General features: G+C 43.7%; 2 protein-coding genes across 5 annotated transcripts in view; both read left to right on the forward strand.

Annotated features, from left to right (window-relative positions):
• Positions 1-231, forward strand: part of NARS1 (asparaginyl-tRNA synthetase 1) — a 15,471-nt gene extending 15,240 nt beyond the window's left edge. For both annotated transcript variants that reach the window (XM_024754943.1, XM_024754942.1), the window contains exon 15: positions 1-231. This exon is cut by the window's left edge and continues 816 nt beyond it. The gene's annotated coding sequence lies outside the window, so the exon portion shown is untranslated.
• Positions 232-11,024: 10,793 nt separating this feature from the next.
• Positions 11,025-48,618, forward strand: FECH (ferrochelatase). 3 transcript variants are annotated; one of them, XM_024754891.1, is made up of 12 exons: positions 11,107-11,158; positions 15,685-15,782; positions 16,022-16,148; positions 21,526-21,645; positions 23,386-23,534; positions 29,608-29,742; positions 32,347-32,453; positions 35,969-36,067; positions 39,772-39,879; positions 40,293-40,457; positions 43,959-44,018; positions 44,481-48,618. In XM_024754891.1, exons 4-12 carry the CDS (start codon positions 21,548-21,550, stop codon positions 44,613-44,615), a joined length of 1,056 nt encoding a protein of 351 aa, XP_024610659.1. In that variant the 5' UTR covers positions 11,107-11,158; positions 15,685-15,782; positions 16,022-16,148; positions 21,526-21,547; the 3' UTR covers positions 44,616-48,618. The 3 variants fall into 3 exon arrangements, with proteins under 3 accessions (XP_024610658.1, XP_024610657.1, XP_024610659.1); XM_024754889.1 differs by lacking the exon at positions 15,685-15,782 and having other exon boundaries at positions 11,092-11,158; XM_024754890.1 differs by lacking the exons at positions 15,685-15,782; positions 43,959-44,018; positions 44,481-48,618 and adding an exon at positions 40,564-40,719 and having other exon boundaries at positions 11,025-11,158.
• Positions 48,619-71,494: the final 22,876 nt, after the last annotated feature.

Genomic DNA, 71,494 nt, shown 5'->3' on the forward strand with positions numbered 1-71,494 from the left:
TTTTGGCACTTCAGTGAACAGCATTCTTCCTAGCATTAGTTCAAACTAAAGAGGCAGGGTGATCTTCACTCTTCCCTGGTAGCTCCTCAGTAATTAAGAATAAATAAGTTCCAGGGCTTCCCTGGTGGCACAGTGGTTGAGTATCTGCCTCAGGGGACACGGGTTCGACCCCTGGTCCAGGAAGATCCCACATGCCGCAGAGCAACTAAGCCCATGTGCCACAACTACTGAGCCTGCACTCTGGAGCCCGTGAGCCACAACTACTGAAGCCCTCGTGCCTAGAGCCCGTGCTCTGCAGCAAGAGAAGCCACTGCAATGAGAAGCCCGCGCCCCGCAACCAGAGAAAGCCCACGCACGACAACGAAGACCCAACACAGCCAAAAATAAATAAGTTTATTTTTTAAAAGTAAATAAGTTCCAAAAGTATTTGCAGCTGGAATCTTCATGACAGCCCTGCATGGCTGTTGGAGTCACCCCACACTGTGTCTTTAGGTCTAATCTGTGCTAACTTATTAACTTGCAGGCTTATTGAATGGCTTCATTTCAGATTTGGTTAATTTTCCCCCAAAATGCATGTCATGTATCCTCAATGAGCTGTATTCCCAGCAATCAATAAATGGATACACGTAAAAACTCTTTGCTGACTTAATTTTTTTTAAGCTGATTGTCGCTATTTCACATTAATTAGTTCATGCCTTTTGCATTTTTTAAATCTTTATTTTTCATGATTTGTATATGTGAAACTAGATATTCCTGAATTTGGTAGGTATTAGTAAAAGTACATAGTAATGGAAAGGAATGGTTTTTAAAAATTAGATGTGGGTCCTAGTTACATCATTTTTATCATCCTTTTTGTATTAATTTTGGACACATTAGATTATATCTTATTTTGCAGTTAAGTAAAATGACAGATGGAAATGGGGCATTTGTCGTATATTTGGCCTCTATCTTTAAATGAAAAATACATGTAAGAATGGGAATGAGCTCTAACTGGATGCAACTAGGCAGTTCATTTGATCAGAATTTAGGTGACGAGGTTAGGCTCAATTAGATTAGATTTTAATTGTATAAATGGGCTAAAAGTTTTAAATACTGAGGGAGAGCTGTGGGGTTAGGTGGGGATAATGGAGTCAAGATAGTGGTGACGTCAAACCAAGAACCCAAGCAGCGCACCTCACGCACGTGGACTCACATTCCCTTTTCTCTGGTTGTCCCTGTAATCTAAGCGTCACAAGCCCATCCCATATCCCTGCCAAGTGTCCACCTCACAGACACCCAGTTCTGAGTTCCTGCTCTCGTGGGACTCATCTCACGGCCCTTTCCTGCCTGAAACTTCTTCCTAATACGTGATCCTCACACCAGCAGCCCCCTTCGCCTTTGGTGGTACTTGTGTAGCTGACCTGCTTTGGAGACAGATGGGAGGCTAATACTGTAGCAATTCAGATGACTTCAGTACTGAGTTTGTCAATGTCTTACAGCCGTTTCCACCCACCCAGCTCCCCACACATGGCTGCCTCTAGCATTTCCTAAAAATTTCTTGTTTAGTGTATAGAGCAATGAGATTCTGTCATAAGCAACCTTCCTACGCATTGGGGTCACCTGGGCCTCATCCCAGGCCAACAGAATCCGGATTTCAGGGCTGGGCCCAGGATGCTTTTTTTTTTTTTTTTTTTTTGGGGAGTCCCCTTCATCAGCAGGCGGACTCTCAACCACTGCGCCACCAGGGAGGCCCCCAGGATGCTTTTTAAAAGCCCGCCCAGCTGAGGCTGTGGCAGACTTAGTGTGACTGTCACTGAGTAGCTACCTCCCTCTTCTAAGCCAGCCTTAAGCCTCTCATCATCATGACTGTAGATCCTCATTCATCTCACATTAATCTCTTTTGAAATTGTTCCCAAGCTCTGTGTTAAAATGGGAACATTGGGGCAAGGTTGAGACTGTCCAATATTGCCAGTGGCCACAAAAACGCTACACCTGTGCACTAGTTAGCTTTCAAGTCATACCGGGAAATTCTCAAAATGATGGTAGCTGCCAATAATGGAGTACTGGTTTGTGTCAGCCATGTACTGTCACATGCTTTAATCCCCACAATAACCTCTTGTGATAATTATATAAATTATAAATTTATACAATATATGTTATAATTATAGCCCTATAATCCCTATATATGGATAATAGCCCTATTACCCCTGAGGTCATGGTTGAGAAAAGTTTAAAAAGTGCCTGAAGATGCACTGTTAAAAGTGACAGAATGAAGTTTGAAACTCCAAAGCTTGAATTCCTTTAAGCTTAGAATCCTATTATTTCATTCAGTCCTTCTAAGGAAAAAAGATATTATGATGTACAAATACTGTCATTCATAGTATTTGCTAATCGCTGGTCAATTAAATGATTCAGTCTCTTATGCTGAAAAGTTTCCTTCTACCTCATAGATTACTACTAACTTGATGATAAGATGAAGAATATTATCTTTGAGAAAACATTGGTTTTCTCAGCAGTTCAAAGATGCTGGTTTCTGGCGTCAAAATTTAACACAGTTGTAGCACCCTGGCTCACAGAAAGAGTGGTGCTCAAAATTTTAACTTATTCTTTAGGCATTTACTTCCATGTCAGGAAGAAAAACATGCTTCTATTACTTGATCGATTGTTCGGTTTTAGACGCTCTCTACTGCTCTTCTAAAGAAGATTGCGCTTCTTCCTCTCCCTGTCCCACCATTCATGTGCATGCCTTTCTTCTCCCGCTCTTTCCAGCTTAGTTAAATCATTACTTTGGTTGACCATGTTGTATACTATGACTGCTTTTCCTTTGCTGGCCAACTTTTCATTTTGCCCATAATTAACAGTCATCTCATTTTTTTCTTTATCATTAGTTCACTTTCCAAAGATGCTCAGACACATCAGGTGCTCATCAGTTATATCTTCCCATAGAAGCTTCTCTGAGAGCTTGTCTGCTGTAGTGTGACAGCCACACTTCAATCTTGAAACATAGCTGTCGTCCTGGGATCTTCTTTCACTGTCATCCCAGGTATCCCCTTCACCTTTCTCCTCTATGGACAGCCTGTTTCCTGTATCCCACGTTTCCCTGTTTCTTGGTTTACTTCCTCTTTTTGGTAGAGCACATCCTCCAGTAATTTCCTGAGAAAGGGTGCATGGAATGTCAATTCACTGAGAACTTGCCTATCTAAAAAATGTTTTTAATCTATCTTCACATTTAAACCATAGTCTCTATATAAAATTGTGGGTTAAAAAGAATTTTTCCCTCAGAATTTTGAAACCCTGGCTTCCAGTGTTACCATTCTAGCTTCCAATGTTGCTATGGAGAATTCCCAAACATTCTCATACATGGTCCTTTACATATGACCTGTCTATTCTAGAAGCTTGTCCCCATGTTCTGTAATATGATATTCCTTGGGACTGTTCATCCATTCTGTTGGGCAGTTGGTAGGCTCTTTAAATTCAGAAAGTCAGGGCCTTCAGTTGTGAAAACTTTCTTAAACTGTTTTTTTTTAAGTGTCCCCTCTTTTGTTTGTTTTTCTTTCTTTCTACAACTGCTATTATTCAGATAGTAGACCTCCTTTTATCTTTTTTTTTTTTTTGCTTGCTAGTTTCTGAGAGCTTTCCTCAACTTTTCCCTAGTCCTTCTGTTGAATTTTTCATCTCTGTTAGCATAGTAAAATTTAAAACATTTTTTATTCTGACCTCAGAAAGTTCCATCTTTATGGTCTTTTACTCAAGCTTTCTTCTTCCTGTATGTTTTCTTCTGTTTGCTTGGGTCTCTGTCTTTCTTCTTAGAGGCTTTTTTCAGATGTGAGGTGATACTTGGTTTTCTGCTGAGAATTCCAAATAGCAGATAAAATGCTTTTGACGTGTGTGGGAGGAGATGTGAGCCCTCCTGTACGGTGAGCTGCCTGAACTGTTGAGTATGTTGAGTATGGGAGTCCCTGATGTCATCATCCTTAGATCTTTCCTCTTGGGCCAGTTGGATTCCAGACTCTTCCCACCTCCTGTGGGGGGAAAGGGTGAAGAGGGCTATGTGTCCACAACTTCGGTAAGTCTAGTTCCCCAAATCTATCTCAATGTAGCATCTCTCCCTTTCATCCCCACTTCCAGGGCTACCCGCTGCTGCCAGTCTGGAACCTCCTAGGGATTCTGTCATGTAAATCCGGATGGTTCTTGTCTTAGGATGGCCATTTTAAGATTCAGGGTTTTTTGAGTTTGCTAAATCATGAACCATTTATCCATCTGCCTTCCAGCTCCCCAAATTTGTTGCCATCATTCCTTTTTCTTTTTTCTCCGTCATTTTAGGTTTGTGCTTGAAAACAAACAAAACACACCATCACTGTCAACAACAACAAAACCTCTCTTGACATTTTAGTGGGGTTTGGGGGTCGGAGTGAAATTACATCCATGTGTTCAAGCCCCCATTTTTACCCAGAGGTCTTCCCTCTGTATTTGAAGATAAATCAAAAGGGAGTGGACATAGGTGAAAGAGAATAAATGTTCAATTATTGTTAGCTATTAGGAAGGACAAATTAGCAAGGAGAGTGATGAATTCTCTGTAAATTGTTTTGTAAAACGAATTAATGATTAGGGCTTCCCTCGTGGTGTAGTGGTTAAGAATCGGCCTGCCAATGCAGGGGACACGGGTTTGAGCCCTGGTCCTGGAAGATCCCACATGCTGTGGAGCAACTGAGTCTGTGCACCACAACTACTGAGCCTGCGCTCTAGAGCCCACAAGCCACAACTACTGAGCCCACGAGCCACAACTACTGAAGCCCATGTGCCTAGAGCCCATGCTCTGCAACAAGAGAAGCCACCGCAATGAGAAGCCCGCACACCACAACGAAGAGTAGCCCCCACTCGCTGCAACTAGAGAAAGCCTGTGCGCAGCAACGAAGACCCAACGCAGCAAAAAATAAATAAATAAATAAACAAATGAATAAATTTATTTTTAAAAAATGGATGGTTGAATGAATGGTCGGTTTCAATCCTTATTTCTGTGTAGATGACCACTACAACTTTCTGTTGGATGGCTGTACCTGTTTGTCCTTCTTGCAATGTAAAACATACTCAGGCAAAAACAAAGACAATATGAAAACAACAAATATAAAAAAGTGCATTCATCTTTGCCTCAAACCAGCTGTACTGCTGACTAATGTATTTCTCTTTTTTGGTCTCACTACTGCTGAAGACCTTGAATTACCCGATTCTGCCCTCCCTCTAATCTCCAGTGTGCCATTACTTGCCTATTTCTGTCTTCACTTTCCATGGCCACGCCCCTCAACACCTCTTTTGTGAACGGTGGCCACTGTCTTCTATTTGTTCTCCCTGTCTCTCCTCTCTTATAGCCTGGACCCTGCTTGCTCAATCCTTTTCCTCAGAACACAGGCTACTCTTCTCCATGACTGTCATGACCATGCATGACTCCCGTTCACCTACCAACAAAGGTCCAATTTCTCAGCACATTCAGGCTCCGTCCTCAGCCTTCTCTCACCACGCTTATCTCTGAATCCTTTCCAGATGCTGTGCGGTGGCCAAGTGAACGTCTTGCTCTTGGTAATCACGTGCTCTTCTGCCTTCAGAGTGTCCCCTCACATTCAGTATACAACAAGCCTACTTTTCTTGTAAATTCTATACCACCCTGATGAAAAAGCATCCCTGCATCCTCTCAGCCTGAAACCACCACTCATTTTTATCAGGGAAACTTCTGCTCACCTCTTCCTCTCCCACTATAAACAGGTAACTCTACTGGATAAAGATAATAATTCCACACAGACCCTCCTCTTAGCTGAGTGAAAGGAACACCTCTAGGCATCAGAATTGGAGAGGAGGGAGTAGAGAGGGTCTCTAAACCAGAGCTGTTAGGTTAGGTATGGGAGTTAGAGGGAGAATTGAACCCAGATAAAGGCACTCAGGGATATTTTTTAAAGTTATACTAGGGCTTCCCTGGTGGCACAGTGGTTGAGAGTCCGCCTGCCGATGCAGGGGACACGGGTTCGTGCCCCGGTCCAGGAAGATCCCACATGCCGCGGAGCGGCTGAGCCCGTGAGCCATGGCTGCTGAGCCTGCGCGTCCAGAGCCTGTGCTCCGCAACGGGAGAGGCCACAACAGTGAGAGGCCCGTGAACCGCAAAAAAAAAAAAAAAAAAAGTTATACTAAAGTATACTATTCGTACAAAAAAGGGCACACACCATAAGTGTGCAACACTACGAATTTTCACAAAGTGAGCACATCATGTACGCAGCTCCTACAGTGCCCACCCTATACCCAGACAGGAAAGTGGACCAAGGGCTAGACCCTTCTCTGCATGAAACAGGGACTTAGGGGGCTGGCCCTTCTGTGAAATCTAGAAAACTGGCCCTGTAGCCAGAGAAGGACATGGAAGACTGCCACCTGCCCAGGGCTCTGGACAGGGAATGAAAGCTTGCTGGAAAAAGTCAACTTTCCTGGTTTGAATGTATCTGCAAGGGGCAGCACTACCAAGCCAAGAAATGTACATAAACCCCATCTAAGCCTGGTGGGACCCTGCAATCCTGGCAGAGGCAGACCGGAAATGCTCTGGAGGGACTCTCCCGCCACCCCGGGGGCAGAGACCTCTCTGGAGAAAAACACTCTTGCCCAATATGATCTCAAAAAGAGTTAGAACCCTTAGGAGAAAATGAAATTATGTCATGTGTCTTAATACTGGCGCAAGAGCTCCAGTTTTCTCTCTACACCGCAGGCAAAGTGAACCTTTTGAACCATAAGCATGGATCATTCTGTTAGAGGGAGATCACTTGATAAGACGAAGTCTTTCATCACCTAATAGGCCGAAACTCCTTCCCCTCCACCCCACACACTCTGCTCAAGACACGCAGTCTCTCTACTGTCTGTCAAGGTCTTGTTATGGGGTGAACTGTGTCCCTCTCCCTCAAAAAAAAAAACCCGATATGTTGAAATCCTCCCCTCTGGTACTTGGAAACGTTATCTTATTTACCAGTAGGGTCTTTGCAGATGTAACCAAGTTCTGATGAGGTCAATAGGGTGAGCTCTTAATCCAATACGACTGGTGTCCTTCTAGAAGGAAAGATGGCTATGGGAAAAGAGACACACAGGGAGAAGGCTACATGACCACAGAGGCAGAGATGAGAGTGATGCTACAAGGCAAGGAGAGCCAAGGGTTGCTGGCCACTGCCAGAAGCTAGGAAGAGGCAGGAAAGGATTCCCTCCGACAAACTGCTGAGGGAGCATGGCCCTGTTGACACTGACTTGGACTTCCAGCCTCAGAACTGGAAGACAATATATTTCTTTTTTTTTTCAGTACGCGGGCCTCTCACTGTTGTGGCCTCTCCCGTTGCAGAGCACAGGCTCCAGACGCGCAGGCTCAGCGGCCATGGCTCACGGGCCCAGCTGCTCCGTGACAGGTGGGATCTTCCCGGACCGGGACACGAACCCGTGTCCCCTGCATCGGCAGGCGGACTCTCAACCACTGCACCACCAGGAAAGCCCCCATTTCTGTTGTTTTAAGCAGCCTGGTTTGTGGTATTTTGTTCCAGCAGCCCCAAAACTAATACAAGCCTCAAATGTGTTCCAGTACTTTCTGATCCCTCTGCTTGCAAAGCCCTTCCACAGAGAACCTCCCTCACTTCCCACAGGCCCCTGTTCAACTGGCACCTTTGCAGAGAGGCCCTGTCCCACTGCACCCCCGAAACTAACATTTCCTGCCTCTCTCCATTCCTTTGCCTCATTTATTATTTTTCTTCATGGTTCCTAGTCATAGCTAACCTTATGGTATGGATCTTTTGTTTATTGTCTGCCTTGCCTTCTAGAATGTAAGTTGCATGAAAGTAGAGATAGTCCAATTCATTGCTGTAATGCTCAGTGCCCACCACGTGCCTGACCTAGGCATGCCCTCCATACATATTTGTTTCATAAATGAATGAGCTACTTGAGAGTACAGTTTATTTTTTTATCCTTCCCAGTATCCGATATAACACTTTGCTCATAGTAGACTCTCAGAAAATATGTGCAGATGAACTAATAAACCCATAATCACTAGTGGGCTTAAGGCTCTGCGTGGTTAAGAGTGGCAGTCAAAATGCACATCGCATTGGCCTGCATTTGGTGGCCTCTTTGCTTAAAACAACTGTGGGGACAATCGGTCAGTTTTCTGTGACTAATCATCAGAGCTCACCATTTGTCTGCTTCACGCAGCCACTGTGTCTCTTGCACTGAATGCCCCCAACCTCGCCCTGTTGTTCTGATTAAGGAGACAGAATTGAGTAATCTAAATTTAGTTTGTGTAGCTCAGAGGTGCCAATCATGGCAAATAATGAATTGGGGATCTCCCCCCACCCCTTTCCTGAAGCATTGAGCTGAAACCAACAAATTCATTTTATTTAGGATCACAGGCTGAATTCTGAGTGCTATCTGTGAGAAGAGAATGCTTTCTTCACTAATTAAGTCAACAGAGCTCAGGCAAACCCTCTCCCGGGTGGTGGGAGTGCTGCTTATCTGAGTTGGCCCAGAGAATGTGCTTTCTGTTTGTTAAGGGAAGTGGTTATAATTTTGGTACAGATATTTAAGCCAGAAAAAAATGCATTTATATACACATACATATGTGTATATATACATAAAATATATGCATATATATATAAATCTCATATAGTTTTAAAAATTTCTTTAGCCTTTCAAGGGCTTTCTGGATTTCTTAGTAAAACCCATATTTAGAATTCACATCTTCTGATTTAAGGGCTGTGTTTTCCTATCAGTTTTGAAAAGGACCCATATAAAGCATACTTTATCTGTTTTCACTTCAAAAGAACATAAAAATTTACTCACTGAAAAGCTGTTGTATTTGATGCTTTTTGTAAGAAATAAGCCATAGATTAGAAATAACAAATGTCATGAAGAGCTCTTTGGGGAAAAATAATGAAGTTCTGTTTCCATTTGTAACCTATGAGTCTTAATATGTGTGTCGGGAGGTTTTATACATGAGTATAATTTTGAATGAGTTTTTTAAGAGTCAGTAAAAGGAAAATGAATGAAATTTGCTGATTCATTTTTTAAAATGAATGATTCATTTTTTAAAATGTTATTCATTTTTTAAAATGAATAATTTTATTCATTTTTAAAAATATTATGTTGATATATTTTTAATTATTTTTATTATTTTTTAATATTTATTTTTTATATTAAACAGTTTTTAATATTTACTATTTTATTTATTTTATTTTTTAATTATGTTGATATATTTAATAAAACATGGCTTGTTAGTTCCTTTTTTTTTCTGGCCAGATACAAATTTAACTTGCCCCAATGTTGATTACATGAGATTTGGCACCTTTATGCCTTGTCACTAATCATCAGCATTTCCCTGGGAGGGACCAGAAGACCCCTGCTATCTCCACTAGCAGGAGCGGTACAGCACCCGGGATGGAAGGGTGACTTATCCTGAGCCTTCTGAGCCGAGAAGAGCCCACATAGTTCAGTCATTAAAAACCCTGGGCTTTTTCTACTTCTCTGGCCTTGTCGACACTTTTTCCAGCACAGCATTTCAAACTGTAAAGACGTTTTGTGTAGCTGATTTAAAAGCAATGGGTTTAGGCTTTAGGTAGAGGAGTATATTATCTACAAAGATCACCTCTTCAAAGGGCAAATTAGACTAATGTAATTTTCATTCTGAGAACGGAGAGCTAGCAAAATGTATAGGAAAGCAGTTGATACGAGGAGCAAGTTTTACTGTCTGTTTAGGGGACACCTCTTGCCTGATTTGAAGACTGTGTAGATAATATGAAAAGCAATCCACTTAAGTTGACATTTTACACCAAGCTGAATACCAGAAAGAGGACCCACTTTAATAATAAATAAACGAATTCAATCAAGAGCATACATTTTAGCTACAGAAAACTGGTTTTGCACTCAATCTAGACTCCATTTTCCTGGAATGTTCCACGTGGCTTGCCCCCTTACTTCCTCAGGTCTTTGCCCAAATGTCAGTGAGGTTTTCTCTGACCCATCTATTTCAAATTGCACTAGCCTCCCCTCTCTCATCTCCCTTACATAGCTTCATTCTTTCTAACGCTCATCATCACCCTAAATACTACATATTGTGATTATTTTCTGTCTCTCCCCTAATCCCTATGTAAGTCCCTTGTCTGCTCTGTTCACTGCTGTTTCCCCAGTGCACACAGTAGGTGCTCAATACTTGTTCAGTGAATGAAAGAATGGTGCCTGACACCTTTCTATTCCAAAGGTTGGTCTTGTACTTCGAGACGCACTGAGCATTAGGGCCAGATGGGCGGGCAGAGGTGTGGGAATGTAGCAAGGGCTAGAAATGCGGGGGCACCTGTTCTGTGCGCGGGATTGGGGCCAGGCAGTCACCCTGCGAAGGTGCACAAACATGATACTGACAGACCTCACCCTACCAGCCCACCAAAAAATGTCTGCCGGACTGGCCTTCCCTTTTCCTAATGCTATCACGTTAGCAGTCTAATGTTTGTTTTCTGGTCCCAGCTGTGAAACTCTGCTGCATAAAGATACTACAGAGGAACTTAACAAGTATGTCATGAGTGTCTGATATAAAATAATTCCTTTTCTCATTCTGAAAACAAAGCAAAATAAAACAGGGTCGGTACAGTTGTGCTGTAACTAGGCCACAAAACTGGAGAATTGAGGCAAAAGCATTGTCACATGTAAGTGATAGTAGTGGAAATGTGAAGAAAGTTCTTTACGTTGTCATGGCTGCAGTTCCTGCCTTGGTCAGGTGGGCGCATGCAACCAGGGCGTTCGTTCAGGGCTACTCGCACGGATTTTTGGTGGTTTGGGTGGAAGGTGCCAATTGCACAGCCTGGGACCCTTTCTTACCCTGGGGACCTCGCTGCTGCAGGGCGGGCTCCCGGGGAGGGGCGTGTCTCCGCCTGGCCCCGCCCCTGAAGCCCCGCCCCTGCCCGGCACCAATGAGCGGGCGCACAGCCCGGGCGCAGGGAGTGGCCGCGCCTGATAAGGAGGCGTGGGTGGTGGGTGCTGAGGTCTGCTGCTAGCCGTTGGTGGGGCCCGCGCCTGGGTGTGCTGCAGCGGGAGGAACCCAGGTCCCGGGCCGAGGCTGCCCCGGGAATGGTTTTAGTCAGCACAAACATGGCTGCGGCCCTGCGATCTGCGGGCGTCCTGCTCCGCGATCGGCGTAAGTGGGGCTGTCGCGGCCGCCGCCGAGGCGGGGACAACGGGCAGCTGGCGCCCGGGTCCCCGGGCCTGGGAACTTCCAAGGAGCGGCGGCGGGCTGCGCAGGAAGCTGCCTGCGACGGGGCGAGGGGCGGAGAAAGGATCCGGAAAGGGGCGCTCCACTGGGAGGGGCGAGAGTGGGGTACGTGGGTCCCCCGAGGACCCTGAGAGGCCGCGGGGAGGGGTCCCGGAGTCACATCGGTCCGCTGGGTGGCCGTGAGCAGTGGCTGAATTTCTAAGAGCCTTAGTTCTTATCTGTAAAATAAGAATAATGATAGTGGCAGGATTGTTGTGATTTCGGGAGGCAGAGTGTGTTAAGGGCCTGCCACAGAGAGACAGTACCGTTGGCATCATTATCCTCATTATCACCATGGGCATCTACCCTGGGGTTCCCTCTCTGGTGGTGGAGGTCACACTGTGCCCACTGCTGCCCTGGCCCCTGGCATCACCCGGTGCTCACTTGTCCTTGGCAGCAGGACCCACCGCGGGGCAGCTCAGGCTAGTATTTTCTAGAGATATTTGGAGAAGAAGTAAGACCCATGGACAACCTCACACGTTTCTGATACAGAGGTGAATGTAGGTTGTGTCCACAGGATGAGCGGACGCGACTCTGGTTCAGACACACCTGGTTGGGTCACTAGCTCTGCAGCATTCCTGTGACCCCCCTGAGTGACGCATTCACCCCAGCTTGAACTTTGCTAAACATAAAAGAAGGTAATACCTCATAGGCTTGCCGTGAAGATTAACAGGGTACAGGTAAAGCCTGTAGCACAGTCCCTGGCACACAGTAGATACATAAATAACCTCAAAATGTTCAGTTATTAGTATGTTAAAGGCTGCCACCTACTAAGATGGTTAATTTGTATATTTGAATGATGACTGGACACAGACCTGACTTATTTTTCTAAGAAGTTCCCTAATTCATCAATCTGTCACCTACTGAGAAGGAGTGGAGAGTCCACTCTGAAACTCCATATCTTATTACAGGTGCCTTTGTTGGAAAAATAATAAGGACCCAGTGTCCAATGACAATCAGGTCACTAAGGGCAGTGGGAGATGAAAGACATTATCTTTTAAGAAAAGGAAGCACAGTGCCAGCAACGGGGCTGAAAGAAGTATCAAATTAGTCTTTTCTTTCACCGACCCTTCCTGTGGCAAAGAAAGTCTGACAGGCTCTAGAGTTGAGGTCATAGAACAATATGAGAAACTTTAAATGCTTTGTTGTCCAGGTTATAAGTAACCAAGTGGAAGGATTCAGAAACCACAGCAGAAGTAGATTTGAAGTTCAATTGAATTACAGACTCTGATTTTAGATGTACTTATAATACTTTAATTATCTTGTTTTATATGAAGGGATTAACATCTGGGTTAGAAAAAATTGAGTAGTATTTCTCAAAATGAATTCTCAAAGTAGAAAAGCAAAGTTTTACACTCTATGTTTTTAGCATAGTACAGAATTAATAAGAAGCTCCCTAGTATATATGTATATAGTATATACGTATATTTTAGAAAGTTAATAGAATAAAGAATTATTGTTTCTTTGTGACGTTTTCTTTCCAGATTTTTTACGTTAGGCATATATGTCTTTTGTAATTGGAAAAACCAAATCTAGAATAATAAAAAAGAATATCAATGTTTAAATTAATACATGAGAACATTCTGGCTCCATACTAGAAAAATAACAATTTTTTTCTTAAAGCCTCCCCTCACCAAGTGTTTATTAATAGTTACAATACAGAACCTTATTTCTGTTAATTTTTAAAATGATACTCATGTTTATAAGGACCTTTTGAAATAATCTTCATCTGCTGTGTGATAGAAAAGGGCTGCATTGGGTACTTGTGTATCTTGTTTTCTACCCTCCCACGTACCACCCCCAAGCATCCAAAATATTAAATAATTGTTTTGGAGAATCACTTGATACCCGTGAACTTCTTAAGTCACAGGTATACTTTTGAATGATTCACCTATTGGGTGTGTCCAGGAATTAATGAAGTTTTGTTTTCTTACATCATCTTTTCTGCATATCCCTTGGTTTTATAGCTTTTATTGTTTGTAGGCCTTCCAAAGGTAGACCAGTTGTCCATGCCAAGAGTAGGGTTAGAATTACCTGGTCTTAGTTCATAAGTGGGCAGATCCTTACTATTGAGTGTTCTTACTTCATGCATTGTGCCAGACACTGTTCTTGGGGCTGGACATAGATTTTTAAAAATTTTCCTCATCTTTACAACAGCCCTGCAAGTTTGGCCTTATCACTGTTTTACAGATGAGAAAAGTGAGGCTTGGAGTAGCTCAGTGAGTTGCCCAGTTACTGTCACACAGCTTGTTTGGTCCTATCTGGAATTTCTGCTCAGATCTCTCTAGCTCCAGAACACACACTCTTACACCACGCGATTCTGCCTGTGCCTTTGAATTTCTCTTAAGCTGTGAGCTGAGTGTATTCAGGAGTCTCCTTTGGTTCTTTGAATAATTACTTTAAACTCCTTTAGCTAGATTAGTACTAATCATTTGGTAGGAGATACTCTGTTTTTCTGGAGTCTTCAGATCATCAAGGGAGAGGAGTGTTTTAGAGAAGTCCTTGAGAGGTGGGTGTGTTAACCCTATGTCCTGAGCAGAAAGGATCCATCATTAGCATCACCTTCTTTGAGAATTTATTTAACCTCAGAGAAGAGAATTTTGTAAGTAGAGGGCACGGCAATAGTTTTCGGCAGCTTGAAAAGCTACCAGCTCCCAAACTGTACTAAGCATTGCTAATGTACTGGTTGGAGACTCTAGTCTCATCCTTATTCCCCACCCCTACCCCACCCCCTTTTAAAGTTTGCAGGAGGAAATCTTATTATATTACCAGCAGTCAAATTATGTAATGCCAAAGTTCTATTCTGATACCCCATGGAATCTGATATAACCTCATTTACATAAGGAATTGCAGACATCGCAGCTTGATTGAGAACCTGGTTAAATCTCATCGTGCAGTTCAGAATTGAACTTGTCTGAAATAAGGAGATGTGAGTTGGTTTGAGACTTCACGTGAGCGGAATTGAAGTTCTTTATGTCAATCTTTGCACTTCTGCTTTGAGTTAATAAGGATTATTCAGCTCAAGCTCACGTAATTGGCTCTGGTGGGAATGTGCACAGTCTGGATAGTTGGAAATCTAAGTGGCCTGGAAATATCATTCTCCTATATTTTATAGACCTGCTAGGTGATAAAAAAAGAAAAAGAAAAAAAATCAGAGACGGTGTAGTCCCTACGCTCTAGACACTTACCAAGGGAAATAATACTGGTACCAATATATGAGGCAGGCCCTGTGAAGAGTGCTTCACTGGTCTTATCTGCTGTAATCTTTACAAGGATGCAGATAACAGGGTTTCACCATTTTACAGCTGGGGAAACTAAGGCTCAGAAAGATTATAACCCAGCCCCAGTTACATTACTAGTAAGTGGCAGAACTGGATTCAGAGTCGGGTCCATTGGTCCACAGCCCGGGTTCCTCACCAGAACACCTTTGACTCGTAAGTAGGAGGAGGGTAGAAGGAGGCTGATCTCAGGCTGGTTTCAGACCCGCTGGTTTGAGCCTGGGGAAGGGAGGTTGTGTGTATACTGCGGGGCACGGTAGTAACTACTGTCCTGCATTTTGCCATCTTGAGTACCTACTGTGTGGTTTCAGTTTAATTTCACTCTGTGTTGTTTAAGGATGAATACCCTTCATGCTATAACTGGGTATGGCCCATGGACTCCTTGATCCAGATAGGCTCTCCAGGCCCACAACTAACTTTGTGGTGCCCAGGACAAGACCCGTATACAGCAAGCTAACAGACTGTGAATTATGTTCTGTTCTGCTGTGCTGACAAGTAGACCTTGCTAACGGCCTGGAAGGGTGAACTCTTGAACTCTTCACAGTTCCTACAGAAATGCCTCGGCCTTGAGAAAGTTGCCTCGGGCGGGCAGACTTCCCTGCTTCTCTTCCCACTCCTGGCCTGCCCTGCATGGTGAAGAGTTGTGCATACTCCAGTGTGTATGGATGTTCAAGCTCCATTCTTGACCCTATGAACAGCCACCAGTTGGCTACCCTTCAGATCAAGAATTGCTTATACTGATGGTGCGATCTGCCATCAGGAGGATGGATGCAGGAAAGAGGTCTGCGCCAGACCCTGGAAGTGGAGCTTTTGGGGCAGGGAATTCTGAGGTCCTGGGTCCTGGGAGCCTGGTCAGGAATACGGGGCATGGACTCTGGGGGTCCACGAATCCTTGGCCGTGCAGATGGCATACCCCATGGGGCAGGGTGCAGAAGGAGGTGGACCAGAATCGGCCCTTGAAAGCAGAGCACCTCCGTCCCCCGGCCCTTGTCAGAGTCCAAGGGCAATTCTGGGGTTCTTAGTTCTGGTACTATATTGGAGAAGGCTAGGAGGCAGATATGAGATCTGTGCAAGTGGTGGAAAACTGGCCCAGTTTCCACTCCTTAAATCAGTGTTTCTTAACCTTTTCTGCAGGCTCCTCACCTTTCATATGAGCAGTATGCTGCCGTCATAACATGCGGTGATCTCATGAGGGATCATATCAAAAGCGGCGGCCAAGGCAGTGAGAGGAGGTGTGTGTGGCTTCTAAAAAGGCTCCATGCAAGTCCTGTAAGCCATCCTAGGGGATGCCATCCCACCCCCTCAGAGAGGTCTTAAGAGCCTTCACCCACCTGCAGTGAAATGCTGGGGAAATCACCTCTGCTGTAGCATCTCTATTAAATTTTAGATCCAGGAATTATGCTCTGAGGACCTCTTCAAAAGCAATTACTTTCCAGCTAGATTTCATGCTGCCACTTTAATTTTGTCACAGTGGTATATGGTGGCTCAAGGGCCTGTCAGCCACGGAGGTGCCAGTCGGGTGCAGCCACAGCAGCAGCTGCCACAGAAACAGCCCAACGTGCCAGAAGCCCCAGATGTCAAGTTCAGCCGGGGAACAGGTATGAGTCTAATTTTAGGTACTAATAAGGATTTCTCTTTCTTGACACAAACACCGGTGGATACCAGCTACCTAGGAGAAGAGGTGTTGGGAAAACTCAGTATGTACGGAGTGGTATGTTATTTTCTTGGCTTCCTTTCAATAGCTGTTAAACTTATAGGTTGCACCCCCAATTAAGGCTTTAAAAGTGTTTTTGAATTTTGATAGATTTTTTTACATTTTCTGTTAAAATTTTTTTCCCCAGCTTTATTGAGGTCTGGTTGACAAATAAAAATCCCACAGGGCTTTTGTTAAAGGACACAGAGTTGAGTACAAAGAGTCTGCAAATCGTGTGGGAATTTAGTTTTGGAATATGTCCCATAACAGAAATTATGTGTATGCTGGAAATATGTTTATGAACCTAACATGATTGTACTTATGAAATACATCTCCTGTGCAGGAAAAGGAATAACTAATCCACCAAGAATTTCTGTAGTAAACTGTTAAGGCAGTGAATATTATTGTAAATGCCATAATGTGATTTACAGTTTATTAAAGAAACAAAGTACGTTCCCTACCTCACCTCTGCTGTTTGCGGGTGGACGTCAGCAGGCATGGCGTTGCTACTGGGTGTCCTCTTCAATATCAGAGGCCACAGCTGTTTTCAAGTCTTCCTCTGGTACAGAGGCAACAGAAGACTGCAAAGGTCGCTTTTTAGATGAGTACACAGATAGGAGTAATGCACTTTAACACTGGGCAGAGAGAAAGTAGCTCTGAACTATTAACGCCTTGACCTTTCTTGGTAGACCAGATGTTCCACGAGAGCTTTACAGCTTTGAGAATAGTCATATTTTGTGTTTGTTACTTTTAATTGTGTGATCCTGGGTATGATGATGGAGCACTTAGTGAACTGAGGTTTGTTGGGGATAGGGCAGTAGGTGGGGTCCCAACTCATCTCCTTTCGACTCTCCGGCCTCCTGAAAAACCACACGTGGGAAGGGAGACAGGAAGCACAGACACTGTCTCCATCCTGGGGGCATGCCCAGCAGGACGCCACTCCTCCTTGCCCCCACACGGCCCCTCTTTTCTCACCTCAGCCATAGTACAAAGTGCTTTAAGTATTTAGGGTTTGGGGTAAGTATTTGGTGTAAACTGAAGAACTGATTGGATGTGGAACCCTGGGAGAAAAATTATTTCATTACTATGTTATCCTGGTGGCAAAAGTCAACAACGTAAATTGCCTTAAGGGCTTCCCTGGTGGCGCAGTGGTTGAAAGTCCGCGTGCCGATGCAGGGGACACGGGTTCGTGTCCCGGTCCGCGAAGATCCCACGTGCCGCGGAGCGGCTGGGCCCGTGAGCCATGGCCGCTGAGCCTGCGCGTCCGGAGCCTGTGCTCCGCAGCGGGAGAGGCCACGACAGTGAGAGGGCTGCGTACCGCAAAAAAACAAAGAACAAAAATTAGAGATGCTGAAGTGGTGAGTGTCTTTGTGAGTCATTCTGATGCCAGATATGAAGAAGGCCTCGTGCTGCTTAGTGCTCAGACTACTCTAGACAATGCTACACTACAAATTTGTCCTCAAAGGGCTGAGTGGTACATGTTTTCAGGCTTCGTGGGCCATTTGGTCTTGTTTGCTGCTATTCACCTCCTCCATCATAATGTGAGAGCAGCCACAGGTGATACGTAAACAAATGACTGGAACTCTGTTCCAATAAAACGTTTTTTAAAAAAATTTATTTATTTTATTTATTTATTTTTGGCTGTGTTTGTGTTGGGTCTTTGTTGCTGCGTGTGGGCTTTCTCTCGTTGCAGCGAGTGGAGGCTACTCTTCGTTGCGATGTGTGTGCTTCTCATTGCCGTGGCTTCTCTTGTTGCAGAGCACGGGCTCTAGGTGCACGGGCTTCACCAGTTGTGGCTCATGGGCTCTAGAGCACAGGCTCAGTAGTTGTGGAGCACGGGCTTAATTGCCCCGTGGCACGTGGGATCTTCCTGGACCAGGGCTCGAGCCCGTGTGCCCTGCATTGGCAGGCAGATTCTTAACCACTGAGCCACCAGGGAAGCCCTGTTCCAATAAAACTTTATTTACAAAAGTAGGCAGGGGGTGTGTGGGCAAATTTGACCCATGGACTGGAGTTTGCCAAACCCTGTTCTAGAGGCAGCATAGATCCTCTGACCAATTACATCTTGGAGATTTAAAGAAGAGCTGGGATTTGTTTTTTATCTTGATGATGACTATATATAGTAGAATAGAATTAATCTGTTCCTTTGTTAATTGATGAGCTTAAGTTTTGGTTTGTCCAATTAATAGTTCAAAGGAAAAACCTCATATTTTGAGAGTGCAAGAATATAAATGGCAAAATGTGGCAACCTTTTCAAATGAGAAGCTTTCAATATGTTTGCCGTACACGCTTTTACATTCAAACAAGGGGAACTTGACCATTCAGACTTTGGTGTCAGGTGTTCTTTGTCTGGAGGGGAGAAGAGACAGCAACCCTTGACTAAAGCTTTGCAGTTCACATTCGGGAATAGAGGGATGTTGGACTAGGGCTTCCTAATGCGCCATTCGTCATGCACAACACAGTTTTGAATTAAGTGCAAGCGTATTTAGGTATTTTCAAATTGTGTATTTCTTTCATGTGTAAGATCAACATGGTTTGCAAAACATGGGTTTGCAGGGTAGAGTAACATCCCATTTAAAGCCACTCTTGTTCTGAGCTCAGGTGTTATAGATGAAAAACAGTTCTAAATCCTGTTTGCACATTGATGCCCTCTGTGGCTTAGGTAAGTCTCTAAGCGTGGGGTTTCTTAACCAGTAATCTGTTAACTGGTAGCAATTCATGGAAAAATGCACTTAATTTATTGTGAGTCACAGCTTTTGAGGGTGAGAGACAGAATCCCAGAACACCAGTGGCCTAAGTAGAAAGATTAAGGGAATATTACAATTTCACAATATAATGAATCTGGAATTTTCAGGTATCAAGAAAACAAAACACCAGTTTGTTAATTCATTGATAGGACTTCTGGCCCGAGGGGGTAGAAAAGTTATGGAACAACAACTTCAATGTGGTTGCTTGGTTTAGTAAAAAGAGATTAAACCCCTTTCCTCTAACACAGTGTTTCTGAGCAGAGGGTGGGATGGGGGATCATTTTTGTCCCTGGGACATATTTGGCAATGTCTGGAGACATCTTTGGTTGTCACAGCTGGGGTAGGGTGTGTGCTATTGCCATCTAGTAAGTAGAGGCAAGGTTGCCACTAAACCTCCTACAAAGCACAAGACAGTCCCACAACAAAGGATTATCCAGCCCCCAATGTCAGCAGTGCTGAGGTCAAGAAACCCTGGCCTAAGACAATGATGTGAAAAAAGTGAACTTGCTTAATCTATATAATGGGGTCTAAATTAGAAAATCCCTGAGTTCATTGTAATGCAGCACTTCCCTTTCCCCAGAAATTGGTTCTTATTTTGAAAACTTAGGCTGAGAATTCAGATTTCTACTTCATCTACCTATACTATGTTTGATCAAGAAAATGGTTTCTACTTGTATAAATTTGACACACTCTGTTGCCTAAAACTATTGCCAAACATTAACATTTTTTTAAAAATTACAATTAAAATGTCATCATGATATGATTAGCTTTAGAACACGTTAAGAGCAATCTTCCAAACGAGACCCATCTCAGCAGGATTGCTGTAGTCACTGCATTAGCTAGAGGTGGTCTTGGCGCAGGAGATTCAGAAAGTAGACCCCTCGGCATTTGTAATAATGATGTTTTAAATCAACATCAGGCTGCTTATTCCTCGGCTGCTTTATCAAGAGTGAACGGAGAGGATACCCATACGTTGGAATATTATTCAGCCATGAAAGGGAAGGAAGTACTGATTCATGCTGCAATATGGATGAACCTTGCAAATTTTATGCTAAGTGAAAGAAACCAGACACAGAAGGCCACATATTATGATTCTATTTCTGTTAATAGGCAAATCCATAGGCCCAGAAAGTAGATTAGTGGTTGCCAGGGGTGAGGGAGAGGGAGAATGGGGAATGGCTGTAACGGATAAGTGGGGTTTTGGGGGCTGAGGAAAATGTTTAGGAATTAGATAGCTGTAATGGTTGCCTAACGTTGAGCATATATTAAAAAACACCAAATTGTACAGTGTAAAATGGCAGGTGTTATGGTATGTGAATTATATCTAAATGTTTACAGTATACAAAAAGAAAAAAAAGGATGAGTGGAAGAAACACTCCTTGTCCTTTCTTTTCCCCACCGGCAGCCTCTTTCACTCCTGTCATAGGAGGAAAGACAGGCCTGCAGTTCTCCACGCTCCCATCTCAGGCTTTGACCTTGTGGCTCCGACCAGAGTCATGGTCTTCTGGTGGCTCCCCGAAGCTCAGGGGAGACACTTGGTCCTGCTCTGGCTCCATCTTGCCCCCTGGCTGGTTTAGGAATAGAGAACTCATCGTGGCCTGGCTCACTTCAGCGGTGCAGGCCTCAGAGCAGCTCTGGAGTTTATAAGTTTACATTTTTGCGTAGTCCTTTTAAAAAAAAATTTCCCAGAAGCTGCATGACTTTCTTTTTGTTTCCTTTTGCTCATCCAGTGGTTGATTCTTTAGCCTGGGACTAATTTGAACAATTCAGAACAGTGTTTTACAGGAATTACCTAAGTAGTGGGTTTTAGATGAAGGATGGCAAGGTGAGTGTAAAGTGAGAAACGTAGTTTATCACAGCAGGGGACACTGAGCAGGAGTAAAGGCAGGCTCTGGAGAAGGAAGCAGAGTAGCAAGAAATAATTTAAGCCATTAATAATTTAATAATTAACTAAAGAGAAGGGAGTAAATAAGGGCTGAGAGTTTACTGGGGAGGTTTAAGATTATAGGGAAACCCACGGCTCCTCTGTGTAGAATAGAACCTACTGTTCATGCCAGCTTATGCGGAATAAGTACATTATGCACTTAATTCCCAAAATAACTTTTTGAGGTAATTGGTGGACTCTCTATTTTACAGATGAGGAAACTTAAGCTTGGAGAGATCAGGTAACCTGTGTAGGCACGAGGCAGTCATATGAACAAGTGTTTCAGCCTCAGGACAATTTTAGGTTTACACCTTGACCCTCAGTCCCCAAAGAATGGGATCTTTGTTCAGGGCTGACAGTTTAATAGAGGAATATTTGGAGCCCAGGGAAAGTCCAGGGACAGGGATGGAGCTAGACGGTGAAGGTCAGAGTCTGAGCTGGGACCTTGGACTGTGCAGAGCTGGAGGCCCCATGTGTTCACTGTGATGGCAGTGAAGAGATCTGTAGCTTTTCATCTTTGCATTGAACAGATTAGTTGAGAGTTTGCTAGCAGAAACAAAATTCTACCCTAGAAGTGTTACAAATCAATTGTTGCCTTTTGATTTATGTAGGAAGCCGAAAACTGGAATATTAATGCTGAACATGGGAGGCCCTGAAACCGTTGGAGAAGTTCACGACTTCCTTCTGAGGCTCTTCTCGGATCGAGACCTCATGACACTTCCTGTTCAAAAGTAAGATACATGTAAATGCCCATACTTATCCATAACCTGTGCAGTGCATTTTGCCTTCCATGTATCTCAGTTCTGTAGTTAAAAAATAAATAAATAAACGGTTTTAGTGCACATCTGGTAGTGCTAGAGCAGCATTCTTATTTTCTATTAGTTATGAGAAGGCTATGATGTAAGAAGAATTGTGGGGGAGAGAGAAAGCAAGTTAGCGAGGATTCCCCTTGGGCCGTTTCCTTCCCAGAGCTCTGGAAATTGCAGCGGTCTGGACACAGCTGAAGGAGCTATAAAGACGTATTTGTACTTTGTACTTAACTAACACTCAGGGAAGCAATGAGTACTATTCATTGGTGCTGTGGAATTGAGTTCTTGCCGTCCTTCTTCCCTTCCTTTCATTCTTTCCTCCCTCTTTTCTTTCTTTATTTTTTTTTGAGGTATGATTGATATTTGCTGTATATTTTGATGTGTATGACTGAGTTTCACAATATCTTTTTTTAAAAATTGGAGTCTAATTGCTTTACAATGTTGTGTTAGTTTCTGCTGCACAGTGAAGTGAGTCAGCTATACGCATACACATATCCCCTCCCTCTTGGACCTCCCTCCCATCCCCCTCCCCTACCCCACCCATCTAGGTCATCACAGAGCACCCAGCATAGGGTTTTTTTTTTTTTTTTTTTTTTGTCTTCCGCGGGCCTCTCACTGCTGTGGCCTCTCCCGTTGCAGAGCACAGGCTCCGGACGCGCAGGCTCAGCGGCCATGGCTCACGGGCCCAGCCGCTCCGCGGCATGTGGGATCTTCCCGGACCGGGGCACGAAGCCGCGTCCCCTGCCTCAGCAGGTGGACTCTCAACCACTGCGCCACCAGGGAAGCCCAAGCATAGGGTTTTTTAATAAAAAAAATTTATATATGCGTACGATAAAAAATTGCAAATAGTTAATAAGTGTTTATAGTAAAAAGCAGGTGTTTCTTTCCCCTTGGACTCCAGCCTCCCACTTACCCACCCCGGAGGTAAGCACTGTTAGGTCCAGAAATAGTCCAGGCACATCCAGGTGTATACACACACACACACACACACCTCTTTTACACAAACATGAATGTACTTATGTACATCACTTGGCACTTTGCTATTTTTTTTTTGAAACTTAATTTTTCTTGGAGATTATTCCATAACAGATTATATAGATGTGGCTCATTCTGTTTTCGTGACTGTATGGAATTGCACTGTATGGCCATACCTTAATCTATTTAGCCAGCGCCTCACTGACGGACACTTAGATTGTCTTCAGTGTTACCGTGAACATCCTAGTGCACACATCTTTGCTCACGTGGGCAAGTATATCATAGGATTAACATGCATCTTCTTAAATAAGAGGAATGCACGCTGCCTAATGTCTTGTACGTCCTAGTTCCTATTAGGTACGGGATCCAGAGGTGGTAAGTTAGTAGCTGGCACACAGCCAGGTGCTCTGCACAGGTGTCTGAGCTCCTGAATCTTCAGGGCCTGCTGCTAGAACAGCTTGTAGGGCAGGGTGGATACTCCTCAGAGACTGTCTGGTTCTCTCTCTCTAATCTGAGCCGAAAGAGCAGGCTGTTGTCAGTGACCTCGAGCTTCTGTTTTTAAAAGGCTTGATCTTAATAGGCTCTTCTTAACATTTTGCTTATCTTTTTTTTTTTTTTTTAATGAGTTGAAAATGTTTCTGAGGTTGCTTAGCTGGAATAAAATGATTTCAATGTTCAATGATTTAGTAAGCTGGGACCACTCATTGCCAAACGCCGAACCCCCAAAATTCAGGAGCAGTACCGCAGGATTGGAGGCGGCTCCCCCATCAAGATGTGGACTACTAAGCAAGGGGAAGGCATGGTGAAGCTGCTGGATGAGTTGTCTCCGCACACAGGTATGGTGTTTCCCAACTCACATCTCACTAGGTTTGTTCTTTCAAAGTATAGTTATGAAACTCACAACACTGTTGGAAGCCAAATGCAATTCTGGGTACCAGCAGCTCTCGATTTGCAGGGGGTCCTACATGATGCCCGGCCACTGAACTCAGTTCTTGTGGCATTTTCCTTTGTCCCCAGATGTATGCCTTTTCTATTACTTCCTTATGTTACAAATAAAAAAGCTAAAGTTTCAGAACATTAGTCTCAAAAGGAAGTTGGAGGTGTGTGTTAAGTTGAGCTGGATTATAAGGAAGAGGCTACCTACCATGAAAAAACAGATGCATACATCATCGTCCTGGAAAGAAATCTTTGGGAAATAGGTTGAGGCTGCTGCTATTGTTGTTTCTCTCTGTGTGGATGACTAATTAGATCAGCATTTAGGGCAGAATTAGCTAGCTGCAGCCGTGAGGCTCTAAGCAACTTTCAGCAACCGCTTTCAGCTCTTGGCAATACCATGATCGTGAGTCATTTAAGTGCCTCGTTGGGCATGACACTAAAAAGAGGATTGCACACATCTGGTGACTGTTCTCTGAGAGCCTCTAACGCAAATTATAATGTGCAGAATGAAACATTAACTACACAAAGGAACTCTAAGTGCCGTATTTAATTGCATTCAAGACACCATTGATTGCTGGACGCACCATTGTTTTTATATAATACAAAGACACAAGACCTCTGTCAGTTAATTTTAAGATGGTGTCTGTTGTAGACCACTATAAGGTGTTAAAACAAATACTGTGCATCTTAGGACACATGAAATGTGTTCATTGCAGACAGTTTAGGGCTCAGGATCAGGACAGTGTGACACAGTGCGGACCCTCACGGAGAGCAGCCCCGCTAGGCAGGACCAAAAGCGTTTCATTGAGCAGCAGCTCGAGTTGCTCTCAGAATACACTGTTTGTGTCACATGTGGGACAAAGGGCTCCAGCCCTCGGCAGAGCATCTCACTTGGAAAATTGTTCACTTGTGCTTTTGAATATTAGGTTTTCTCCCTGCCTTCACTTGTGGCTTCAGGGCATTTCTTATACAGCTCAGCCACATGTGACACAGTGTATCTTTTAAAATGTGGGGTGAGGGAAACTTGGCTGACCTCACCTCACACCTACCCGATGGAGAACAAACTCTCTAGTCATGAACGGCTTATCACGATAAAATGTTTAGCGTGAACCAGATCTGCAGTTGCTATGCTGTCTTCGGTGGACGAAGGCAGCGGAAAGATGCCATTTTTCCTGGTGACGTCTGAGTCTAGCACCCGTCACCATAAAAACACTAGTAGAGCTGTCAGCCTTGAAAAAGGAGTATACATGCGTCCTTCCCACTTCCTTCTTTCTCTGTGGTGAGACTGCTGGCTTGTCCAGACCAGACAGGACAGCAATGGCCTCTGCCTCCCTGGTTGGTCTGGAAAGAGTCCCATGGAATGACCTGGATGTACAGCAGTGTCCCACTCGCTATCAGATACCTGGTGTTGATGACCCTAGGGCATATCACCAGCCTCTGTGGCCCACGCTGGGACCCCCGAGGCAGGCAAGTTCAATTCTGCCTTTCTGCTGCGTGGTAGATGACCACCTCATCATTTAAGCAAGCCTGCTTTGGGGGTGTTTAATGCGGCCCAAGACCACCCACGCATTCATTCATCAGTCGCCTACTGAGTGCCCTGCGCTGGTCAGTACTGCTACTCACGGTTGAAAAACATGGTTTCTACTTACAAGAAGCTTCTAGTCTAGTGGGGCCTTGCTGCTGCAGGCCAGGCTGCTCCAGGGGCAGAGAGAAAAATCCTTTGAAGACTTGCTGGAGGGATACCCTCCGAAACGAGTAGAGCAGCTGATTATCACACGGAGTGTGGATATAGGAAACAGGAAACAGTCTCAGAGTTTAGCAGGTTCTTTGGGGGAACTTTGCATTGAAGAGCAAGAAGATTACCAGATGTGGCCCTGTGGCCCCCTCGGGGCTCGCCCAGGTTACCCAGAAAGAAGCTTCTTGTCCTGCTGCTCATGCTTTGCTGAGTGGACCTGAAGCTCGGCAGTGAAGCCCCAGCTGCCACTGGGTGGGGCTAGCACTGGGTTCCCTCCCTACCTCACCCCTTCCTGCTGCTTCTCCTTCCTGCTTTCAGGTTTCCTTTCTTTCTTTTTTTTAACATCTTGATTGGAGTATAATTGCTTTACAATTGTGTGTTAGTTTCTGCTGTATAACAAAGTGAATCAGCTATACAGAACACTCTATGACATAAATCACAGCAATATCCTTTCTGACCCACCTCCTAGAGAAATAAAAACAAAAATAAACAAATGGGACCTAATTAGACTTAAAAGCTTTTGCACAGCAAAGGAAAACATAAACAAGACGAAAAGACAACCCTCAGAATGGGAGCAAATATTTGCAAATGAAGCAACTGATGAAGGATTAATCTCCAAAATTTACAAACAGCTCAGTATGAAAAAGCAAACAACCCAATCCAAAAATGGACAGAAGACCTAAATAGATATTTCTCCAAAGAAGATATACAGATTGCCAACAAACACATGAAAGGATGCTCAACATCACTAATCATTAGAGAAATGCAAATCAAAACTACACCGAGGGGGCTTCCCTGGTGGTGCGGTGGTTGAGAATCTGCCTGCTAATGCAGGGGACACGGGTTCGAGCCCTGGTCTGGGAGGATCCCACATGCCGCGGAGCACCTAGGCCTGTGAGCCACAACTACAGAGCCTGCACGTCTGGAGCCTGTGCTCCGCAACAAGAGAGGCCGTGATAGCGTGAGACCTGCGTACCGCGATGAAGAGTGGCCCCCACTTGCCACAACTAGAGAAAGCCCTCACACAGAAACAAAGACCCAACACAGCAAAAATAAATAAATTAATTAATTTAAAAAAAAAAAAAGGAGGTGAAGGACATGTCACCTTCTCCATTTAAAAAAAAAACCAAAAACAAAAACTACACCGCGGTATTCCCCTCACACCGGTCAGAATGGCCATCATCGGGTTTCCTTTCTATTCATCTCTTTCTCATTCCTCCTCCCTTCTTATACTTTTTTGCCTACAAAATTATAAAATTTACTTTTGAACTGTGTCTATTTGTTTACATGTATTTGGAAAAGTTCTCTTTAGTCAAAAAAAAAAAAGTGATGATTACAAACAGATAAAAATGTTTCAGACTCTCATTTTTGGGGCAAGTAGTTGTTGCTTGGTGGCCGGTGTAGATATTTTGAGACTTGCACAGGCTCTGCGTAGAATTACTCTTGACTAATAACAGTGTGTTACATGAGGGAATGTGACTTGGAATTGGTTTCATGTAGTAATACTGCATTGAGGTCATTTAGTGGACACAGAAGGACATAGATGAGAAGTGCAATCATTTCACTTCATGAAAAGTCTAAATCTAAAATACACTTTAAAAATTATAGTTTAGTTATACATGGCTCCTTTTAATGAAGCTCTAAGTACGTGCTACTCAGTGAAATAATTTCGTTCTTTATTGGGTGCAAAATGGGTTCATTTCAGATGGAGCTGGCTTCCCCATCCCTGGTTGTATGGCGTCAGGCAAATAACTTAGCCGACTAAACCTCATCTTGAAAATGGGGATGATAACAGAACCCAACTCGTAGGACCACGGTGAAAGTGAAATGAGATAATCCTGAAAGGCATTAGCACGGTGCAGCGTACATGATAAAAATTCAGGAAATGTGAGCTTTTATTATTCACCATTGGCACAGGGTTCACGATCTGATACAAATTACTAGGCATTATAATAACTTCACACCATTCTCTCAAAGAATCATGTACAAATCAGACGTTTGAACTGTTGCACGTGCTAAATGAACGGACTGGAGATTAATGCAGTTTTACTGTTTAAAAAATGGCTTTTCTATTTGTTCCTTTTTTTACTTCTTTGTAGTTCTCACCCAGGAGTGTTCACTGAGCAGCTGCTCTGAGGGTGGACGAGGCTGGGCCAGCGAGTCATGTGTTTGGCGCTCGCTCTGGCCAGATGTGCTGCCCACCAGATGTGGTGCTAGATGACACCCAGGAGACTCGTTCCTCTCCCCGCGCTCCTGCGGGGGGAGCCAGGAGCCTCCGTGCGCGCTTGTTAGCTCCTCAGGATAGACCCAGTCGGAGACAGTGCGTCGTCACTTTTTCTAAAATATGTTTTTGCCGGCCGTCTTGAATTGGACCGTTTAGAAAGCATTATCTGTTCTTTCCAGAGCATTTTACTCTGTCTCACTTCCAGATATGGTCACCGCCCTGCTTTTATCTGTGAGGGAGGCCTCTCCACCTCTCTTAATTTGTAACATTTGAGGAACTCCCAGACCCCAGGCATTTAGGCTACAACTTTCAACTACCGGGCAGCTGAAAAGAAAGCAGGAGAAGCTGGTTGACCCCCAGCATTCAGGGGATCTTACTGTGTCAATCTGATCATTGGATTGTCTCAAGATAGATTAGAAAGCAAATTCCATTTCAGCCTCAGCTCAGAGCACCAAGAGCTCCTGAAAAGCGGACTTGATGATACTGTGATAGTTGGCAGTTTTAGCACGAACCACGTAATCTTTGAACAATCGGTCATTTGGAGTTTGCTTACAGGGCCATGCCCTCTGGGGTGTTTTAACTGCAGGTCACCATATTTTATGCAAGAGACCAAAAAATTGGTAGCCTAGAAGGGACAGGCAGCTGAGAATGATTTCATTTGTATCCCTTCCTTCCTCCTTCTGTAGTTCCCAACCAGAGAATATTGAATCAGACTGTCCTTCCCCTGCACAGACATGCTTCTCTTCCCCTATCGATATTCTGCTTCATTTCTTGGCAACATGCTCCATTGATTCAGTCCCCTGGGTCAAGTTTCTGAGGAATGTTTTCTATATCTATATCTATATGTAGCACACACATATATACATATGTATAAAATATACACACATATGTATATACACACTCAGAGAGAGAGAGACACACACACACACACACACACGCAATAAATGTATCATCTTTTTCTTCACTTCAACCTAAATGTTTCTTGTGGCAATTTAGTGTCATGTTCTTAGTTGCAGCCCTGGCTTATGCCTGGACAGTAATGTCATCTCAGGTTTACTATTACTTAATGTTTATGTAGTGTATTTTCAACTTCATCCCTGAGTATAAGTTGAGTGTAATCCTATGAAAAGACAAGGAAATAAAACTGGGTAACTTTAGGAAACTTTCAGTTTTATGATTTTATAAATGCCTAAGAAATTGGTTGAAGATGCTTTAAAAATACAGGAGGAGATAGGAGAGGGAATTGGTAGTGATAGGAGAAGGACCGCAAAGATGTGCCCTGACTTGGGCCGTTTAGGTGCCAGAATAATGATTTTTAAATCCCACTTAGCGCCTCCAACTTAAGCATTGTTGTTGGTTTGTTCGTTGATTTGTTTTTCATATAAGTGAGGAGAATCATTTGAATCATTTGGTATTAGTGCATTTTTATCGAGTATCCCAGAGCTTTTATATAAACTAGGTGGCCTGGGGTCTGAGGGAACAGAAGGAGGGGACCCGGGTGTTGGAAGAGGCTCGGGGTGAGCCATGGAAAGAGCACAGGCTTTGGGGTGGGGAGACCCACGTTGCAATCTCATCTCAACCATCGGCTAGTTGTGACTTTGGGCAGGTTCATTAACCTTTGAGAGTCTGTTTCCTTATCTGAAAAATGGGGTTTAGATGAGAAAAAAAAAAAAGCACAATGTCTCCCATGGTATCTGGTACATAAGAGGAGGTTATACTTTAAGGATAAATGCTCTCTGCTCTTGAGTCTCTCTTATCTCAGCCAAGAGCAGAGAATAAGGCCCAGAAGCTTGAGTTTTAAAAACCATATGCTAAATGGTTGAACACAGAAAACAGTGGTTAAAACTCCATATACCAGCAGAAGACTGGCTAAAATCAAGGACTATTCTAAACGTGCTCACTTTATCAGCACCATAGGAAATTAGGGTAACTGTCTTTGTTCTGGACACTGCATCCTGTTTGGAATCTATATCAAGATGAATGCTTTCTCCTTTCCACACATGCTTCCTAATAGCCCCTCACAAATACTATATTGGATTCCGGTATGTCCACCCGTTAACAGAAGAAGCAGTTGAAGAGATGGAGAGAGATGGGCTGGAAAGGGCGATTGCTTTCACACAGTATCCACAGTACAGCTGCTCTACCACAGGTAAGGCTTCTCTCTGACAGTGGGAGGGTAGATCTGGCCCTGGCAAAAATAACCAGGGAAGCTGAGCGCGGAAGGAAACGATAAATCATTTTCGATTTGAATGGCAAATCCAGTCTGTCTGTTTTAAACATGAGAGTTCAGGTCAGTCCGTTGGAAATCTCATGGTTCATCTGTCCCTTGAGTTATTAGCCAGTTGACTGAGAATTACAAATGGTGGGTGAAAGGCAGTGGCTTCCAGTGCTCAGTGCTTTAATGCAGCTGTATAATGGATCAGTACTGAACCTTAAGCCACTTTCTATGTTTGTGTAATAACCCTTATTTTTATGGCTACCCTAATATTCTTATTAATGTAGCAAAGTTGATAGCTGTTTCCATTTTGCCAGCAGAGATGTCCATATAACATTGGAAATATTGGTATGTATTTTGGTTATGCTTTGGTTATGGGTTGGTTCCTGGTTAAACCAAAACCCAGTTTAGGGTTTCCTTTGCAAACTTCTCTCAGTGTTCTAGATTATGGGAAATGTTACTAGGTGTTGTTTCCTATATATTTAATTGGAGCTGGAGAATAATCTGTTTTGCCAATCTCTGTATCGTGAGGTATAGGTAAATCTTCTACTGTCACCCACAAATACATTTGTTTACATCCTTTCTCAAGGCTTGCGGTCAGCACATTTTTACTCCCAAATTGCTTTTGGACATTAGTGCATATTATTTCTATAACTATAAGGAGAAAACAAAAGGCTACTGGAAGAAATCTTGGAAGCCTGGTGTGTACCTTAAATATTTATTCAGAGCACCTGTGAAAATGTCTGAGTTCTCAGACACCCTCAAGAGTTTGAATTGTGATTTCTTTTGGACATGTACCTCAATAACTTTAAAATGTCTGCTAACGTTATTGGAGAATAAATCAGATTTTATAAATTTCTAAACTATACTTTGGCCGGGCTTTCAAAAATATAACTCAACATGTAAATGTCCTCTCTCAAAATTAAACAAGTTAAGAAGATGGTTATTTATATGACAAAGGATTGACTAGGGTTTCATTTCACAGCTGGCTCTAGCAGTGTGTTTAAAACAGTAGTATCTGCAGCTTTTCCCTAGTACCTCTGGTGTAAGGGCAGGTACATCCCTTCTTCAGAGATGTGAAAGCCTTTGGGAAGCATGTTCATTCTTTGAGGCCACTAGAGTGTCGTTTATCTGTTGTTTTATTTAGACACATATTGTGGCAGCACCAGTATATTCTATGTATCAATCACTTTTTTTAATCTTGCAATTTTTTTAGTTACGCTTTTCCCTTAATTACTACCTTTGATAGTTCATTGCATATTTCTGAGTGATTCAGAAGACCTGCTGTGGCTTCTCGAAGTCCCTCTGTACATCTGAAGATGCTGTTCACCTGTGAAACGTGGTTTGCAATGTGAAGATGGTGGTGACTACTTTGTGATTTCTGGAGGGATGGTTTTTGAACCTGGAATGGACTCAATTTGGATTTATCTGACCCATTGTATTCTCAGAAAAATGGAACTCCATTTATTTTTCTGAAAATTGAGTCTTAGCCTGAGGGTACATGTGATTTAAATATGGCTTTGTCCTGGCTAGCATTTTAGCTTGGAGACCTAACTGATTAATAGTTCTCATGGAGAAACCGGTGGTGTTGGGAAGCGTGGCAATGTTTTGGAGCATTTGCCCCATGTGAAGACTGAAGAGGAGGTCCCATGTTAGCGTTAGTTTCCTAGGATTAAGGCTTGGCTCCAGTGCCAGCTCCTCTAGGCCAGGAAAAAGATTGCACTGGGTTGGCACCATCTGCTTTCCCTTAGTCTTCGAATTTTCACGGTTTCCGTCTCTTGTTTAGAAATACAAGTTTTGTTAGATTACCTGTAAGGATCTGGTATTCATTCAACTTATTCTAGGGAATGATGATAATTTTATAAAGCAGGTAAAAACAGAGAGTGCGCTTAGAAACCTTAATAAGCTGCTCTTCTTATCAAACAAGCCATTAAAAAGGATGGTTATAAAGCTTTTATTGTAATGTGGAAAATATTCATCTCATAATACTAAGTAAAAATGCCCTAAATACTCAGGATACAAAACTGCACATGTCCTAAAAAGTATAACTTTGTAAAACAAAACAGCTGTAAAGAAAAAGAATTGGAAAGAACTACCTTAGAAGAAAACAATGACTGTATTAGCATTCTGGGGTCACAGCCAGTTTCTTTTTTGCTTTCTTTCCCACCCCGTACATTTTCTGTAAATGGGGTTGATTACCTTCATAATGGGAAAAAAATTTAACATGCTTTCAATTGTAAGACTTGGTCCTTGCTGATAATGACTGCTTGTATTTCATAAATCCGCTGCCATTGTGCTTCTCTAGAGAAGTGGCCTCAATACTCTTGGAAAGGCCATTGAAATTGATTGCTTTTTAGTGATCTTCATTTGCAAGGTAGTTAAATCTATATGCATTTTAGAGTATTGAAGTGATTGTAATTAGACTGATTCAGTGCAGAAGACTTACCTGCTTTGAACTTATTACTGCCTTTACTAGTCTGTTTTTTTATTTTCACCATAGCCCACATGCGTGTACTAAGTGGCCCCTGTATATTTCAGGCAGCAGCTTAAATGCCATTTACAGATACTATAATGAAGTGGGCAAGAAACCCACGATGAAGTGGAGCACGATTGACAGGTGGCCCACACACCCCCTCCTCATTCAGGTAAGCCAGCCGCTGCCAGCTGCGTCTGTCACCCCAGCTTCTGGTGTGAGTCAGGTTCTTGTCCCTGCCTGGTCTGTGGGTGTCCCGAGTCTTACTGTTCTCTTACTTAAATTGTGTGCTGGGGATTAACAAAAGGTATTAGAGTCTTGATTTATTATGACAGGAGGAAATAAATTTAAGGATTAAAGGGTAAACTCGGGCTTCCCTGCTGGTGCAGTTGTTGAGGGTCTGCCTGCTGATGCAGGGGACGCGGGTTCGTGCCCCGGTCCGGGAAGATCCCACATGCTGCGGAGCAGCTGGGCCCGTGAGCCATGGCCGCTACTCAGATCAATAGTATTAGTTACAGACCGTGGCAGAATTATGTTTTGAGTTTTGTGTTTCACAGTGACCAAAAGAACGTTAAAGATTATGCGAGGAAAAAGAAAAAGATTATGCAAGTTGTTTCATTTAATCTCCATTCATAGACTGAACAGCTGACAAACAGCTCCTCTATTTTCTAAATCCTTTAAAATATCAAAAGATTAAAAAATTTTTAAGGTAATATATCTACATGTTCTGAGACAGAATAAATTTAACATTTCAATTGAGAAAGTTTCATATATTAAAAGAAATTTCTCCTACATAGTTTATATTTGTAATATTTATAGTAATAGATGTTTGATTTTAGGAGAATCGGTTAAAGCTACAATTCTAAAGCTTTGAATTGGTGTTATTATGTACCTTTTCGCCCTTTGAATAGGGGAGTACTACTGGCTGTTGTCCTTGATCAAACAAGTATTATTTTGTTCTGTTGGTGGAAGTTTCTACCTTTGAGTTAGTTTAGGTAGAAGAAATACTAAGTGATGTGGATTTCATCCGTTTATTTTTCATTCCTCGGACCGTCTCTGGCAAAATACCAGCTTAACACTTTTTTGAAGCCTGGAGTAACTTAAAATCGATAACCACTAGATGGTGGTAGACATCGTTGAAAGCAGGCCGGCTCGCCCCTGAGCAGACGGTGTTTTCCTTAGGCCCGTAGGTGCTGTCAAGGGTTAACGCTTAGGTTGAAATCCAGTTTTAAGTAAAAAATGCGAAGTGAAAAGGAGGCACCTTCCCTCAGGGATGGGTGTAGTTTTGGTCTCAGTGTGGTGTCCTCCCCCCCAACCTCCCTCCCAGTTTGCTCTTTGCTGGGTCCAGTCCGGACCGCCTGAGCCCCAGCCTGGCCTGCCTGTTCTGCTCTTGGAGGCCTGTGATTGGAAACAAGGGGGGTTTCAGGTTAGCACTGACATGTGGTCGCAGAGAACCGAGGGATCTGCACAGCATCTGCCTGCCCTAATTGAGGGAGTAATTAGATTTGCATTAATATTCAGTCCTTTGAAAAGGGGGGAAGCAGAAAGATGGAAAGGTCTCTTCACTGAGGAAGTCTCCCTTCATAAAATGAAAGGGAATTTTAGAGGCATTTATCTGCCCTCCTATATGGTGTGATTGAAGGCTCTGAGAGCCGCCGGCTTCTTTCATTCTGCAGAGGGATTGCGCATAGAAAATAGCGCAGATGGATTTTAGATGATTTCAGGAACACTTCTGCTCGCCCACGGCTCCTCTATTTTGATAAAGACTGAGTCTGTTGTAAGCTGTAACAAATTGTGTTTCTACTTGCAGTTATGCAAGATGATAAAAGGAAAAAATACTACTAAAATTTTGAGGAAACAAAAATTTATGGTTAGATTTTATTAGTATCATGACGATTACGTGAGGAGATTTGATATCTAGTGGAAATAGAAAAGAACCCCAACTAAACAAAAACTAAAAGTAAAAACTGAAATTAAAAATTGTGTGTTTAGTCTACATTTCTATCAATACGTATTATAGGTAGTAATTACTCAAAATAGTCATTTTACTACTGTATCTAGCTGTTGGGATATTTGGTGTAAATGTATGTCCCAGGCTCCTACTTAAACTTTGCGTTGGGCCTCCTTATCTAGGCCTTTGTACAGTCTTTTCTGAGCATCCTTAGTCTCCAAACGCTGCAGAGACCACCAGGAAATATTGCTTTTATCTGTATCTAATCCTATCACATTGACTCTATAGGTAAATTATAAATTTTGAAAAGGGAACTAACTCTCTAGGTACTGTTTTGTGCCTTAGAGCATTAATTTGTCAAAATTTGTGGGTTCTGGAAAGATTAATAATATCCCAATATTTATTAGGTAATAATTTGCTCATCCTATAGTATTAACCACTGATATATCAAAATGCCAACAAGTACAAATTTACATGGTTCTGGTAAACTGTCCTTTATAATTTTTTTAAATAATGCTTTAAAAACCTTTTTATTTGGAAATAATTTCAAGCATTGGAAAAGTTACAAGACTAAGAATAGTATATAAGGAACTCTCATTTCTTTGTTTAGATTCACATATTAATAACATTTATCCCACTTGCTTTATCATTTGCATGCTGTGTGTGTATGCATATGTATGTGTGTCTATGTATACATAATTTTTTTCCTGAACCTTTGAGAATAAGATTTTTATACACACACACACACACACATACATACATACAAACTTATAAAACCACCCTTTACACCTAAACAGCAGGCATATTCTTTTCGATAACAATGATACAATAATCTACCTCAGCAAATTTAACATTGATACTTAAATCTATCTAATCTACATTCATATTCCAATTTTGTCCATTGACTCATTAATGTCCTTTGTAGCATTTGCTTTATAAGTTAAATGACAGAGTGATTAAAGAGTGAGATAGAAGAAAGCCTCTTCAGATCTGGTATTTCAGCACCTATTGTTGTGACTGGGGGACGTGCCAACTAAGGAAGGGAGTTAACTGGTCTGGTGGAGAGAGATGTGACGAGGAAGGGGGGCTGCGTTCTAGCCCAGGTTCCGCAGATGCCATGCGGCTGAGCGGGCTGAACGGGCCCCCCAGTCAGCCTCAGCTCCCTGCTCTGTGGATTTAATGAGAGTTGTACAACCTCTCATCTGTTGTTATGAAGGCTGTCATGAAGATTGACTCAGTGAGGAAAAGGTCGTAAAAATAGAATCATTTTCTTATTCCTCTGTTATTTCTGTCTAATGTATTTTAATGTGATAGGCCTGAAAGCCAAGCTAAGGGAGATTTAGTAAGACCCTGTAAGCTGTTTTCCTGCTAGCCGAGCAAATGAGAGGTCTTAAAACAACTTCTCCTTCCCATCTGTGTTTCCTTTCCATCTGGAAGTGTGCCCTGTGCCTCCCAAGGGGAAGCGTCCAGAGCGTTCGTTTTCAGTGAGCCATTAGCGAGCTTTAGAAGTTTCCCATCAAATTCCCCAGGCCCCTGAAACCGTTATGAGCCATTTTGATGATGAACCAAAGCAAGAGAGACTGTACAGTTTGCAGTTTTTTTTACAAAGACAGTTCTGATGTTTGAGGGCTTCTCTGAGAGTTTTGGTGTCGCTCTCATTTAAAAAAATATTTTCTTTTCCTTCCATGTCTTTCTTCCCACTCCCTCCTTATCCCCCTTTCTTGGTGTTCCCACAGTGCTTTGCCGACCACATTCTGAAAGAACTGGACCATTTTCCACTTGAGAAGAGACGCGAGGTGGTCATTCTTTTTTCTGCTCACTCGCTGCCGATGTCTGTAAGTAAGAACATTCTGTTGGATGACCCAGTGGTAGAGGATTTCGAAATGTGTGACATGGACTCAGCTTCCGTTTGGCCTAAGCCCAGTGCAAGGAAGAACTCTAAAATCTCAAACTGAACTTGGTGCTAATTTTAGACTCGTTTCTTGAAGCCTAATAACAATTCATTCAGACTATACTATTGTGAATAGACATTGTCTCAATAAGTCCCTTTAAAATGGTAACTTGAAGATATATTCCTACATAAGAATTTTTAATAAGTGGGACAGTTAAAAGGAGACTGCTTTTTGCCTGCCCTGTTGAAGGAACTCAGCCTGACGTTTCAGGGTGTTGGATTGTAGACTGTGCCACCAGGGAAGCCCTCAACCCCATTCTTTTGTTCTCAAGACTTGGGCTGTTTGAATTCCCGGAAGTGATTAGTTTTTAATTTGCCAAGGCTAGGGAGCACATTTTGGCCAGTGAATATAGAGTGTGTCAAATTATGATCTGGATGCTCCTGAGTTTCTCATATTACACTGGGTGTTCATTAAGATACCGCATCTGTGCCATCACTGTTGCATTTGTGGAGACAAGAATGATGGAGCTGGTGTATGTATGATATACAGAAGTGCTTGGGATAAGCAGCCAGTTTCATCAGCTTAGAACCAGCATTGTACCCTAAAAACATTGCTTTCAAAGCTGGAGAGGTAGAGAATTACATTTTCTTCGGTGTTATTAAGGTTTTAACTCCAGGGATAATGGAGTTAATACAAGTGTCGTGTCTGGGGCCCCTCTTCTAATTGGTCTGTGCTGCCACCTGGTGGTCACCAGGGGCAAGCCCGTTGCAGCTTCTCTCTCCCGCTTGTCACCTAAGCGGTGCCAGGTTCAGCAGTAGTTAGCTCTGGAGAGAAACTTCTCTCTTCTGGAAGCCTGCCTGTTCTCTTTTCTGGTCCCATGCAAATTCTCTTCACATGTCCATCCTCTTGCTCTGTCCTTCTCCTTTTTATAACCGTCCTGTGTGTGATGAGGCCGTGTCTGAAGTGCCAGAAGGGAAGCTCTCTAGCCAGGAAAGGAGGAAGCACGTTTTTATACGGGAACGATTCCAGGTGCTGCCTTCTCTCCTCTGTCTCTCACTTCACTTCCCGTTCTTCCCCTCAAGGACTGAAGATGCTGCTTCCAGGTTTGTTTATTTGGGGTTTTTTTGCTGCCCAGGGTCTTGGGTGAGACTGAGAAATACCATGAAGTCAGGAGGATAAGGATGGGGTAGGGAAGGCAGAGGGATTGTCGAGCAAGAAAACTGTTCTCACAAGCTCTTCGTTTTCCCCTGCATTCGCTTCTAATGACTTTTTCCCCGTCATGACTTTTTTTTTTTTTTTTTTAATTTATTTATTTATGGCTGTGTTGGGTCTTCGTTTCTGTGCATGGGCTTTCTCTAGTTGTGGCAAGCTGGGGCCACTCTTCATCGCGGTGCGCGGGCCTCTCACTATCGCGGCCTCTCGTTGCGGAGCACAGGCTCCAGACGCGCAGGCTCAGTAATTGTGGCTCACGGGCCCAGTTGCTCCGTGGCATGTGGGATCTTCCCAGACCAGGGCTCGAACCCGTGTCCCCTGCATTGGCAGGCAGATTCTCAACCACTGCGCCACCAGGGAAGCCCCTCGTCATGACTTTTTAAAAACGTATTATGTTGAAGTCATTTTAGACTTACAGAAAAGTTGCAAAAATAGTACCGTGTTCCCTTAGCTTCTCCTAATGTTGACATCTCACATAACCGGAGTCCAGGGATCAAAACTAAGGACCGAACGGCAGTGCAGTGCTGTTACCTGAAGGCCTTATTCAGATGTCACCACTTCCTCCTCAGTTGTCTCTTTTCTGTTCCAGGATCCAATCCAGGATCTTACATGGCATTTACTTGTCACGTCTCCTCAGGATCCTCCAGTCTGTGACAGTTCCTCATACTTTCCTTGTCTTTCATGACCTTGATATTTTTGAAGAGAGATTTTAGTAGAATGTTAGTTATTTTGTAGCATGCTCCTCCATTTGGATTTGTCTGGTATTTTCTCATGATTAGACTGAGGTCGTGTATTATCAGGAAAAAAAAACCCTGGGGTGGTCTGTCCTCAGTGTAGCGTATCAGGGGAACATGCTGGCAGTATGTTTTACTACTTGTGACGTGATCCCTGGTCATTTGTCTAAGGTGGTATCTTCTGGATCTGTCCATTATAAGGTCACTATTTTTCTCTCTGTAATTACAAATATCTTAGGCAAGCTACTTTGAGACCGTGCAAATATCTTGTTGTTCCTCAGACTTTTGCCCACTAATTTTAGCCTCCATCAGTGGATATTTCTGTGCTGTTCTAATGGTGACTTTATATTTCCCTCATTCCTTCTACATTTATGTTTCTAATGGCAAACTAACTTTTAATAATATCATGAAAAGGTTCATCATTTTATTTCGACAATGTTTGTTGAACACCTACTATATTCCAGGCAGTCTTCTATCCTCTATCATAAGATATGGGAGTGAACAAAATAGACAAAAATCTTTGCCTCCAGAGAATGGGGGAAGGGGGACAGATGATAAACATAATACATAAGAAAATAATCTGGAATATTAGGAGGTAATAAGTGCTATGGGAAGAAATAAAGCAGGGTAAGGGGGCTAGGGAGTTAGTACACAACTAAATATTAAAGAAGTGAAAGTAACACTTCTCCTGAACATTTTCAGAGGTATTAGCAAGCTGTTCTGGCTGTGAGTAGCATTTACAGGCACTGTGCACAAAGCATTGCCATGGTCCGCTGTTGTGGGAAGAGTGGGGAAAAGGGATTAGAACACACAGGCCATGCTCTTGAGGAGCCTGGAGTCTGAGCCCACGTGCCGCTTCTTTCTCTTCTTCCACTAGTGTTTACTCTGTGTCCACCTGGTCCCCATAGACTCACACTGTCCGTACAGCACTCTTTTGTTTTTCTTTTTTGCAGTACGCGGGCCTCTCACTGTTGTGGCCTCTCCCGTTGCGGAGCACAGGACCCGGACGCGCAGGCTCAGCGGCCATGGCTCACGGGCCCAGCCGCTCCACGGCATGTGCGATCCTCCCGGACTGGGGCACGAACCCGTGTCCCCTGCATTGGCAGGCGGACTCTCAACCACTGCGCCACCAGAGAAGCCCCGTACAGCACTCTTTCAATTTCATTTCTAAAATCAGGGAGTTCCCTGGTGGCCTAGTGGTTAGGATTCCAGGCTTTCACTGTCGTGGCCCGGGTTCAATCCCTGGTTGGGGAACTGAGATCCCACAAGGTGTGCAGCGCAGCCAAAAATAAAAATAAAATACAATGAAATAAAATCAGCCCCTCAGGTGACTACCAAGAGTGAAGGCCCATCCCTTGTTGCCTCTTCCTTCCCAGCTTTTCTGTCTCATTTTCCCTATTTCAGATGGGGGATTGAAGAAACCCATCCTCCATCGTCATACATTGTCAATCTCCCATGAATAACATGGACACAGAATTTGACATGTTCCTACGGGCCTTAGAGATGATTGAGAACAGTGTTCTCCTTTGGCTGATGAAATTGATCCAAGGAAGCTGGGCGTTGAGGTCAGATGGCATGGTCGTTAGCGCAGAAGACAAGGGGCGGCCTCAGGGCCAGGGCTCATGCCACCTCACCACATAGTCCGAGGCTCTCAGCACCCTTCACGGTGTTGGTGACTGAACACCCGTGTCTCTGTTGCAGGTGGTCAACAGAGGGGACCCCTATCCTCAGGAGGTGGGCGCCACTGTCCAGAGAGTCATGGATAAGCTGGGTTACTCCAATCCCTACAGACTGGTTTGGCAGTCCAAGGTAAGTGGCTTCCACACATCTGCAGGCAGTCAGCTCTCTTGAGGATGTGTATTTTAGGACAAAGTTATAAAATGATTAGATTTGGCCCTTTCACGTAGGCACAATGTTCTGTAACCTGACTGCTCCCATGAGCAGAAAGAACTCTGCAAGCAAATAAGAAGGAGGGAAAATCAAGTGACTACTGGAATTCCTCGATTCCATTGAAACAATAGATTATTTTTAATTGTAATCATAGGAATTGTTATATTTTGCCAATTTCGAGAAGGATTCAAGCTTAATATAGAAATACCAGAACCCATTAGAGAAGGTGTAAAACGTGGCCCTCACTCTTACAGGGAGGTGTGTGTATGTCCAGGGCAGTGGGCTGTGGTGAGACGTGGGTCCCTGTGTGCATTCATCCTCCTTTCTCACAGGTTGGCCCGATGCCCTGGCTGGGTCCTCTGACAAACGAGGCCATTAGAGGGCTTTGTGAGCGGGGGAGGAAGAACATCCTTTTGGTTCCGATAGCATTTACCAGCGATCACATTGAAACGCTGTATGAACTGGACATCGAATACTCTCAAGTTCTAGCCAGCGAGGTAAGTGTGGTTATCAATCCCATTGTGATTTGTTTTAAAAGGAAACTCTCTCTGCAGTGATCTAATTGTGTCATTCAAAACTATCGTTCAGTATATATGTTTGCAGGTACCGTGGCCTCGTTGTTCTGAATAATACTTCATCTGAGTACTGATCCGAACACATCAACTTAATCGCATGTTTGCAGTGGGAAAGCACTCTTGTGCCTTTGTGAAACCAGGCAGCCCAGGGATCACTGCAGGCGATATCATTTTGTTTAGTTTGAGTTACTATACCCCTTGAAAGTAATAAAAACTACATTTCCTTAAGAAAAAAATAATTGTACTTCTCACCAGTTTGGAGGAAAAGAATTTCCTTGTTCTATAATTCCTCTTCTTCGCCTAAGAGTGCCCTTTACTTGGGCTGTTACACTGCTTCTGGTTGGGTTTCGAGGCACATAGGAGTCAACGCCATTTAAGAGAAGGGCGTGGAACGAACACTGGAACAGTATGTGTAACTTCCTTGACCTCTGTATGCACTCACTTAATTAGCTCTTTGCTACTGTGTTGTGATCAGTCTGATTATTGAAATAACAGATACCATTCCGAGTTGTCTTGTAATGTAGGATGGATGTGATTGTCATTCACATGGAGAAAAACTATTGTTGACCCATCTCGGGGCTTCTGAGGGCCGGCCTGAAACCTGAGTCCACTTCTTAGCATTGTTTCTATGGGAATTGTGGAACCCTTGGGACCCAAGGAGCCCTTCCCTCTCCTCTTCCACCAGACCTCTTGGCCCTGGTCACCCCACGTGTGATGGATGGGGCCCCGGCCTCGAATGATACTTCACCCTTTCTGGGACCAGGTGGCAGGTGCAAGGAAGGGTGGAGAGTGGACTGGGGGAGAGCTTCAGCAGCACCCGACCCCACAGGTTTTTGTACGGATGTACTGGTCATCGATCACACATTGATGAAGGCAGAGGGTGCCTAAGTTACTTGTCAGTAGTTCTGATAAGGAATGTATGGGGAAGTTGTAGTTGGCTCACATGAGGTTGTAGGGTTGTCTATGGACTTCATTTGCCGATGCCTTCTAGGGACTTCCCCAGCAGTCCAGTGGTTAAGACCCTGCACTTCCACTACAGATACAGGCGATCTCTGGTTGGGGAACTAAGATCCCACATGCCACGTGGCACAGCCAAAACAAAACAAAAAAATGATGCCTTCTATATGCCAGCAATGACCTTGGCTAATGGTGACCTTGCTAGAAAACTGAAGTGCAATGGTCGTTCATACCAGTATATTTGGAAAACAAAGATTTGTTTGTATTGCATGGTAATTCACATTCATTCATATAACCAAACTGAGGTCATTCCTTAGTAATCAAATGGATTATTAGTGACTAATATATTAGCCTCTAGAGAGAATAAAGAAAACCATCTACTACAATTAATTTCCTTATTTTGAAGGGAGAATACACTACATTTCAAACTGTTAACTTTCTCTAAAAAGTAGTTTGAAATTTTTGCCCCAAATAGAAATTATTGCTTTCTGATAATAAAAATAATAAAGAACTCATTTCAGAGAAGTGTGACATAGAGAGTAGAACTCACTCAGACTCTTACCCCTGAGAGATATGTTAATATTTTGTTAAAAATAAGTCCCCTTTTCCCTCTAAATGTGTGTGTATCTTAATGAAAGTGGTATTCTTCTACACATTTAGTAAAAATGGTATTTTATTCACACTGTTTTTGTAACTTTTTTTCCTCTTAAAAATGTATTAGTATACTTTTTCTTTTTTTTTTTTATCTCATATGGTTTTATATGCCCAGTAGTGGGATTGCTGGGTCATATGGTAGTTCTATTTGTAGTTTTTTAAGGAACCTCCGTACTGTTCTCCATAGCGGCTGTAACAATTCACATTCCCACCAGCAGGGCAAGAGTGTTCCCTTTTCTCCACACCCTCTCCAGCATTTTTTGTTTCTAGATTTTTTGATGATGGCCATTCTGACTGGAGTGAGATGATATCTCATTGTAGTTTTGATTTGCATTTCTCTAATGATTAGTGATGTTGAGCATTCTTTCATGTATTTGTTGGCAGTCTGTATATCTTCTTTGGAGAAATGTCTATTTAGGTCTTCTGTCCATTTTTGGATTGGGTTGGTTTTTTGTTATTGAGCTGCATGAGCTGCTTGTAAATTTTGGAGATTAATCCTTTGTCAGTTGCTTCATTTGCAAATATTATCTCCCATTCTGAGGGTTGTCTTTTTGTCTTGTTTATGGTTTCCTTTGCTGTGCAAAAGCTTTGAAGTTTCATTAGGTCCCATTTGTTTATTTTTGTTTTTATTTCCATTTCTCTAGGAGGTATACATTTAAGATGTTTCTAATTTTTTGCTTTCATAAACTGCTCTGTAATAAACATCATTTTTCCAATTATTTTCTTAGAAATAATTCCTAGCAATGGAATGTAAATGTTGATACATATTTTATTGGATTGTCCTACAGAAATACGTCCTTTAAGTCTCCCATGAACAGTGTTTGAGAACACTTGGGACTCCCCTGGTGGTCCAGTGGTTAAGACTCCTCACTTCCACTGCAGGGGGCGCGGGTTCGATCCCTGCTCGGGGAACTAAGATCCTGCATGCCGTGCAGTGTGGCCCGAAAGAAAAAAACAGTTTGAGAACACTGACCAACTGGTTATCCTGCTGTTACTTCTACATGAAGTTTTGGAATATGATCAATCTCTTTTTAAATTGAGAACTATGTGTTTGCTGAATCTCACCATTTTCCCCTTCCCAGTCTTCTAACTTAAAAGATAAAGCAACAAAAAAGCCATCAGCGTTTCAGAAAGGGAAAGAGAAGATCCTAGCTACCTGAGTAAATAAGAATTAGATACTTCTCAGTTATTTGGGGGATAATTAGCTGGAATCAACTGGATATTTTTGGAGAGGGGAGCAGGGATGGTTGTAAACAATCCTTAGGTTTTTAATTTAGATTTTTCTATGTAAGAATATATTGAAAAACCCAACTGTGCGTATTGGATCCAATCTAGTTTCAATATACATTAAATTAATTTACCTCTTTTGGCACTTGGAATCAAAACGTGTAAAAATTTATGTCATTAAAGCAACATTCTGCTTAGGTAGAGTCTGTAAAAGTATGCATTAGAAAGGTAGACTGAAAAAAGAATCGTAAGCAGATTTAAATTACTTGAGTGTTCTGATGATACAAACCTCAAAAATGGTTTGGAAACAAAGCACCCATGGGAAGGTAATGGGATGAGGGAAGGAATAGAAATTGAAGAGCAATTTTACAATAAAGGGGTGAAAATCAGCAACTATGTCTGGTCCCCGGACTGTTTTTCATTTCTGGGTAGTCTGGGAACACTTTGGTACTAAGACTTCGAGTTGTGTTTGTGTATGTGTGTTTATTTATTTATTTTATTTTTTGTAGCAGTTTCTTTAAAAAAAAAATAAAAGGAAAATAAAACGTGTATGTATTTTTCCTCCCTTTTCTCATTTGATTTCAGTGTGGGGTTGAAAACATCAGAAGAGCAGAGTCTCTTAATGGAAATCCACTGTTCTCGAAGGTATCTCTAGTGTTACAACCATTTCAGTAGAACATGTCGGAGAGCAGTCCTCTGAGAAACTCTTACAGAATATTGGTTTTCTCACATATTAGAACATTTTGAGTTCCAATTAATTACAAAAATAAAATCGAATCCCTTATGCTCTCGCTCTTTTCTCCTTTAGAGAGCCCCCGTTTTCTTATTTCTACCCACCTATCACTATGTCTAATTAAAAATCTGCCTTTCAGAGACAAGGTTCAGCAGGTGGGGTGAGAGGATTTCCTTTTCTAAAACCTGTATTTGAAACTTTTCTCTAAGCTGAGAATTCTTAGGAAAGGAAGACATCATAGAATTGGGTTCAAAGGGTTCATAGGTTTTGAATGAAAAGAAAGTGGCTCCTCTGGGGGATGGGCGAGGGGAGGTGTGGGAAGCTGCGGCCGCTCTGCTGCTGATGGGTCTCTCCTGCTTGCTGTCTGTCTCCAGGCCCTGGCCGACTTGGTGCACTCACACATCCAGTCCAACGAGCGCTGCTCCACGCAGCTGACCCTGAGCTGCCCGCTCTGCGTGAATCCCGTCTGCAGGGAGACCAAGTCCTTCTTCAGCAGCCAGCAGCTGTGACCCCGCCAGAGCGCCGCGGGGATTTGGCAGGTGCCCAGCCTCCAGACACCTCCGAGGTGGAGGAGGATGTATTTAGCATTAGGGAGGGAGTCACATTGATGTGGGCATAGCCTTTGGCCACAAATTGTGTACCTTCTTGAGGAATGGACTCTGAAATCCTTATTGAGGGGTATTTTTTACAGACCAATACAGTAAGCATTTATAGTTCCCCTCTCTGGGTGAAGTTACTAGTTTGGAATGTCCACTAGGCTATTTTAAAAATGAGTTTTAAAAATTTATCTTATGAGATGCACACGTATTTTCAGTACCGATTTTGGTTTTATTGCCCCCCAAAACCCCTGCAGGGGTACGGAGAGTGCCCTCTGTGGGGCTGTCAGAGTGAGCGAGGTCTGTTTACAATCTCATACTTGTTTTTTTAAAGTGAACATAGTTGAGTAAATGAAATATAATTTGAAAAAAGAAAGGGTACCTAATCTTTCCGTCAGCCCGTGGGTTACAGGATGCTGGTCCGGTGATGTGGTTCCTACAGCGGCTGCTCTTGCCAGTGACGTCACTAGTAATCGGCCATTTTGGTCCTTGTATGTGAACCTCACTTTCCTCACCATGAAACCGAATCAAGTGTAGGTTCCAAAAGTGCTTTGAGATTCCCCAGGCACACAGGGCTGATAAACGTGTAGCAATCCTGCATTTGTCATCCCCACCTTGGTGGGAATCGTTGGTGCCGCAGGAGAGGGGGGCTGGAAATGCTAATGAAGGGCTTCATGTCCAGAGCTCCTCTCAGGACCTCGTGGACATTTCCATTGAGCATCTTCTTCATCTTGGTTGAATGTCTCCTTTCCACATATTTGTTTGAAGATTTATTTTATAAAGTCAACGATGTTTGGTAACCTCAAATTCTTAATTTACAATTTTTATTATAAAAATTATATAACCGTGCTATAGGAAATTTAAAAAATAGAGAAAAGGAAAATAACCACTCTAATGCAACAAATATGATTCATATTATTGTATTTCATGTTAGTCTTTTCCTGTGGCTATCTTAGATGCCATTGTAACCTTGAATTTGTGAGTGAAAAGTTGTCCTAAAAATGTAGAAATAATGTAGGATCAGAGTCAGATCTTCTATACCTGGATTTATATGGATTTTAAAAATCTCTGATGGATCCACAGTGAATTTGTAATAATTACTTTCTCTTTCCTTTAAGCCTTACAACTTTGTTCTTTGAAAGTGCCTTTCTTTTTTTTTATTTAAGCCAGTGAAAGTATTAGTGGAGTCATAGACCTTCTATATTCAGTATTTACTATATTAATAAATATGACATCATTAAGGTTTTAACCAGTCTGATTCATTCTCTCTGTTAAATCAAAAGTAATCCAAATTCATTAATAATCAAAATTATTAAATAAGAGGAATTTACTTGGTAGTACAAGAAAAGTAACATGCCATCCACGTTAGTTAATAGTTTTCCCACACTGATAACAGCTCTGAAATTTGAGTAGCATCTACACTTTTTTTTTTCCAAATTGGCTTTCCTTTTAGTAGATTGTGTTTCCAGAAGAGGGTACAAGGCATAGACAGTTGTTTAGAATTTTCCTCTTCTGTTTCCACGTACTTTGGGGGGACTAGGTTCAAGGTAGGTTTTGAGTGACCTTGGCGGGATGGCGTAAGGAGCAACTCGTGTGTTAGCCAGAGAGCAGAGTTTAAAGCTGGCGGCCGTAAGAAAGAACTAACATTTGTGTGTGTACACGTGCGCTGGTGTGTAAGCCTAGGGCCCTTGACTGCACCCTTGGTACTGCATCTCTAAGCTCTCAACCCAGCCTATAAAACCCCTTCTGTCGGATCCTGAAGATGGCCCAGGAACATGCTTCCCAACGTTGGGTGGAAATGGGAAATTCATTGAGATGTTGCAAGCTGGAAAAAGAAAATTCTGAGTTGACCCCAAAACTAGTGTCCTAAATTAAGGTCGTTCAGTTTCTCCGTCTTAATATGGAAATCCTCAGAGAAAGACAAAAGCTAATCTTTTCTTTCCTTATTTCTAAAAATTATAAAATTAAAAACATTTCATCAAGGTTGTACCCCAGACTTTGTAAATATCATTCCTAGGAGTGTTGTTCTAATTGCCTAATAATAGAGATTCCATTGTAAAAAAACCCCTTCAGTAACTTCTCCCAGTCCAGTTGGCCTTCTGTGACATTCAGCTTTCTTTTTATAGAAGCTAGCATCATAAGGTTTCAGGGAATGTACATCAAATGAATTAAGCCTGAATATCGGATGGCTCAAGAAACCTGAATTCTGCTTAAATCATTGCCAGTTGAAATATTTAATCATGTCATAATTATATTGAAGTTTTGTATGCTTGCTTTCTAACATTCCTGGTTAATTCAAACAGTGGCACCTGAAAACTTGATCTTTTTTTTTTTTTTGCTAGATTTCTTCCAGCTGGACAGTTGTGTGGTATGACTATTATCTAATCTTTGCCTTAAAAGACATGCTTCTTTTCTTAATACACTTATTTTGGAAAGTATAAAGTGTGCCAAGCCATAAGGCACCGAGGTGAGTGGTGGGTACCGGTGGGCAGTCCAGAGAAAGAAGCTGATGCTGTCAGTATTCGCTGAATGGCACCAACGTGACAAGCAACAGCAGTGGGCGCCCTTTAGCGGAACCATGGCTCCCAGCGTGAGATGAGTCTTAGGAGGGCTCTGGGGAGTGGGTGACCTCCAGAGAACACATTCACAATCTAGGCTCCCAGGAGAGGAAGAAGTGCTTCTGCTTTTGCTGTGGGAATCTTATTAAGCCTTTCTACAGGGAAGAGGAAGTGGAAAACAAATGCACCCGTGATAATCAGTTTCTTACAATACACTCTGATAGTGTCGGCTTAATCGTTTCTAGCTGAAATCATTAGCTTCCATTTTTAGCATTAACAGCTCCTGGCTAAATTAGTCTACGGTAAGCCATTAGGAGGGATGTTGGAATTAAAAACATCTTTGGAAAGAAGCCTGGTTTGAACCTGTGTTATAAGCCCTTGGGCAGGAGTCGCCGGGTCCTGTTCCTGGTTGTTTGACAGCTGTCACTCTGATGTTCCAGGTGCTCTCTCAGCAGCCGCAGGCCGGCTTTTTTCCTTCCACTCTCCCCAAGGGGTTGAAGCTTTACTTTCCTGACATATTAAGAAGTAATAGATTTTACCCTGAGAATTCATGAGGTATTTTTACCTTTTCCTTATTTAAAAAAAAATTATATACATGAGATGGGATTAACTGCACAGGCATACAAGCAGAGGCTTGCTGGCCAATTGTTCAAATTTCAGGTTGCTACACATAGCAATTATTAAAAGTGTTATATCTTACAGTTTAATTATATTTTAAAAAGTAACAAATACTCAAAAATCATTTCCCTATTATTTTACTATATTTTATCATCTTTATTCTAGAGGTTATTTATGTTTATGATACCTATATGGTGAAAATACTATATAATGATGATGAGCTACTGTACCTCTCCAGCTTTGTTCAGTGACCGCGTTGGTAGCTTGAAATTGGCTACAGTAGGGCTATTTACGTTTGGAAATCAGCAAATACTACAACGTAGGGCTTCCTTGATTGTTTTGTTGATTACCTAGACTTAAAGTGGTGGAAAAAATGTTCATACATATTAAAAGTTGTCATGTCTCTAGCCATTACATCGTGAATAGCACGAAAATTTGAGGAAATATCCTCCCATTATGTGAAAACTAATAGCCGATTTATCCAAGTGAAGTTTTGATATACAAAGTTGTTTTACGTTTGTATCACTCATTAATGTAAATGAAAACATCAGCATTCATGGCAGAACTATATAGGGTGGCTACAGATGTGAGAGCTTGATAAAAGTCAACAAAAGCATTCTCTGAGAATTGATTATATGGAATTTACGGTAAAGAGAATTATGTATTTTATTATTACTTGTAAATTGTGCATCCTGTATCTTTTATACTGGTAAAAGTTATAATAAACATACACACATGTACGTAAAGATTGTTTTTTTCAGAGAGCTGGTTGGTGACCATTTACCAAAACACTACTGCCTCAAATGGAACTTTTCTGGGATGATGGACGTGGTCTATGTGGATCGCATACTTGCGTTGTTCCCAGATTCATTATATATAGAGAGGTAGCTCGCTCTGTAGATCGCTGTCTCTTTAGAGTGGAAGCTACCCCATGGTTACTAGAAATTTTAATCTTTTTAGTAAGATGCCAGTTGTGTCCAACAAAATCCCACGGGCCTGTTGTACTGACAGGGGCCCTGAGAGGCGAAGGTTTGCTTATATCTGATAAACATCCTTATAGACAGAATCTTTGGACATATTCTCAGTCATTTCCGCAGGAAATATCCCTTAGAAGTGGGTTTTCTGGATCAAAGGATATTTATGCAGATTTTAAAAAGAGGATTAAATGAGATCACATGCCTAATGTATTTAGTAAGGTGCAGTGTTTGGGTGGGGTGTGTGTGTGTGTGTGTGTGTGTGTGTGTGTGTGTTAAAGGCCCAATAAATGGTAGCTATTATTGACTTGTGTTACTCACTTGGTTAGCAGACGATGGCTGTCTTGTTCTCAGTGTGACTTTATTCTAGGAGGTAGAATTTTACTCTGTTGTTTTTTCATGAAGATGTGATGGCAGAACGAATGTTATCCTCAAAGTTCAGAGCACTCACAGAGCCTCTAGGAATCAGGGATCAATTCTCTAGTCCTGCCTTTTATGTTCCTTGTTGCATTTACTTTGGGTCACTTGCCCTGAGAAGGTCACAGGTAGAGAGAGAAGAGACAGACTCTAAAGCTGTCGATCCTCCTTCATCAGTAACTTTGCAAAGAGTTTGAATGTTGGGAGAAAGTTGAGTTTCAGGTTTAAACAACTTGGGGGATTATGTGTGGATTTCACTTACCCTTTAAGGGTCTGCAGGTACCTGAGAGTTGCCTGTGTGTGTCCCGCCTGCCAGCCTGTCGCCGTGTGGCTCTCAGAGGGCAGGGCCGTCCATCAAAGCCGGGCCGGCCTCCAACTCAGGTAACCACTGCACTTACACAATTGTCCCTTTAAGAAACGTCAGCAGGGAATGTGTTCCTTCCTGTTTCTGCGCTTCTGAAGGTTTTCATGTCCATGCTAACCCACTGCGGGTCTCGGCCAAGGCCCAGTTGCCCATCAATATTGTAAAGTAGCAGCGTTATAAAATTTATGGAAGATGCACAAAGGACAATTCCCTGAAGTGACCAGCCTGCTGAGAGGGGATATTGGATAAAAGGGGATTTCCCACTTGGAAACAGTGTGACATCAAGTGCCCAGCTGGGGAGACCCTTTATACTCGTGGGCTCGGAGCTTGGGGAAGAAGGAAATCTGACCTGGTTTCAAATCCCACCTACAACTGTTAATTTATTTGGTTATCTATTAACAGTCTCCTGGCAGCTTACTTTTATGTTTAAAATTAAGTGCTTGATTGATTATTTTATGGAACAGTGATGGGCTGTTGTTCTATACATAAACCAACCCATTAGTGGGCTCTCTCATTACTGATCTCTTTCCTTCTTTCTTGGCTCATTTTGTGTGTGTGTGTGTGTGTGTGTGTGTGTGTGTGTGTGTGTGTGCGCGCGTGCACCTGAAGGTTGGGAGAGCTGGAGGAAAGGACTCTTTGTTCTGGGCTTGTATACATTCCCCAAACTACACATCCACAAGGATTTTCCAGCGTCCAAGGATTAATTCTCAGAGTCCCAGAGAATCTGTTATTATGCTGATTTCATTTTATCAAAAAATCTTAGCATAAGCTCTTATTTTTAAAAACCTCTACTCTCCTTTTATCTGCTTTTGGAGACATCTTCAAATCTTTCTGTCTTTCTAAGATTTGCGTCTGATGGTTGGGACACTATTATTACTTTAAGTTGGGTTTATTAAGTATTAAATAGGTAGTCAGAGATATCTGTAAGGGAGAACCTGCTGACTCCTGTGCTCGGGAAGGTTTCTCGTGGTCTGGCTGCTTGCTGGTCTCTCGGCCCTTGCGGTGGACAGGGGTGGCCTACACTGGCCTGACCTCCCAGGATGTTCATCTCTGGCCATCAGAACAGTATTGTTCCAGGCTCCTCAGAGCAGCACATACAAAGCAGGATCTGACCTGTGTTCTACCTGAAAAAGGTTGGGAGACGCTGGAAAGAGGTGTCAAGGATGACAATCGAATGCACCTCTGTGTCCACAGTACCGTGTAAGAAGTAAACCGTGTTGTTCTTTTTCTAAGCTGCCCTCATTTGGGGTAGATGGTCCTTCCGATCTATAGATGAGAAGAACAGGTACAGGGACAGGTGATCCAGTCCATCAGCCCTCCCTGCTGCTTTGCCTGTCATCTTAGGAGATCCATCTTAGAAGGAAGTCCAGCTCCCTTCATCTCACAACCCGAGGGTTCATCGTGAATAAACAAGCAATCTGTACCGTGGACCATACTTTAAGTAAGAAGCGTGTCCCTAAGATTTCTATGGAAGCGGGTTTTGTAAATCTAATTACATTTTTCTTTCCTCTCCTTTTTTTTTTGTGGCCATGCTGTGCGGCTTGTGGGATCTTAGTTCCCCGACCAGGGATGGAATCTGTGCCCCCTGCAATAGAATTGCGGAGTCCTGACCACTAGACCGCCAGGGAAATTCCTAAATCTAATTACATTTAACATGTATTTTGGGAGGCAAAGGAATCTAAAGGGAAGCATCAACAAAGTAAAGAATGTTTCTCTAACACACTCTCACCTAGGCTAATTTGTAAATCTGGGTTTTGGACTCAGGCTAGAACATGTCTGAGGTCAGTTGCCAAGTCTTCCTGAGAAAGAAACTGGGCTCCATTAGGCAAAAAGTAGATGGAATAATAGTCCCAAAAGCCATTATTAGAAGCTGTATAATGGTAAAGGGCATGAGGACGGCACGTTGGTGTCTGGGCTGGGGGGGGGGGGTGTTAATTTTCCAGGTGGCCTTTTCGTTCTCATCCCTCCTGCAAGAATAGAAATTTCAGTTTGACAGGACCTGCTGCTGGCAGCACACAGGTAGGGTCGGCTCCCTCTGGATCCACAAGTCCTAAAAATGCGCACAACTTTTCCGAGAGGAAATCCTTATTCCATCTCATCTCAGTTCGCGAGGGCTGCTGTAACAATGTACCTCAAACTCAGTGGCTTAAAAATCCCAGAAATTTATTCTGTCTCTGTTTGGAAAGCAAGTCCAAGGTGCTGGCATGGCTGTGCTCACCACAGAGGCTCTAGGGAGGACCTTTCCTCGGCTTTTTCAGCTTCTGGTGGTGCCAGGTGTTTCTTGGCTTGTGGCTGCATCACTTCAATCTCTGCCTCCATCTTCCCCTGGCTTCTCCTCAGTGTCTGCATCTTCGCTGTCATCTCGGACAAGGAGATGTGTCGTTGGATTTAGAGCCCACCAGGGTAGTCCAGGGTGATCTCACCTTAAGATCCTTCATTACATCTGCAGGGACTCTTTTTCCAAAATGGGTCACATCCTAGGTCCTGTGGGTTAAGCCACAGACATGTGTTTTAGGGAGATCCCTTGCAACCCCCTGGAGCCCCCGTCTTGCCTTTCCCAGAAGCCTCTCCCACACGTGCCTCAGGATCTGGGATGCTCCCATCTCCTGCTTTATGGTCAGAGCATAGAAATGGGGTCCCAGGGCTGAGGTGGGTGGTTATAAGCACAAGCCTGGATTCCAACAGGACCTGGAACCCAGCCCTGGCTCCCCATGTACCAGACATGAGACCTGAGTAACCAAACCTCTCAGGATGCTGGTTCCTCATCTCTAGGATAAGAGTAATATCTACTAGCAGCTTGTTGTAAAGAAAAACCGAGACGACAGGTAAAAAGCAAATGCTGTAGACCAGAGTGATCACTCACTATGGTAGCCATTATTATGGGCTGGGAATGGAGGAACCTGGGTGCTTCCATCTTGCCTGGTCCCGGTTAGCCACGAGACCTCTGGTGGGTCCTGCCCTCTCTGAGTATCAATGAAACAGATAAAGAGGCAGTGCTCTGACAAAGTGATGCCCAGCCCTTTCCAGCCACAGTGGCCTTGAACCCTCAACCAGGCAGAGACTACCCAGGAGTGCTCCAAGGCTCTGGCAGCTCTCAGTTTTGACCAGCTTTAGTGGAGTTCCTATATACCCTTAGACTGGGCTTCCAAAATAGTGTGGGGAATTTTGCAGCCCACTTAAAAATAATGTTTGCTGCTCAGTTATCCTTTGGAAAATGGTTTTGGTGGGTTGTACTTCACTTCCTGAGAAGGAAGCAGGTTATGGGATTCCTGAGTTAAAGAACAGGGTTAGAGAGCCAGTTCTTTAGTCCATTCTCCCGTGTTGAGGTACGATTGTCCAGAAACAGAGGAATCATGACAGATTAGAGGTTGTCCTGGCACCTGAGCAGAGCCTGTGCTGAGCAGGCCCTAGGAAGGCACAAGTGCGATTTGAATTTACAGATGAAGAAATCGAAGCTCAGAGAGGTGAGGTGACTTGGCCAAGGTCACACAGAGCTGGTCTTCCAACTCTCAGACCAGCATTCTTTCTTTCTAGGGTTCTTATTTCATCCACAATGACTTTTAGGTCCCACTGTTCAGGACACATTGTTATTCAACGCAGTTGTGCTCCTGTTCAGATATCATTAAAAATTTAGTCACCCCTCCCAGGGAAATGACCATCTGATGTGAAGTTGAAAGGAGGAGGGTGGCTGTATGAGATAGAGCAGAAAGAAAATTCTTCCAAATGGAGGGTCTGCAATGCGGGCCTGGATGATCCTATATAATGTTTCCATTTCACAATAGAAGACACATTTTATTTGCAAACCAAATCTTTATTTAAAATGATAAGGCACATCTATGTTTTTCTACCCGTGGTCTAGTCTCCGAACAGAACTTTTGCTCATACAAGGTTATTGGGCAACGTTCTCAAGATCTATTCATCAGTTTCCCAGCACCAGCATCTTCTCTGGCTAAGCTAGATATCCTTTGATGTATATTTTTTAAAGAAATGAAACTGCTACGGTAATAAACAATGAGAGCACCGCCTGTTCAGCTCCCGAACTATTTGAATTGTATTTCTCATCAATTCAGAAATTAGTCTGACCTTTGCCCAGGGGCATGTGTGCCAGGTATTAAGGGCTGATGAGGGACAATCTGTGTGGTATGGGAGGTGACATCTGTTCTGCAGAACATGACCTGCTTTGTGGGGCTAACCTTTCACCTATCTGACACCTATCTGATCTTGTCTTTCTTATTGGCTGTGTGATCCACTGCCTCTCAGCCTGTTTCTGAGAACGGTTCTGGTGGCCAAGGAGAAAGCCCTTGGCCTTTGATGGGCCTCACACATCTGTCCACGGCAGGCTTCGCCGCCGGGCAAAACTTAGGAAAGGAAAATGCTTGATTTTCGAATGGTGGTGGCGTATTGACCAGCGTGTGTGTGTGTGTGTGTGTGTGTGCGCGCACGCACGTGCCCTTGCATGTGGATGGGTGGAGGACGGGGGAGGAAACCAATTTATAAATCACATCTTACAAATCCTTCCATTTTGAGCAGGTTGTAAACTCATTTCTTTGCTCTTCTCAAGCTTTGGTTTATGTGTCGGGATCATGGGATTTGTGTCCCTTCTTCTGGTCTAAGTTTGGGTTTAGCAAGATGCTCCATAAAAATGTTCAGTAATTTGCATGCTCTGGGCTGATTGAGTTGCATCCTTCATATGACCATTTTTAGATGGATTGTCGCTGTGGGCCTCTGTCCTTTTGTTTTCTGGGGTTCAGAGGTTACATCAAAAACCTCCCTGCCTGCCGCCTGATGTGACCTTTGAACTCCAAAGGGCACGAGATCATGAGGCCATAAAATCAGGCACAAACACTAAAGGTGTCATTCTGATTGACCTCCGAGGACAGGAGTTTAGGGCTGGATCACATGATTCCGGGTGGAGGAAATACTGAGAGAGCAAAAAAGCAGGGAGCACTGCACATCTGAATCTCAATCCATGGCCAGGAAGGATGTGAGAGAGCCTCGGGGGAGGGACATTACGCCAATTGCTAAAAATGTCAGCTGCATCTTTCTCAGCCATTTCTGGAAGGACAGTCCCAAGAGTATGCAGCGTCCCCAATCTGAGCCTGCTGGGTGGAAGATGTTATTTTTTAATTCATCTTAACCAGGCTCACTTTTCTGTGTGCTGCCTGCCTTGGCCAGCAGGAAGGCGGCAGGAAGTTATCAGGAGAGGGTCTCTGTGCTGACATTCAGTGTTCAAGCTCTCAGGAAGGACAGCAAACCAAGGCTGAAATCTGAGAGCTGCTGCCTGCCCGGCGTGGAAAGAAGACTTCTATATTAGCCGCTGTTTTTTTTAAAAGGGGAAGAAGCACGGGCTCAGTGTCCAACCTCCCCAGAGTCTGTCATTACAAAGGGGAGAAATCTATTTGGAATAATGATAAAGGTCTCCTTGTGGCTGGCTAGCATTTCAGGGCAAACCAAAACAAACATGCAAGGGAAACGCAGCGGAGCCCTGCGGGGCCCAGGTGGAAAGTGAGGGTTCAGGCTCCTTGACACCAAATAAATTATCCAGAATATTCTAAAATCATAAATGGGCTGCTACTGATTTATGCTGAGGCTTCCAAGATCTTTCAAAAATACACGTGAGGAGCATTTCCACTCCGCAGCGGCCTGGGAAATGCTCCACGGCAGCAGGAAGGACCGGAGCCCAGCCCGGCTCAAGACCTGCAGCTGCAAATAAGATGCCGAGGTGGGAAAAAGCCTGTAAACGGGATCAGAAGTGGGTGAGAGGGGTGTCCTTGGAGAGAGGTCAGGGTCCACTCTGGATTGCACAGAGGGGGACACAGCCCCATGACGAAGGTGACCCCGAGATATCTGTCCCCAGATGTTGTTCTCACACCCAAACCAAGTGGAGGGAAGGGCCGTTTTTTTTTGCGGTACGCGGGCCTCTCACTGTTGTGGCCTCTCCCGTTGCGGAGCACAGGCTCTGGATGCGCAGGCCCAGCAGCCATGGCTCACGGGCCCAGCCGCTCCGTGGCATGTGAGATCCTCCCGGACCGGGGCACGAACCCATGTCCCCTGCATCGGCAGGCGGACTCTCAACCACTGCGCCACCAGGGAAGCCCTGGGACGTTTTCAAAGGAGCAGAGATGTGTGGAAATCTGAGGTCCCGCCTCAGGGGCACAGAAAGGGACGCTCCTGGCCTGAAACTCTGACCAGGGGGCTGTGGGTTTGAGGACCTTAGAGGGCCAGGCAGATATTTGAGAATTTTAAGCTAAATACTTGAGAGTCAGCTGAAGCTAAGGAATGAGGGTCCACGAAGGGATGCTAGAGGGAGAATGGGGGGCCTGGGGGCGACCAGTAGGCCCGAGAAGAGCCTCAGAGGGAAGAGGGCGCTCACTAGGACGGTGGGTTCTTCTCAAGCTGGGGAGGGATTTGCAAATGTGAGACAGAATGCAGGAAGGACATTTTCTCTGGAACGGCTAGGTTTTATACTTGCTGCAGGCCCTGGGCATTTAGGGATTAGCTCCCAGGAAGAGCTGAGCTGCTGCAGCAAAACTCTTACCTATCTCTACCTCTTAGAGCAGCTGTTTTGAAGGTGGGGCCTGGTTCCACTGAGAATTGACTGAGTTTGGAGTATCTGATGCACCAATGTCTTTGAAAGGTGGCGTCCACCCAGGGATGAGACCGGGTCTCCTGTCATCTCTGATCACCTGCGTCGTCTCTTGACATCTGCTCCATCGGAGGTCAGAGGGCCCCATCTGGATCCTTGTGCTTTGTTGGATTTAGACCAGTGGCGGTTTAAAGACCCCGAGTTTCCCTGGTTGGCCTGCTAGAGAGAGAAGTCACCCTGTCGGGGAAGGGGGTAAACCCCAAGGCTGTAGGAGAGCAATGAATGGAGGATGATTTAGATTGGCTGCTGGAGCAGGTTGGAGAGAGGGCAGAGAACAGCTTCTCTTTCACAGTGGGGTGGGGAAGATGCTCCTTCAAGCGCCCACACGGCTGGTTACCTTGGTCTGTGGGCCTGCGGTGTGCTGCCTGCACACCACTGTTTGAAGCCCACCTTTCCTCAAAAAACCTGGTTAAATACCCACCCACCTCCAGGAAGTCTTCCTGGGCCAGCCAGACCAGAGCGAGCTTTCATTTCTGATCACGCGGAGTACCATTCATTCAGCGTGTATTATGCTTGGCTTCCTACTGTCAATTAAATAGACGGCACAGGGACATATGCATTTTTATGTGTATTTATCTACATCAACAACTAAATCCTCCTGCAGCTTAATTAAAGGTTCCTCCAGAGCAGGACATATGTCTTTCCTCTCACTCATCCCCCTCTCTAAAAATATTTATTGGTTAATTGATATATTGACATCTCAGGTGCACCACACATCTTCCTTGGGTGGACGTTGATCTTATTAGAAGCTTAGCAGAACAATGAGTGCAAATCCTCCCCAGCTTCCCTACCTCAATGCTCCGTGAGTCAATGGATGTGTAGAACATCCACCCAAATGACAGCACCGTCCCGTGTCACTTCCACACAGTGGTGCTCTTGGAAGGTCCAGGGCATAAGAGAATTCAGTTTTGGTGGCTGTACAGGGTGAATCAGGCCAGAAACCGGGGCTCTGACACCTGGACCCCACCCTCAGAGATTCTGATGTAAGTGGTCTGAGTTGCGACCTTGGTGTAAGTATTTCTGGCAAGCTCCCCAGATAGCTCTAATGTGTAATCAGGGTTGGGGATCACTGGTCCGTATGGTGAAGTAAGACTGGCTCCTGGCTCCTGTGTTTACCTGTTACAGTTTGCACCCACACAGGTCTGCAGTCTCTCTCAATTCCAAATCAGTGGGAGAGGACATTTGATTGGCTGAGCTTGGGATCAGGGGTCCACTTTGGTCCAATTAACCATGGCCGGGGTGGCAGTGGTAGCGGTAAAGTCATGAATTACCAACCAGGCAATCGCTACTACTTTAAATTTGGAGTCTGTTTCCCAAGAGTGGGAGGTTGTGAGCTGGGAAGACATCCCCAGAGATGACCGGTACTCCCTGTGCCATTACAGTATCAAATTGTTTTGAGGTCTGTGAGCTCTTCAAAGACAGAGCCTGTCATTTGGGGAAACCCCATGTATTAATCATCGTTTTTATTTTCTACATGGTGTGATGCTTTGACATCTTGGGGCCTTGAAGACCAGGAAGAAATTGGCCCTCCCAGCGTTAGCTAATTCCTAGAGCTAGCAAACTGTCTGCAAGCATGCCTTTGATATGCAAACCAGCCAATCCCCAAGTCCATACACCACACTCACCTCCTTTCATCAGGCTCCACAGTCTAGGACATTATCCTCTGGTCCTAAATCACCCCAGGGCTGGGTACCAGAGAAGTGGGGACCACCTCTCTATAGCTCAGAGCCTGTGGAAGTTCTTCAAACTATCCAATGCCAAGCTTGCTCCGCTGCTCACCCTGCCTCACCCATTCCTCCCCATGAAAACCATCATAAAGGACTTCCCTGGTGGCGCGGCGGTGAAGAATCCACCTGTCAATGCAGGGGACATGGGTTCGAGCCCTGGTCGGGAAGATCCCACATGCCACGGAACAACTAAGCCCGTGCGCCACAACTACTGAGCCCGCGTGCCACAACTACTGAAGCCTGCACGCGCCTAGAGCCCATGCTCCGCAACAAAGAGTAGCCCCTGCTCGCCGCAACTAGAGAAACCCTGCGCACAGCAACGAAGACCCAACGCAGCCAAAAATAAATAAATAAAATAAATACGTTTATTAAAAAAAAAGGAAAAAAGAAAACCACCATAAAGACACTTGCCCTTGCTTTCTCCTTGCTTCTTCTGCCTCCTGACTGACCCTGGCGCTTCCCTGTGTGGCCCTGCTATGGCATGGTGTGGTGTGGCATGGCGCACACCCTCCTCTTGGGAACTATAAGGATCAAACTATCTTTTCTTTTTCATGTTTGTATTCATCCACATAACAGCCACGCAGAGCATCTTATGTAACACTTTCAGCATCCCAGAAATTTCCTCCGTACCCCTTGAAAGTCAACACCCACCCACCCGGAGGTAACCGCTATTCTGACTTCTGTAAGTTTTAGATGTTCTTGAACCTCATGTCAATGGAACTCTTTTGCATCTGTCTTCTGACACTCAACATTATCTCCAAGATGCGTTCACGCCATTGCATGTATTTGTAGCTTGTTCTCTTTTTATTGCTGTGCAGCATTCCACTGCATCAAGATGGAATCTATAGGACTTGCTGATGGGTGTCAGAAACTGTCTTTTAGGGGCAGTTATCTCCTGATCTGTTAGCCTCGCTGAACCCGAATTAAAACCAAAATCCTTGGTACATTTTAAAACACCCCAGCACCTGGCACAGTGCCTGTCACAGAGAAGGTGAGTGATAGAAATTTGTTGAATTGAATGGGTGGACTTGGATGAATGCACGGACGGACGAGCAGACCCTTGAGAATCTAGTGGGGGCACGGCTGTGACGTGATATGCTTGATCCAGCCCGGGGGACGGATGCCCGTGCTTCTTCTCGCAAGCTCCCTTCCTCTGTCGTAAGAGGAGCCATAGGTAATTACAGTGGAAGAACAGAATGGAGGGACCACGTGACTCCCTGGAAAACAGCAATCAGACTGAAGACCCAGGGCAGAAGAAAAGACGTGAGTTCAGTGGCCGTGATCTTGTGGGAGCCCTTCTCGGTGTTTGTAAACAGAAATGATGAATGAGTAGGTTCTGACATTTATGTCACTGTGCCAGGCTTTCTGTCCCCTTCTCCTCACGTTCTCTCTCCAGGATAAAAGGTGCTTGGCACCAGAGGACTGTTTTCCCTTCCAGTCAAAACTGGGGAAACTGACAAACTCAATTCTGCTTCATTAGAGCCCTGGGTGAATTATGGGAAGTGGAGGGCAATCGTGACCGGAGCACAGTTAATGAACCCAGGACCTCCAGTGATGGATGGATGGATGGAAATGAACATTAATCTACTCTCACTTGCTCCTATGATGTCATTTTGAACCAGCTGTGAACATCACCCAGAAACCAACCTGGAGCCAGAGCAGTGATAATGGGGGTGGCGTTGCTGAGGAGAAACGTTAGCCGGATTTCAGGATTCTGACAGTTGGTCCTGCCACGAGTTCATTTAAATGCTCCGTTTAGCTCTTGAATTAAAACAAGACAGGGCTAAAACTTTAATCAATCCAGTTCAGCCGCCACACTCAGGCAAGAGCGGAGAATAAAATGAAGGTCACAGAAGTCTGCGAGAGAGAATTTGACAGTCTGTGCAGATGAATGGGGGGATGCCAAGTGGCCTTTGAGATGAAAAGGAGGCCCAGGCGGGCAGTTCCTTTAGGACAGGAGTGGCGATCTGTTGATAGCTGGTGCCAGATTCCTGGTCCCTGTTTTTCTGGAGCGTGCAGATGTGTGTGTGTGTGTGTGTGTGTGTGTGTGTTCACCGGCCCAAGTGGAAAAATAGGTAAGAAACTGCTAAAAAAGACCAAAACAAAACTCCTCTTCCATCATGTTCACCTAATTAGAGACTTATTTATGTTATTTAGCAACCACTTTCCACGGAAGGTTAATCCATATTTTGATGTTCATGGTATTTCTCCACAGAATCTTATTGCTTTAGTCTAAATTCCTGAGCTCAAGGAAGGGGTGGGGATTTCAAAACCAGGGTGTATACATGACAGGCCAGGCCCGCGGCAGCATGAACAGCAGGGGACAAGGGGGCACCAGGGCCCAAAGAGCAGCTTCTCCTCTGGACTTTGCTTAGCAACCTTCAGGCACCCCTCCACAAGGTATGGGGAGGCCCACTGTCTTCTGCGTGCTTAGGAGAGGCCCAGGGGTGGGGAGAGGACAGTGGGCTCAGAGGCCCGGCAGTGGGGAGCCAGGAAGATGCCGTGGAGACCTTGGGGACCATTGGTCACATCTGATGTGACTGCAGCCCAGACATTCTCCCCGTGACACCCACCTTCATTGCCTTGGCCCTTCATAGTCTGGTACTTAGACACTATCCTGGGAAAGGAGGAGAGAGGCCTTGCATTGAGTACGGCTGCTTCCGTCCTGCCTGCCCAGATAGCCTGATTGTGCCCGTCCTCCTCGCAACCTCTCTGACTTCGTCTCTCCCACCATCTCCCTCTCTCTCTCCACTCTAGCCACACTGGACTCCTTGCAGATCTGTCTACGCCAACCAAGACACACTCTGTCTCAGGGCCTTTGCACTTGCTGTTCTCACTTCCTAGGACATTCTATGCCCAAATATCTCATGATGCCCTTCCTACTTCACTGTTGAAATGTCACATTTTCGGATAGGCCTTCCCTGAAACCTTATTTAAAATAATACCACCATCCATCCTGCTTAGTCCTCTTTATTTGTTTATTTTTTGTCTGCAGCGCCCTCATCACCACTGACATTATATGTATACACCTCCCCCATATATACATTTGTTTGTTTTTTTATTGTCTCTTTCCCCCTGTTAGGATGTCAGCTCCATGACAGCAAGGACTCCATCTATTTGTATCTACGGTGCCCGGACAGAACGGTGCCTTCCCGGATGAATGGGCGAATCCACATAACCCCTTACTCTACTGCTCGGCTGTGCAAGGAGCACAGGGGACTGGGCTTCAACCTGCACCTCAGGGGTTCTGTCACAGACCCTCTGCCTTTGGGACCCACCGTTTAAGCCCTCTCTTCCTTCTCTACTTCTCAGCTCCCTCAGCCCAGAGAAACTTTATCTTGCCTGGGGCAGAGCTGTCTGCCTCTGACGATCACAGTATTCTTCCAAATCTATTATTTATGCCTCAACCGTATGCCCTGAGTCCTTCAGGCCTGAGGCTTCTTAGGCTCAAAAGCCAGGCTTTGAAACACATAAAGCTTTCTCCCCTCCTTAAAACTCTAGTCTCTGCTGTTTCCAAAAGCCTATTTTGTAACACAGAAGCAAAAGCTGATTCCTTTTGCTGCATTTTGCAATGTCATCACTTTCCTAATGCAGGTCTTGTGAATGTCCCTGTGGCTGCCTGTATCAGAGGGCAGGCCAAAGGGTAAGGAAGAAGGTAGGGTTGGTAGGGCAAAACTATTATCTGCCACATACTCTATAGTAGAGGAACTCCCACTAAGTGTTACAAGTGCAAATGACCTCAGGAAAATCTCTTGAAAGGCACTTTCTAATGGGTGCTAAGGAATTAACAAACAAACGAAAAACAGTAAAACCCAGGGTTGCTGGGAATGTGCGGAAACACGATACATTGCTGACGCTGCACTCGTTTGCACCAGGATTTCTAGAGAGCAGACTGACGAAAGCATAACAAACAGGAGCTACGAAAGAGTTAAACCCCTGGTGATGCATTGGTATTGCCCCTGGTCAGCCCATCTGGAGAATATACTCGATGAGTATAAGCCAGAAGGAACAAAGGAAACAGTGTAATTTGTTCAAAGATAGTCGTAGCGTTATTTTGCAACAATGAAAACACCCAAGACAGGAGGGGGCAGCAGACTATGATCTGTTAAGATGTAGCTGCTCTAACAAACAGTACCAAGCCTTGGTGGCTTATCACAGTAGAAGTTTATTTCTTGCCACAGCACAAGCCAACGGGGGGCTTGGTTGGAGGAAGGAGTTTCACTACACCATATAGTCACTCAGGGACCCACCCTCCTGCCATTAATGGCTCCACTGTTTCCTCTCTGCATAGCATAGGTGGATGAGGGAACAAGGGCAACAGAGGACAGAAGGGGAGCTTTCATGAACCAGATCTGGAGGTCTGGAGGCAACCTTACTTCTTCCTATAGCCAGAACTCAGTCATCTGGCTGCACTTAACTGCAAGGAAGTTACATCGTTACGTGCCCAGGGTGGAAGGGCGACAGGGTTGGGTGAACACAGCAACGACTGCCACATCTTAAAATGATGTGCGTGTTGACTATGCTGACACGTGGAAATTTAAATATTAAATAATATTAAACAGAAAAAGCAGAACACAGAAGCACCAATTAGGACTAATTACTAGTAAATATATAATTGCAACTATGTAGATTCACCAACTGGGAAGTGATTTTAGAGTATTGTGAGCTTTTTAGCTCTTAGGGATCTTTTTTCCTCCTGTGAAATGCAAACATGTGATAAGGTGGAAAGACAGGGGTTGTGGAATCATGTGACTGGAAGTTAAGTTCCATTATGCTGTTTACCTTTTTGAGAGTTTTTCACGAAAAACATGGGTGCTTTTTCAATTATTTTTTTTCCTGGCTAGAAAAATAAATGCCTTTCCTTGTAGAAAATTAGAAATATATTTTTGAAAGTATATAATCATTTTTCAACTCACTGGTAACCACGGTGGACATTGCTTTCCAGTGTTTTTTCTTAGGCCTATGTTTATATATTTAAGATCTTATACTATAGACCATTTGCAGCCAGCATTTTTTCACTTAACACTATCTCATAAATATTTTCCCCTGCCACTAAAATTATTAGAAGATTAATGTCTTTATATCATTCCATTCTGTAGCTATGCCATAATTTAAACCACTCTCCTGTTGGGGGGACATTGTTTCCATATTTTATTGGTATAAATTACTCTTGAAAGAATGTCTTTTACATACATCTCAGCCTACATTTCTGATCACTTTTTAGATATTATAGAGGAATTACCAAGTCAGAGAACATGATTATTTTCAAGGTTCTTGATACTCATTGCCAAACTGCCTTCCAGAAAGGTCATACAATTTATATTCCTCTCACTTCACCTCTGTAGTGTCTAGTGCTATAAATCTTTCCATATTTTACTAATTTGATAAGCAAGAAGCTGTTATTTGGTGACTTTGTATTTAATTTCTTTGATTACTTTTTGTGGCTGAATAGCTTTTCTTATGTGTATTAGGCAGACATGTATTTTCTCTTTTGTAAATTGTCTATTCATAACCTTTGCCCATTTTTCTATTTCTTTTCCTTATTGATTTGTATAGATCTTTTAAATAGTAAGAATATTAACCTTTTGCCTGTCATGTATATGGCTAATATTTTTCCAGTTTGTTTGCTTTGCTTTTAATTTTTTAAAACTAGACATCAACATCTTTGTGTGGTATACTCTGTTAGTATTTTCCTTTGTGATTTTCCACATTGTTTGATGTTTGAAGAATTCTTCCAATCCGGGGATCAGAAATAAATATTTACCTACATTTTATTATAGCTTTTTTATAATGGGAGGGTAATATAATTTTAACATGTCTGCAATTTATTTTATTTTATGATGTGAAATGAGGATTTAGATATTTCCTACCACCAAGACAGCCAATGTTTCTAAAATCACATTTGAATAATTAATTCCTTTTTCCCTGACTTGTAATACCTCCTTTATTAGCTATGAGGCTCTTATCAAAGTGCAGATTTTAAAATCTGTAAGGTGGAAATAGTCATCTGTCATTCAGCACCCAGAGCTGTCATGAAAATAGAATGAGATAAATCTATGTGACATGGTTTCTCAAATCCTGAAACATTCTACAAATGCTTTGGTGGCTAATGAAACTTAAGAAAGAGAAAGGAAAGAGAACATCGATGCCAAAGTGTTTACCATTTTCCTAAAGCAAATGTATGTGATAACATCCAGTCACTGTTGATTACCTTGGGTTTGAACCACCATGAGGGTTATTGGACTTTTCAATCTTTCTCTTTCGTAATTATGTCTCTCTTTGCTTGTAATCACACTTTGCAAAGCCAGGAGAGAAGAAAAGATAGACTGTTTTCCAGCCAAGTCTTATGAAGATGGGAAGGAAATTATTTTGGGCCGGGGGGGGCGGGGAGTGGGAGGTTACAGGACAAGAGAAATTAACAACAGAAATGACATTTGGGCACTGTTTAGAAGTTTCCATTCTCTCTTGTTATCCTTATTCCCCAGGTCTCCAGATGAGAGCTGGCTGGATTCAACAGCTCAGTCAACCAAACAAGGATTTATTGAGGCTCTGCCATGAGCACTGCACCGGGTCTTGGTGAGAAATACACTGAAATGTAATGGACTATTTTGTGCTCAAGGAGAGAAGACTGTCACCCATGAAAAAGCCAGCCGAACTAAGGCCCTATATAGGCAAGGGCCAAATGCGATCACAGAAGAGCCAGTGACTCATAAATGTTCCTGGTGATGGGAAATAGAAAAAACAAACAAACAAACAACCACCAATAAATCTATACCATTTTGTGTGTCTGCCCAGTTTAGAAAAGAAGACGATGAAATGACAGCAGTGGGCAAGGTCAGAGTACTATACAAACAAAGATGACCTGACATCAAGTTTAGGTCTGCTCCGTTGGGGAGCCGACCTGAAAGGAGTTCTTCTTCTGATGGAGAATAGGCCCCAAAGGGGAGAATGATGTCAGTGTGAAGAGTGTGAGAGATGGTCAGATTTGTTTGTCCGCTGCTAGAAAGCTATTTCCCATAGCAGAAACTTAGGGGTGGGAATGGGTTTAAGAGGAGACGTCTGGGGGAACAAGGAGCAATGGAGAAACAGCTGAACATTTTTGTGGCGTTTTATTTCACCATACAAACTATTAGACGACAGTGGTTTTCCAAAGATTACATACTCCATGTGTTTAGTCAGCTCTGGGCTGGTATACTCCTGGTAGACTTGATCTGTGATTTTGCTGGAACGTTTGCCTCGTTGGGATTTGACAGCGTGCCACGAATAGAAGAAGACCCTCACTCTTGCTTTCCTATGGATCTGACCAGGCCCATCCCAGTCACGCAGATCCCAGCGTTCAAGTACTCACAGCCTTCCTGCATTGCCAACTTTGCTTCTTCTATTTCAAAACCAGACGAAGTCATGTTGTTCCATATTCAGAAAGCTGAGAGTCTGGACAGGGTTGTTTTTTTTTTTTTTTTCATGGGGGACAATGGTGAAAGATCTACTATCCGCTCCACATGGCCTTTGGTAATTTTTTCTGTCATCTTTTTTTTTTTTTTTTTTCTTGCGGCACGCAGGCCCCTCACCGCTGCAGCCCCTTCCGTTGCGGACCACAGGCTCCCGACGCGCAGGCTCAGCGGTCATGGCTCACGGGCCCAGCCGCTCCGCGGCACGTGGGATCCTCCCGGAGCGGGGCACGAACCTGAGTCCCCTGCAGCGGCAGGCGGACGCTCAACCACTGCGCCACCAGGGAAGCCCTTTTCTGTCATCTTTAAGGATGATGCACAATGTGTGAATATGGCCCACAACTGAGGCCTAATTACGGTTTTCCAGCAAGTGTGCTGCATTTTGGAGAAAGCCTTAAATGAGCCCTTAAGCGGTAATGCCTCTGAGTACACCGCTGGGGGTCTGGAGCAGAGCTCTGATCCCTGTACCCGGAGCTGACGGCTCCCGCGCTGCTCCCACGAGCACTTTTATCACCAAGTTATTAGACCATTATGGTCTACGATTGTCTTTTACTGCCTTTGATTTTTTTTCTGTTGTCAGACGTGAGGAAAGTGATGTGTAATGTGATCCAAAATGCTGTTGTTTGTTTTAATCTACCCTTTTAATATATTATGGCTTCCTGCCATTACCCTTCTCTGGCAGGGCCCTGGGGCCCCTTGGAGACAGTGGGGTCCTGCAACGTGCCAGGCACTTTGGTGCAAAGTGTGGGCACGTGTGCTGCTGCCAGGTGGGGACTCAGAGGTCACCGGGAAGGGAGGTGGCCTGGGGACGGGGCAAGTGGAAATGTCCCCCCAAGAGGTCTCTTACAAGCTGTGAGTTCCAGCAGGTGTTTGCACAGATTTGGGGTCCAAAGCCTTCCTGGGCTTGAAGTTAAAGTCACTGTCCGCAAACCCATCTTGGCAATATTAAAGAAGATGCTCATCTCCGGGAAATGCTTCGCAGTGAGACATTCATTGTTGGGGGCTGTCGTATGTGACAATCACACGCAGGCCTGAGAAACTCTGGTCTTGGCTCTGTCGCTAACTGGGCAAGTCTCTTTCCCTCTCAGGGCCACTTGGGCCCTCATTTCTAAAAGGAGAGTGTGAGACTAAATGACCACGGGCCCTTTCATAGTTCACAACCCTTTCCTGTGGACCCCCCGTCATCTCCCCAGCCTTCCTGGGGGTGATTGAGTATCTTATACACAGGCTGTGATTCCTCTTCCCCCTCATGAGAAACTGTTGGCTTGGGAAGACCGGCGGTCAGTGAACCAGGGAAGGCCGCGAGCAGAGCTATCTGTGCTTCCTCTGCTTTTGTGGTGATCCCCAAAGTCGTTCTGGAAAGTCCTCTGGGAGAGATGGCAGAGCCTGGCCCACTCTGCACGCCCAGCTGGATGCCGGCAGGGAGGCTGATCGCCCCTGTTGGCCTTTAGCCACAGAGCAGGCAGGCTCTTAAAACGAGACACGTGCCTTAAACTCTTCATTGGATCAACCAAAAAAATTGAGTGAATATGTGTCAGTGCACTAGCTCTTCTCCTCCTATATGGCCCCGTGAGAAATGCAGGGAGAGTATTTATGCCGTCTTTACGGCTGAGGCAGCTGAGGCTCAGAAGTGTTAGGGAACCATCGCCAGAACCGAGAGCAAGTACACAGAGACTAGAATCCATGTCCCCTCACCATTAGGTCAGTGCTTTCCGCTATATTACAGATGACAAAGCACAGACAAACCCTTATCCCTCTACCAAAGCACTCATTGTTAGGGGAGAAGGAGAGGGGAAATGACTGGCAGAGTCTCTATACACCCCTTAAAAATGTTTCAACTTAAATCGTTGGACATGAAAATTGGGCTCTGTTTAAACTTCCATTGAGACAGATCATTATTTAACAGTGAAAAAAAACTATGGCCAATAGAAGTTCTGCCATGAAAGTCAAATTCAAAAGTCATACCCTTGTTCATTTTTTTATGGGAAACAATGGCTTTAGGAGAGGAGGAATACTGCCCTTAAAGACAAGTGGTCTTTTGGTTCAAGATGGCAGATGAACACAAAATCCCAGTGAAATGACAGTGAAGAATAAATCTATCACAGAGCAAGCATGGAACTGGGGAGGCCCTCTGAAGCCCAGAGATTCTGATTTCTGTAAGAGATTCAGTTAATAAACCCAAACAGTTATCTACAGGAAGGAAGCACGCTGTCTGGAGAAGGCTAGGGCTTCTCCTGTGTGTGCTGGTGTCGTACAGTAAAACTCTTTTCAATTTTTGGCAATGAGTTAGGGAGGGGGTATAAGGAGGTGCCAGCTCTCAAGAACTGAGTTCCCCATCAGCCACCCCTACTGCCCTGATTCAGGTAAGAGCCAGGTGATGTGTGGAAATGCACATCTTCTTAGAGGAAACCCATCGTGGCTTCCTATACCAGTCACCTGAGCTTTTCATTCGTAAATATGAATGGGTAGTCCGAGATCAGCAGACAAGAAAGAAAACAACAACACAGGAGAAGATTAACATAAACAAAACCCAAAGGAAAAAGGTACCTCAGGAATGGAGAGAATTTTAATAAATCTGATTAGAATCCTCAGAGAGATCCAAGATCTTATACCCATAAAGTGGGAACAGGCGGCTATGAAAAAAATCTCCAGGAAAACCAAAAGACTCATTGGAAATTAAAAACATGACTGCTAACATAAAAGTAATAAAATGGCTGAAGATGCATTTGATGAAATCTCTCAGAGCACAGAGCAAAATAATGAAAAGATGAAAAATATGAGAGGAGAATTACGAGGCATAAATCCTTAGTCCAGAAGATCCAGCGTTGAAGTAATGAGAGGTCTGGAAAGAATGGATGTAAGGGAGAGAAAATGATGACACAAATTGTAGTAGCATTTGTCTAACAAGAAAAGAAAAACACACATTTTAAAAGTCAACAGGCACCCCGATTTCTGAGCAGGAAAATGAAAAACGACCCATATTTTTAGGTGAAGCGATATACCACAAAAATAAGAAGGTTTTAGACCTGCGCTGTCCAACAGAGCCAGCTGTCACATGTGGCTATTAAGCCTGTGACATGTAGCTAGTCCAGACCGAGATGTGCTACCACTGTAAAATATACACTGGATTTCAAAGGTTTAGTGTGAGAAAAAGAATGTGAAGTATCTAAATAATAACATGTAAATTATTCACTACATGTTGAGATTCTACTTTGGATATATTGGATTAAGTGCAAATATGCTATAAAATTAATTTCATCTGTTTCTTTTTACTTTTAAGTGGCTGCTAGAAAAATTTTAAATTACATGTATGGCTCACATTATATTTCTATTGTACGTTGCTGTTCTAGAAGCATCTAGAGAAAGAGAGAGAGAGGGAGGGGTTACTAATAAAAGAATGAGTATTACAGGCATAAGACTTCTTAGCAAAACACTGGAGGACAGAAATAATGGTCTTTAAATTTCTGAGGGGAAAAAAAAGATCTTAAATCTAGAATTTAATATCCAGCCAAACTTATCAATTAAATATGAAGGGAAAGGGACTTCCCTGGTGGTCCAGTGGTTAAGACTCTGTGCTCCCAATGCAGGGAGCCCAGGTTCGATCCCTAGTCAGGGAACTAGATCCTACATTCTGCAACTAAGAGCCTGTATGCCACAATTAAGACCCGGGGCAGCCAAATAAATAAATATTTAAAGAATATATGAAGGTAAAATAAACACTTTTCCAGCCATGTTGGATTCAGAATGATTTCAGAATCCTTATGTACCAAGCAACCTTTCTTTTTAAAAAGTTTACAATATTTGAGGATGTACTCTGTTGAGAGTACAGGAGGGAGAGAAGCAGCTTATGGCTCAGGAAACAGTGGGGGAATTCTAGGTGTGAAATGGAAAGGATGACACCTCTGCAGCAGCCCGAAAAACACAGCTCAGATTAAAACACCAGATCAAAAGACCCTAAAAGGAATTCCTTCAAGAATAGAAAGAGGAAGATTTAACAGGCAGGACAATTAAGAAGCTGGGAGTTCTTAGCCCAGTGGAGAAGAAGACAGGTTTATTTTCCTCTCAACAAGAAAAAAGAAGCCCAAGAAACCAGAAATGCCAAGAAAACAATTGAAAAATTAGAGAAGAAAGTGTTGATTCAAATACAAGACGAGCAAAACTGTGGCCTGATCATTTGATGGAATATAAGAGAGGTCATTTGACTTTAACCCTTGGGACTTTCTCCTTTGAGAGAATCGGTGACAAATTATATTTCATTTTCAGTGGACCTAATCACACTACTTCTGCAGTGACAAATAGTTGAATGATCACATTTACATAATTATAATTAGATGGTTACTAGTTTCAATTTCTATAATCAAAACATAAGACCTGGGGCTTCCCTGGTGGCGCAGTGGTTGAGAGTCCGCCTGCCGATGCAGGGGACACGGGTTCGTGCCCCGATCCGGGAAGATCCCACATGCTGCGGAGCGGCTAGGCCCGTGAGCCATGGCTGCTGAGCCTGCGTGTCTGGAGCCTGTGCTCCGCAACGGGAGAGGCCACAACAGCGAGAGGCCCCCGTAACGCAAAACAAACAAACAAACAAACAAACAAAAAAACATAAGACCTAATTTTAGTTATAGAATAGAATGTGCAGGTCATAAAAGACATTGTTAAGGTAACGCTCCAGCTGGTAGAAGTCAAGTTGAGAGCAGGGAGAAGGAAGGGCGAGTGTAGGGGCGCAACTTTCCTCATTTTACTTTGGGATGATACAAGAGATACTGTGTAAAGAAGACGGAACGAAAATACAGGATTATGTATACATCACTTAAAAGTATAAAGACAACTGATAGAAAAACCACACACACTAATATAACTAGCAAAACTCAGGGGAGAGAGAGGGACAAGTGGAGATGTGAGCTGAATTTCTTGTCTATCAAAGAGGATGGAAATGACTTGATTTCTACTGCTGGTACATTAAGAAACTGAGATCTTAGCATATCATTTAGAATTATGGTGGTAACTTATCAGAAGAATTAAAAACAAAATGTTTGAAGGGGCTTCCAATGAAGTGTGGGACTTGGGTAGGCGAGGTGATACGGAGTTTTTATTTAATAACAGTAAAGTACGTGCTGTTTGAATTTTGAAACTGTGCACACGTTTTAAAATGTTTTTGAAAATACATTTATAAAAAATTGGTGTTAATAGGTATAAAGAAAGCCCTAATTAAAGAGTAATTCTTCCCTGCTGGTGACATTTGCTAGCTTCGGTCGTCAGCTAACGATGCATCTACTTGTCCTTTGGGGGGTCGCTGCTCTGCGGCTAAGTTCTTGTTCTTTGTGTTGACACACTCCATCATTCTAAATCAACATGTGCACTTAACAGTGCTATTTCAGCCTTAATAAATATTGTATCAACATTCGCAGGAGATGGTATGAAAAGAGGTGGGAGCTCATGAGACACGGATTTTTCTTATCAGGGCCATTGTGCATATATTTGTCAAAGAGATGCACACAAAAAGGAAACATTTTCACTGAGGTTTTGGAAAACTGGATGGAGAAACTTAAGTGTCTTTATACATTTCCTCAGGAACGGGAGAAAAGCCAAGGGCTTTCTGGACTGCTCGGGGCTCATCTCCTGGCCCCAAGTACGTTAATCTGTTTCTTCCATTTGGTTTGCAGCCCCTGCGTGTTGTCAGCTGCATGGTCACCCAGAGAACACAGTGTCTGGGCGCTTTTCAGAGCCTTCCCACGGAAAGTAAAGCCCCCCCCATTCTACTCCAGCTGACACCAGGACTTGCCCGAGCCAGGGAATGGTAGCCTCCACCGGAAGCCATCTCTCCCCGGCTCCAACCTGGGGCTCAGGACCCCTCTTCCCAACAGAGCTCTGCTTACCCCTGCTCTCTGCTTTCGTCAGTTCTCTGCCGAGGAAAGGGCTGCTAACACTTGGCCGGTTCCTGACTGCACTTCTCTTGCTTTGTTGGGTGGCTCCTGGCTCCTCTCCCCCGGGACTGACCCTTCCCGTTTTCATTGTTGCCCACTTGCCTCTAAATCTCCCATCC

Source organism: Neophocaena asiaeorientalis, unplaced genomic scaffold, assembly GCF_003031525.2.
Source record: "Neophocaena asiaeorientalis asiaeorientalis breed wild unplaced genomic scaffold, Neophocaena_asiaeorientalis_V1.1 scaffold124, whole genome shotgun sequence".
Lineage (NCBI taxonomy): Eukaryota > Metazoa > Chordata > Mammalia > Artiodactyla > Phocoenidae > Neophocaena > Neophocaena asiaeorientalis.

Coding starts and splice junctions, on each gene's coding strand:
- FECH (XM_024754889.1), top strand. CDS start 11,092: ATGGTTTTAGTCAGCACAAACATGGCTGCGGCCCTGCGATCTGCGGGC. Junction 32,454..35,968: donor CACACCCCCTCCTCATTCAG/GTAAGCCAGCCG, acceptor GTGTTCCCACAG/TGCTTTGCCGACCACATTCT. Junction 39,880..40,292: donor GACTGGTTTGGCAGTCCAAG/GTAAGTGGCTTC, acceptor CCTTTCTCACAG/GTTGGCCCGATGCCCTGGCT.